This window comes from Phyllostomus discolor, chromosome 4 (assembly GCF_004126475.2).
Source record: "Phyllostomus discolor isolate MPI-MPIP mPhyDis1 chromosome 4, mPhyDis1.pri.v3, whole genome shotgun sequence".
Taxonomy (NCBI): domain Eukaryota; kingdom Metazoa; phylum Chordata; class Mammalia; order Chiroptera; family Phyllostomidae; genus Phyllostomus; species Phyllostomus discolor.
Window position 1 is genome coordinate 155,279,256 of NC_040906.2, and position 72,089 is coordinate 155,351,344.

Genomic DNA, 72,089 nt, shown 5'->3' on the forward strand with positions numbered 1-72,089 from the left:
TATGGCTAACTTAGAGCTATTTTGGTTGACACAAGTAACTCCATTTTGTTTTATAACTTTATTTGTATTGACTGGAACAATGTCATTTTATTGGTCCTTCTATTCACAATGAAGCCCTGCTATTGGATTGGCCAAAAAGTCCATACATTTTTTTCATAAAGCAAAAGACACATTTTTATTTTCACAAATAACTTTATTGATTTCAAAATTTTGAGTATGTCAGCTATCTCCCACTATTGACCTCTTACGGGGAAAGACCAAAGGTGCTGCTAAACATCTTCCAGTGCATAAGATAACCCCACAGCAAAGAATAATTTGGCCAAAATGTCAATAGCACCAAGAGACTTGGCAAACCACTTTTGACACATGCAATCATTCACAAGACCTTCTCTATACACTGCACAAATATGGTGTTTTTTTTTTGCATTTCAGTTGCATTTTCACCTTTCTTGAAATAAAAAAGCATAATATACTGAAAATGTTACATATGTTTCCATCTGCAATATTAAAATGGCTGCATAAATTTCACCAATTTTGCTAATCTTTTTTAATGCACGCTGATATGACAGCTGTCATAATACAGTCTAACAAAATTGCTTTGAATGAAGTTAAAGATAACTAAGCACCACTAGAGCCATCATGCAGAAATAAACAAAATGAGTGTTTTGGCCAACCCAACAGTCTGATATGTTGAGGGTAGAGGTTAAATAGAATTTTAACATGAGATGCATTAAAATAAAATTAACTCACAAGAGTAATTAGTAGTGAAACTTTGCCTGGAACCATAGAGATTAACAACACAACCATTTTTGAATGCTTTTATTTTTCTTGATTAAGCAGCTAAATTTCAGTTTCCAATGAATGTATGTCAAGATGATTATGTAACACTTAATATGTAGCTAAGACATGCTAACATAAGAATTGTGTCTCTACATCTCTTTCTGTTCTTCACTGATAGTGGTTAATTTGAAGTGTGTTGTTTAAGAAAAAATAACAATAAAACATGTAATACGATACCTACTTATTCTTTCATTGAATAAAAAAATTAGAAGAATGACAACTTAAATTTAATAGTCATTAATTGTAACTAACTGTGACGTGGCTAGTTAATAGAGCCATTTTGAACCTCTTTTTGTTCTCAAAATAAATTCTATTGTTATGAGTTCCTTAATATTTTGACACTTATTTCTCTTTCTAGTAATACTGCATAGAGTGCATAGTTCCTGCCCTAGTATGCTTTCTCCTGGGGTACTGGAATATTTGTTTAGAAGTAACACTGCAATAGAGTGGTGAAAAGTGTAGACATCAAGAAGATATTAAACTGAAGGAAGTGACTGTTGATCCATGGTATTGGGAGTAGACTTGGGGAAAGTGTTGAAAATATTTAGAACACAGAATTAGGAAGATTAGTTGTTTGAAATGATATATAGGCTGAGGAAAGTGAATTTAGGAGTCCTGGGTATCTTGTTAATGTGTAAGTGCTTTGTAAATATTTTTTCCTGAAAAAAATTTTCTAAATGATATTTTGCACAGCCATCTGTGAAGTGCTATTGGATTGGCTACAAGTTTGTGAGATTGTTCAGATAGTTGTGGACCAAAAGAAATATAACACAATTATTGGCTGAAAGAATAAAATAGTTAGGAAAGAAATGTCTGAATTCCCAGTACAGAAATTTCACACAAATTGATATTATATACCAATAAAACATTTTTAGTGGAAGCTAATTATTTCTAACAGAATGTGACACAAGTAAAGTTTTGAATTTTGATAACTTCATATCAAAATAATTAGAAGAATTTGCAGAATAATTTTCTTGAAGTGTTTATTCCCAAAGTCATTTTTAAATTGTACCATCATTTTCAAGTGTGATCAGTCTACGTTATTTCCAGACAGAGGCAATTTTAAGACAGAGTTTGTAATCACAAAAATTCTTGTCATAATTTTTTTACTGACAGAAAACAATAATACTAAAGTGAATATAAAGAAATATTTTCAAGTATTCAGTTATATTTGACTTCAGAAACAAAATGAAGAAAACTATAATTCTCTGTAGTGCCTTAAGGAATTACATATTTTAAAAACATTAAGAAGGCACTTCTGATTTTAAATGTGTTCTAGTATATTGCTTTTCAAACCTTAGCTTTCATCAGAGCCATCTGGATGACTTGTTAAAGTGTTGATTCCTGGGCCCCGACTCCACAAATTCTTGATTCCAGTGCTTCTGGGATTGAGCCTAAGACCTTGCCTGTGTGATAGGCCTCCAGGTGGTGCTGATATTACTATTCCATTGCCCCCACTTCAAGGAGTGTTTTTGTAGTCCACATTTAAGACTACTAAGGTATCATTGTGAAATTACATAAAAACAATTCAGTTCATCAAAATGTAAAAGAGAGCTAGAACTGTCCCTAGTTTAAATGCTTCTTGTTTATGTATTTATTTGTTTGTTAACTTTCCAAGTTGGAAGTAGTCTACCTGGAAAACAGAAACCAACAAAACCAACCCTGAAGTATTTCACTTGTGCAGTCTCTGAATAGTAAAAGACAAGCTCCGTAAGTGTCTCTGATGATGACTACATCTGATCAGCTTTTAGACATAAACTAATTTAACCCATGTGGATTACCTTTTAAACTTTGTCCTTTCTGGCCATCCATTTCTCATTAGGTCCAAAACACACTAATAGCATACACTAAAATTAGACGCTTTAATAGAAAAATGGCTAAGACAGGCCATGAGAATCAGCAATCTTAAAATTGTAATTTACATTCCAGTGGGAGCCATCTATGAAAAGACTTACTTTAATTTAATCCTCAGTTAGGGGTCCTATTTTAAGAGCAAAAAAGAAACACTGAAATTGGTTCTCTATGTATAATATAGATTTTTTAATATAGTTAGATTATAAGGTAGTAATATTATGCAATTCTCTCAAAACATATGGTCCCACATAGGTTTAATTGCCACAAGCCATTTGTTGAAAGTATTTTCATGAGAAATATATATTAAACAAAAATGTGAATAGAAAGCAACTGTTTCAAATATCTTAAACAATGGAATGCCATGTAAAATATTTTTTCTTCTATGAAAAGAACATAAAGATTATGCTTTAATATAAGTTTAGAATTTCTCAAGTTGCTCATTGAAAAAAATGTGTCATAACAAACTGTTTTAGAAATGAAAGAGAAGGGTTTTTCCAAATTTATTTTCTGTATGTTATTTTTAGGAAACCAGGTTAACCAATATAAGATGACAAAAGTTTAAAACACACTCAAGTCTAATAGGTCTGCTGTTTTTTTTCTTGATTTACTCACCCCAGCTGTATTTTCTACCCTTTTCTATGTTACTCTTATCCCAGGAAGCTGACCCCTGACCAAGGTATCTCTAAGATTACCTTGATACTTTTCTTTACATGGATTTGGATAATTGTAGTGTGGGCTGTTAAAGTTGGAAACTGAAGTAAAGTATTTGTCCCTTACCAGATGATTCTGATGCAGACTAAGTTTTGAAAATCACTATATTAGAGAACTTATTTAATATTAGCACCAGAAGCACTTTCTTGTCATGTTTTTAAAATGTATAATTCCTCAAAGCATTACATAGATCTATAGTTATCTTCATTTTCATTTTAACTTCATGCTGTCATATTTGATTCTAGCAGTCATAGCACCCTTTTGTTATAATAACTTCCACTATCAGGTCCACTTATCCAAGATTCTAACATTGACTGAGCACCAGAAATCATTTCTTCCTTTTTTTCTGAGACCATTGAGCTGGCATTTGTCTCCCTCAGTAGCTGTCCTCTGGATGTTCCACTATCTGGTTTGATCTTTTAAGCCATGATTTTCTACCTTTACACCACAGACTTTCAGACCAATGGTTCTTTGTTTTGCAGAGTTATCCTGTGCATTGTAGGATGTTTAACATTATTTCTGGCCCTCACCCACCAGAAGCAAGTAGTACCCCTCCCAGTAATGACAATCAAAATTTCTCTAGACTTTGTCATATGTCCCTTGGAAGACATAAACAATACCTCCTCCATCACACATGCTAGCTAAGAATCACTGCCATAAACAATCTCCTGGTTCTGTAAGTATTCTTTCCTTTAAGTTTTTCTTATTTGAACCATTGGTAAAGAGTCCTGACTCATATAACAGAAAATGATCAACTACAAAAAATAGGAAAAATGAATTTATTAACCAATGCCAATTATGTAGGAAAAATAAATCATGATTAATTAAATCTATATGGTAAGATATTAGACTATAGAAAATCTTTAATCTTTTAAAATCTATGGGAGGAGGGGATCCAAGGTGGCAGAGGAGTAAGTGCAAGCTACACTAACCTCCTCCCAGGACAAATCTGTAACTATAAGTAAATTGTTGAGAAATCATCCCAAATAACCAACTGAACCCTAGATGGAGAGAAACTTTATAACCAAGCACAGACAGTAGGCACCACCTCACTACAAGGAGACTGGTAGGGAATGTGGAGGAATTACAAGAGGGCTAATGGGGCTGCCACAAGTGGTAGCTGAAGTTCCAGAGGTATAGCCCATGGCTGAGGGGTTCCCCCTGAGAAGAGTGGAGTCTAGACTCCAAGCTGGGCTACCTAGCCTATACACCAGAGCCAGAAAGGAACACAGATAATATGCAGCTGAAAAGCATCAGGGTTTCTGTCTGCCAGGGAGAGACCAGTGGAGACACACAGAGCCTCTTAAAGGGCTAACACAAAGTTTTATTTGCAGCCTACTTGGGACTCCTGCAGAGGAAGGGCAGAGTGTACTAGAGATGTTTAAGGAAAGTCTAGGGTTGGTGGCTCTGGGGAGAAAACTGACTCATTCCCCATACTGCAGAAGCCATCTTTCTCAGACAGAGCACTTACCCTCCAAATGACATCAGCCTGAGGTTAGCAATAATTCTACAGGAATTACTCTGGCCCACTTTGTACTGCTTAAGCTAGGGCCACTGATTGCAGCTTGAGGCTATATCACTGACCCGTTTAACAACTAAGGGGAAAAATACAACAAAGCAGACCTGAAATGAAAGAACAAGAGAATTTTTCAGAAGAAGAACTAGATGAAATGGAGGCAAGCAATTTATTAGATGGAGAGTTTAGAGTAATGATTATAAGGATACTCAACAGCATGAAAAAAAACATAGAAACCATAAAAAAAGACTAGTCAGAAATAAAGAATGAAATATCTGCAATAAACATACACTGGAAGGAATAAACAGTAAGTAAGATGAAGCAGCAGATTGAATCAGTAATTTGGAAGACAAGGTAGACAAAAACACCCAGGATGAGCGCCAAAAGGAAAAAAGAATTCCTAAAAATGAGAATACCTTAAGAAAAACTTTGGACAATGTGAAAAGTAACAACATCTACTTCATTGCAATACCAGAAGGAAAAGAGAATGAGCAAGGGATTGAGAACCTGTTTGAAGAAATAATAACAGAAAGCTTTCCTAATCTGGTGAAGGAAAAAAAAAAAAAAACATTTGGAAGCACAAAGAGTACCAAACAAGTTGGACCCAAAGAGGACTACACCAAGACACATCATAATTAAAATGGTAAGGCTTAAAGACATGAAGAGAACCCTAAAAGGCACAAGAGAAAAAGCAGTTAGTTACCTACAAGAGAGCACCAATTAGACTGTTATCTGATTATTCAACAAAAACACATAAGACGAGAAGGGAGTGGCATGAAGTATACAAGGTAAAGAAAGCAAGAACCTACAACCAAGGCTACTTTCCCTAGCAAAGCTATCATTTAAAATGGAAGGAGAAATAAGGAGCTTCCAAGATAAGAAAGAGCTAAAGGAGTTTGCTGACACCAAACCAAGGACTGCTACAAATGTTAAAGTGCTTGGTTTAAGATGAAGAAGAAAAAGAGAAAGGAAAAAAACAAAGGAAAATAGTCTAACAATAAAATGACACTAAGTGTATATTATCAATCATCACCTTAAATGTAAATGTCATGAATGATCCAACCAAAAGACATAGGGTAGCTGAATGGATAAGAAAACAAGACCCACATATATATGCCTCCTTCAAGATAACCAGCTCAGATCAAAAGGTATACACAGACTAAAAGTAAAGGGATGGAAAAAGGTAGTTCATGCAAATGGAAAGGAAAAAAAAAAAGCTGAGGTAGCAGTACTTATATAACACCCTATTAACTTCAGTGGAGATCTTCCAGACAGAAAATCATCAAGGAGACAGCAGGTTTAAATAACACGGTAGATCAAATGGATTTAATTGACATATCAGAGCATTTCACCCCAAAGCAGCAGAAATACATACTTTTCAAGTACACATGGAATGTTTTCTAGGATAGAATATATACTGGGACACAAAACAAGTCTCGATAAATATAAGAAGATTAAAATCATATCAAGCATCAATTACAAGAAGAACACTGAAAAATATGCAATGACATGGAATCTAAATAACATATTAGACAAGGAATGGGTCAACAATGAGATCAATCAAGAAATCAAAGATACCTTGAAACAAATGAAAATGAGGACATGACAATCAAAAACCTGTGGGACATTGGGAAAGCAATCCTAAGAGGGAAATTCATAGCATTACAGAGCCACCTCAAATAACAACAAAAAGCTCAAACAAACAATCTAACTCTATACTTAAAGACATTTGAAAAGGAACAACAAACAAAGGGCAAAGTGAGTAGAAATAAATAATAAAAGTTAGGGCAGAAATAAATGAAATAGAGTTTAAAAAAGATAAAAAAGATCAATGAATCCAAGAGCTTGTTCTTTGAAAAGATAAAAATGATTGAAAAATCTCTAACCAGACTCATCAAGAAAAAAGACAAAAGACCCAAATAAATGAAAATGGAAATAAAAGAGAAGATGTGGGGCTCCAACAGTTGCCACAGATGAGAATGAGTCTACCAAGACATGGTCTGCTTGGGGAGGAAAGGTAGCTGATCTTCCAAAGGAGAAGGGCCAAGAGACTTTTCCTCAGTGGATTTTATTGGGTTCATTTGCATAGAAATATAGGGAATATACATAAAGCTCATCAATCATTGTCAGGCAGTAAGGATCAAACAATAGGTAGCATTCAAAGAACTATGGGGGCTTATTCTGAGTCAGGATCAGATAGCTAAAGGGCCATAAAACTTTGGGGAAACAAACTCTTTTCATGCTTGGACCCTTATATTTAAATTGAGGGTATTAGCAAAGCAGGTTTCACAGGATTTTATGCATTCTTTCTTAGGCCTGATCGCTTTAGGAAACCCACCCTTTCCTGCACAGGGCTGCACCTGCCTCCTGCATTGTTTCAGGCTTAAGTCAGGCAAAGAAAGTGAGGCAGCCAAGAGATTAGGAGACTTCTTGCAGACAGAATGAGGACCCAGGCTATGTCAAAGCCAACTGGCAAAAGTGATCGCCTTTTTCTATAGCCCGCCAAGTCCTTCCCTGGGAGCCCTTTCATAACCATGCCTGTCTTAGGGTGTCCCTCCTTTGAGGAATCTTACCTGTCATTGGCTAACCAGTCATCCACCCAGGACCAAGCAGGGTGAAGTAAGGGGGCAGAGGTGGCACCCTGCCAGGAAGATAAGCTTTGTCTCCTTAGTGGCTTATGGTCCTAAGGTCTTTTTACTCAGCCTTAGCCATGGGGGCTTACAGCTTCTGAAACCAGGCAAGGCAGTTCCCAATAAAAAAGAAAAACTGACACCAAAGAAATACAAAAGATCATAAGGAAATATTATGAGCAATAATATGCTAAAAAACTGGAAAACCTGGAGGAAATGGATGAATTCCTAGAAACATACAATCTTCCAAAACTAAATAAGGAAGAATCAGAGAAATCTGAATAGGCATATTACAACTAGTGAAATTGAAGCAGTAATAAAAAAAAATAATTAAAAAAAAAAAAAAAAAAAAACTCCCAACAAACAAAAGCTCTGGACCGGATGGCTTCACAGGTGAATTTTACCAAACATTCTGAGAGCTAACACTTTTCTTTTTCAAACAATTTTAAAAAATTCAAGAGGAGGGAAGGCTCCCAAACTCATTTAAAGAGTTCAGCATTATTGTAACTCCAAAACCAGATAAAGACACTACAAAGAAAGGACATTATAGGCCTCAACTAAATATTAGCAAACCAAATACAGAAATGCATCAAAAAGGTCATCCACCTTAATCAATTGATTTATTCTGGGAATGCCAGGTTGGTGCAATATTCACAAATCAATAAATGTGATTCACCACATAAACAAAATGAAGGACAAACACCACATGATCATATCAATAGATGCAGAAAAAGCATTTGATAAAATCTAGCACCCATTTACAATAAAACTCTCATCAAAGGGGAATTAGAGGGAACATATGTAACAAAATAAAGGCCATATATGATAAAACCATTGCCAGCATCATACTCAACAGGTAAAAACTACCAGTTTTCCCCTTAAGATTTGGAACAAGAGCGGGATGTCCACTTTCACCTCTCTTATTCAATATAGCACTGGAATCTTAGCCACAATAATCACACAGAAAAGAAATAAAATGCATCCAAACTGGAAAGAAAAAATAAAACTGTCATTTTTTGCAGATGACATGATACTGTACATATAGAGAACCACAACAATTCCACCAAGGAACTACTAAAACTGATAAATTAATTCAACAAAGTAGTGGGATTCAGAAATCAGCTGCATTTTTATATACCAATAATAAGTTAACAGAAAGGTTGATTAAGAAAACAATCCCATTCACAATTGCTGCAAAAAGAGTAAAATACCTAAGAATAAATCTAACTAAGCATGTAAAAGAGCTGTATTTGGAAATTTATAAGACACTGCAAAAAGAAATAGGAGAAAATACAAATAAGTTAATGCACATATCATTTTAATGGATAGGAATCATTAAAATCATTAAAATGTCCATACTACCCAAAGCAATCTATAGATTCAATGCAATTCCTATCAAGATTCCAGTGATGTATTTCACAGAACAAGAACAAATATTTCAAAAAGTTATATGGAACTACAAAAGTCCCCACATAGCAACAGCATTGCTGAGAAATAAAAACAAAGTTGGAGAAATCATACTACCTAATATGAAATTATACTACAAGGCCATAGTAATCAAAACAGCATGGCATAAAAATGAACACAAGTTAAATGAAAAGGAATAGAAAGCCCAGAAATAAAAACACAGCTTTAGCCAATTAATATTCAACTTAGGAAACAAGTACATAAAATAAGTTAAAGATAGTTTATTCAACAAACGGTGCTGGGAAAATTGAACAGGTAGGTGCAGAAAAATGAAAACTAGACTGCCTTTTTATACCACACATAATAATAATTAAAATGGGTCAAGGACTTAAATGTTAGATCTGAAACCATAAACGTCATGTAAGAAAACAGCAAAATCTTGGTCATGGCTTATAGCTGTACTTTATCTGATATATCACCTTAGGCAAGGGAAACAAAAGAAACAAATAAACAAATGGGACTACATCAAACTAAAAAGTTTTTGCTCACCAAGGGGATCTTCAACAAAATAAAAATTCAACCCACAAAATGGAAGAACATATTAGCTGATACATCAGATAAGTGGTTAATATCTAAAATGTATAAAGAACTTACAAAAGTCAACCCTAAAAACACAAACAATGCAATTTTAAAAAGGCCAAAGATCTGAATAGACACTTCTCCAAAGAGGATGTGCAGATAGCTGATAGACATGTGAAAAGATGCTCAGCAACACTAATTATCAGAGAAATGCAAATTAAAAGCACAATGAGATATCATCACACACCTGTCAGAATGGCTATCATCAATAAATCAACAAACATGTGCTGGTGAGGATGTGGAGAAAGGGAAACCCTTTGGCACTATTGGTGGGAATGCAGACTAGCGCAGCCACTAAAAAAAGCAGTATGGAGGTACCTCCGGAAATTTGAAAAATGGATCTGCCTGTTGACCAAGCAACCTCACATCTGGGAATATATCCAAAGGAACCCAAAACACTAATTTGGAAAAACATAAGCTCGCCTGTGCTCATTGCCATATTATTTACACTTGCCAAGATATAGAAGTAACCCAAGTGTCCACCATAAGATGAATGGATAAAACAACTATGGAACATTTACACATTGGAAAACTACTTGGCTATAAGAAACAAGAAAGTTTTTCCCTTTGCAACAGTATGGATGGACCTGGAGAAAATTATACTGAGTGAAATTAGCCAATCAGAGAAAGATACATATCATATGATTTCACTCATTTGTGGAACCTAATGAGCAAACTGAATTAATAAGGAGAATGGGGACAAATTCATAGATGGAGATCAGGATGAGAGCTAGTTGCGGGAAAGTCAGAGGTTGGAGTGATTGAGCAAAATGGAAAAAGGACTCATGGACATGGAAACAGTGTGGTGATTGGTGTGGGGGGAGAAGGTATAAAGGGACTAAATGGTAATGGAAAAAATATACAATAGCTATTTATTAAAATTTTAAAAATGTATGGGATAGTTCTAAATAGTATAGCTATGGAATAGACATAATAAATTATTATTTTCCAAATTAGAACTTTGTTTAAATAGTTACATTTAATGTTAACAAATTACATATGACATTAAAAATTGTCAGAATTGTGTTATATGAAATAATATATACTATTAACAATTTTAGGAACCATTAACTCAATGCTTTTAAAATATATAAATGTTCTTCAAAATGGTGGAAAATAGTCACTAAAATTAGGAGATTATTGTATAAAATATATAATAAACTCAGTGTTAAAAAATAGTGAGCATCTTTTTAAGGGTATTGTAAATGTGGCCTATTAATGCTGTTCGATCATATCCAGCTCTCTGCTTGCTGAGATTAAAGTAAGATTGCATTTCATTGCCCCACTAAAGTTAGGTCTACCCATGTGCCCTTTTTTACACAAGTATATGCAAAAGTAAATTATATTTATTTTATCTTTTGGAATTTATCTCTGTAATTGGTTCTATTTAAGCACAATGATGGTAAATATTAGTTAATCTAATATAATAATGAAAGCATATCATCAGTTAGCCACAATGATTACTTACCTTATTAGTTCTAGCCGAGTTTATGCCTTATGCCCAACCTAAAATTTCAAGTTATTAAAAACAAAGTTAATTTTCCATTAATTCATTGTTCATGGTGAAGGTAAGAATGAAACACTGAATATAATATAAACATTTTAAATTAGATTTAATATCATATTAATTCACAGGGAAATATATTCAATCACTTAAATGAAAAGCTAATATTTGTATCACATAATTCTTAGTACTTTAAGAAGAGTAAACTACTTTGCAATTAATTATCTCTGAAATTATAAAATAATCCTTCAATTACTAGCTCATCTTCTCTCAGCCCCTGAGAATTGTGGAATCTGAAAGTCTGTTAATTGTAGCATATCTAAATATTAACCTCATATCATTTAAACACTCTTTCAATGATTTTTCTATTATATCTTTTATTTTTTACTTTCCTATGCCATTAGGGTATGGTAAACAAATGTAGGCCACCATGTAATGTGTCGTCTTATTGATAGAGGTAATATAAGAAACTACATATTTAAAAGTAACTACAATGTACCAGGAAACATGAAGGGGATATTCATATGCAAATTTATTTGATCCTTACAAGTACACTTGTAGAGGTTTATTGTTATCATTGTGTGATATTTAAAAATATAGAAGAACAAAGTCAATTGTATTGCTATATTTTCTAAATAATCACTCCAGTATATAAGTGTGATGTACCCGAGGTGGCTAAGAAAGGACCTGGAGCCAGAAAAATCCAATTAAGGGTTTTTATTCAAGGTGGGACATTGTAATCAGGTGGGCTGGGTCCAAAAGGAGGGCAACCCCAAGGGAAAGAGCAGAAGGGCTTTTAAAATGTGGAGCAGACCCTGGGGAGGGTGAGTCACCCTGCTGGTCTGCTCAGGTGTCCTGGATATGTGATCAGGGAGGGCTGATTTTGTAGAAAGCTCCAGGGACAAGGGAGGGAGCTAGCAAGGATTCAGCTGGTTTCCAGCAGGATGCCAGCAGCTGTGCCTCAGTTGCTTCTGATATGGGGAATCTTGTGGCTGGTGACTTGTACCTTCATTGTTCCAGCATAGGTGGTGGCTTAGGTCCATGCCCTAGTACATTTCTAACATCAAGCAGCAGATACTCTCAAAACAGCAGCTTTACCCCATAGAAAGACCATTGCAGTAGCAAAAATTACAGTCTCTTAACAGAGGTATCAATCTCAAAACGTAGGAAGAAGCGAGCAAACTGAAAAGATGGAAGGTTAAGTTGTCTTTTGACTGTAATTTGTCAGGATACAGGATATTTATGTTGTAAATATGTATGCTGATAAATATGATTCTAGTTTAGTGATTCTTTATTGCATTTGCATATCACTAGAAGGAAGAATGATAATATGACTCACAAGGATATTTATGGTAGACTATAAACCCCATGAAGGTAGAAGTTTATAATAGGGGAATTTGCTTGGAAAAATCTGAGTTTTTCTTGTTCAAAGTTGCATCACCAGAATATTGACTACAGTTTAGCAGATAGTAGATATTTCACAAATTTTGTATTTGAGACATCAGTAAATTAACTGATCCACATTTGGATAACAAAATGAGGATTTGAAAAGGGAAATCAGAGTAAAGATACTGGAAGAAGTCACAAAGCATATGAAATCATTATAACTGTGCCTTTACCTAAATAGTGGCCTATATTTCTGTCTAATAAAAATGATTTCATAATGTTCCCATAATGATATGATAGCCTAAGGATACAATGCACATTTCCTGAAAGAAACTTGTGCAGGCCTATTTCAGGCACTGCTGTATTGTAACACTTTGTCATTGTATAAAATGTACATTGTAATAACGGTGATGCCAATTTCCATGCTAGCGGTAGTCCAGCAGCCCTGTTGTGAATATAGCCAATCTTCAGTACATTAGCACTTCAGAAAACTAGGTTTCTAGGATATATTTTGTGAATCTTACTTCTTTCATCATTTGTATATAGTATATATAATTAGACCAGATGCTAAAGTCTTTTTAAACTTCAAAATGGATATTTGATTTATTATGGTTTATCCTTTTCTGAGCCTTACTGTTATTAATCTTCTTTTGAGTCATTATATCATATTCATGTTTGAAAATTGGCCAGGATTGGAAAAGGATCATGCTTATGATTGAAAATTAATTATTCTGTTTCAATTTTCATTACTATTCCCCACCCCTATTGACTTCAGTCACGAATCTTTTTAAATCACTCTCCCACATAACAGCCTGGTGAGTGAGGAGCTAGGAGCAGTACCAGAAACCATTAAACCTTATACAAATGATGCCAGTAAGTTTTGGCACAACAGCAGTACTGCATTCAACTATAAATAATAACATAACTACAAGTGCATGCCCTGGGCTTTCAGCTGATTAAATATCTTAACTGCACAGGCTCCTGTTCAGAGGCATGAAAGAAAGATTTCTAGTTTTTACCTAGAAACTGAAACTTTATTACTTATGTGCTAATTGGTGTTACATTGAGTAACAATGCTATGAACTGTAAGAGGCAAGACAAGGGCTTCCTGCTGTAATGTTAAAATGGAATGCATCCATTATCAGCTTTCTAAATTACTAATAGTGTGTACAGTACCTCATCTAGTTGAAATAATGCAGAAGAACAGTAGGGGGTGAATGGGACAAACCTACAAAATGATAACTGGATTCAGTTCATGGATATCTGAATTATATTTCACTACTCTGCATTTTCTAGTATAAATGATTAAAAAGGAAGCCACTTCAGTGAGATTTGGTCATGTATTTTAGAGGTAATATCATATAGATGTGAATTTTTATAATTAAGATATATATGTAATGTTTTGTGCTATGCATATGATATACACAAAAAATAAAAGTAAACATTTGATGTTGTCAATGTTTATATTGAGTTGTAATTTCAGAATCCTGGGGCTTATTTTGAACTAAACAAAAAAAGAAATCATAATCTTTGAAATATGTCTGGTTCCTTTGCACTATCGGCAACTCTGTGAGGTGGATCAGTGGTGTCTCCAATTCACATAAGAAGACAACATCGCTCAAAGAACTGAGGCTTGAGACAGCTCCACAAGAAGTCACTCCATCATTTCTAACTTCTAATTTGATCTCTTTATATTGGATTATGAAATTATTTACAAATATTTTGAAAGTGAGTACAGGGATAAAATAAGTATATCCCTTTATTTCAAGTAATCATGCTTTGTAAATTCATATGCATTTCAAAATGTAGAAGAATAAACCCCATAATAACCCAGAGTTCCAGGGATTCCTTATTTTAGGAATAATACAGATAACTAAAGTATCAGATTTTCTGAACCTTTGTACATTTTGTCTATCTTTATTATGAAAAATTAGTTTGTCAGTGGTCATCAATGTTTTTAGATATAGACATGAGAGATTATTGCTTATGCTTGACCAAATCTTAGTTGTGAAGGTATCTAGACTGACCCTTTACATGATGTGTTGATTAAAAGCTTTATAACATTTTCTTTATGTACAGTGAACCAATTTGTGCTGATTTAAAGTTTCTTTAATTGAAAATAATAAGAATATGTTTAGATTTTATAAATTCTAAAATCATAATAGTATGTAGACACCAGCTCAATGTAGCTATTTAACTTTAATTAAAATTAAATAAAATTTAAAATTTAGCTTGTCAGTCACACTAGCCACATTTCAAATGCTGTCAAGGTATAAGTGGCTACTAATACACAAACTATCCATTTTTGTTATTGCAAAAATTCTACTTCACAATGTCATTTTAGAACATAAAGAGTGGCGCTATACATTTGAGGGTTTGTTTAATTTTTCATGTTAATTGTATCAGAAACATTGAATATATCACTTTATACATTTGAAATATATATTATGTTCAGTTATCAGACAAGAACATTAAAATAACTTTAGTTATTATGACAGCTATCCAGAAAGTAATCAGCCATGTGATATGAAAAATAGAGACATTTATTGAAGAGGATACAAAATACAAGAAACATTGTACATAGGACAATGCCCCTCAGTCCCCTTCAGACTGGGCACCTTGGGACCTCACATAGTTCTCCCAGTGGCCATCAGCTGCCCCATCATATTTTTCCTGAAATCTCTTCCCTTTTCAAGGTGATTTTAGTTTTGGAAGAAGCCAGAATTTGGAGGGCACCAAATCTGAGCTGTAGTGGGTCTGAGTCACCTGGATGATTTGATGTTTCACCAAAAATCTCTGCATGAGATGTAATGCATCAGCAGACACATTGTTGTGATGAAGCTGCCAGTTAGCAGATGCTCATAGCAGCAGCATTCTGAGTTATCCAAATACTTTCCATGAAGGAATGTTCAAGCTTACAGCAAAATTTGGTGCAGATTCATTGCTCTACTCAGTCATTTTGAATGTGAGGGCTACAAGGTACACATGTTAATTCAATGGCTTCTACCACCACCACTGACTAGTACAGTGATGCGTGGGTCACCGGCCAGCAGTGATCACGGAATGCTGCAGATGGATCATTGAAAAACATGCAAGAAAAAACATGCACAGAGACAGACTAGTTTCTGTGGAGAGGTAGGCACAGAATGGCCACCCCCTCTAGGGGGGAGCGCACCGATTTACCATCCAAACCTGCTTTTATTGGGCTCATTTTGCATAATAATTCAAGTAAAGTACAGTACTCATTATGAGGAAATAAGGGACCATAGAAAACAAGGAAGTCTGAGGGTCTGTTTTGAGTCAGGGTCAAAGAGCTGTCAGACTTTGAGGAACAAACTAACTTCCTCCTTGGACCCTTCTCATTCAACTGAGAGCATTCTAAACAAAGAAGGTTTCACAAGAATTTACATGTTCTTTCTTAGGCCTGATCACCTGGGGAATCCACCCTTTTCAGCACAGAGCTGCACCACCCTGTCATTGTTTCAGGCGTAGGTGGAGCAAGAGAACTAAGGCAACCAAGAGATAAGGAGATTTTCTCCCAGACAATGAGAACTCAGGCTATGTCAAAGCCGAGGAGCGAGTGTCCATCATCCCCTTTTGCTGTAGCCCCTGAAGTCCTTCTTTTGGGGGCCTTCCATGTGATCGTGCCTGTCTTAGATCATTCCCCCCTTGGGGAATCTTACCCGTCTTTGGCTAACTGACCAAGCTTTGGGGTTCAGTTATGAATGAAGCAGCAGAAGCAGCGCTCCTGCCAGGGAGATAAGCTTTTGTCTTCTTGCTGCCTTATGGTTCCAAGGGAGTGCCCTTAGCCTTAGCCTAGGTGGGGGTTACAGCTTCTGATACCAGGCAGGACAGTTCCCAACAGTACAGTGCAGTTGCCTTTGTTCATGCATGCATGTTTCAGTGCACTCCCCTTGGCTGCCAGGTTACATGGATGTTGGAATCCATTATTATTGTATTAACAATAGTTGGAATTTTTCCAAACAGATCTTGTATACTAAGAGATTAAGTGGTAAAAACATAAACAAAACTGTGATATAAGATGTGCATGAGGAATTTCTTTGACAGGTGAACAGCTGTAAGAATGCAGCTGAGGGATGAATCAGTAAATTTGGAGATACATCCATATGTATTACTTAAATTGAAACAAAAGGAGAAAAAAAGTGAAAATCACCATCAATCATTATCATAATATTTAATATAATCATGAAGATGATATAAGGTGATATTAAATACCTTAATATAAAAGTAATTGGAATCCTAGAAATAAAAGAGAATATAAAGAGTCAGAGGAAATATTTGAAGAAATAGCTGAAAATATTTCAATAATAAAATATGGTAATCCACAGTTTAAGAAATTCAGAGAACTCTAAATGACAAACAAACAAATGCATGAATAAAGCAGGACACAGCTTTGAAAGAAAGAACTCCAGAGATCTATAGAGGGGCCCTCCTGAGTGTTCTGAAGAATATTGATTAGTGCATGCATGTGAGGAAATTACCCAAGATTAGGGAAATATCGTTTGAAAAATTAATAGACAACAAGAGCCCAACACTTACAAAGTGGAATAGTGCCTGTTCCCACCAAGAAGACTAGAAAAAATAATTTCATAATTCATGGGGTAATGAGTAAAGTAAAGAGAAAGATCTGGTTTCTATGGTAGGGGATAGTTTATCCTAGGATAAACACTGCTCCTACCCTGATGATGAAACTTTAAAGCAAGACATGAAAGGATTAAAGTACTCTCAAATAAGTTAACTACATCAGAGAATAGAGAAATATTCAGCACCCAAAATGACAATATTCACAATGTATGCCATTCAGTCAAAAATCACAGGCATGCAAAGAAGTAGGTACACATGACCCATGAGTAGGAAAAGAAAATTAGTCTATCAAAACATACCTAAAATTGACATGGAAGTCAGAAAAATGACATTAAAATTATATTACATATGTTCAGAAAGTTCTGTGGACATATAAAATATGAAAAAAAAACCCCACAAATATAACATCTACAGATGACCACACTACCTGGGATGAAATATGTACCAGTTAAACACTGAAGATAAAAAATATTAGAAAACCTGAAGATCTAGTAGTAGAAACCCTTCAAAATAAAACACAGAAACTACTAAAATAATACACAGAATACAAAACAATGAAAAAGAAACAGTGAGCTATGGTACAATTTCCAAATTGTTAAAACATATGTAAGTGAAGTTTTTAAAGTGGGGGTATGTAGAAAAATATGTGAGGAAACAATGATGGAAAGTTTTTCAAAGATTTTCAGTGAACCCCAAGAACAAGAATCCTGAAGAATATGACATCACGGCATATTATAATTAAATCATTCAAAGCCAGTGGTAAAGAAAAAATTTTAAAAGCAGGCAGAGAAAAAAAAGACACATCATGTACACATTAAAGAAAAAGATAAGATTGATAATAGATTGTTCATTGAAAACAAGCAAGGAATCTGTGTCTTTTAGTATACTAAAAAGACAAATAAAGGCTACTCAGAATTTCACATCAAACAAAAGTATCTTTCAAAAAGAAAGGCAGCCCTGGCTGGTGTAGCTCAGTGAATTGAGCACGGGACTGCAAACCAGAGTTGCCAGTTCAGTTCCCAGTCAGGGCACATGGCTGGGTTGCAGGCCAGGTTCCCAGTTGGGGGCATATGAGAGGCAACCACACAGTGATGTTTCTCTCTCTCTCTTTTTCCCTTCCCCTTTCTCTAAAAATAGGTAAGTAAATTCTTTTTTTTTTAAAGGCAGAATAAAGACTTCTACAGATAAACAAAAACAAAGAAATTCTCCCCAACAGTCCTGCACTAAAGGAATTATTGAATAAATTTCTTCAGGAAGAAAGGAAATAATAGCAGTGGGAAATGTGTATGTATAAAAAGCAAAAAAGTACACCAGAAAAGAAAATAATATGCCAAAAATGAACCTGTTTCATATCTTTTTTTCACCCTGTAAAAAAATAAAAAAATTGACAAAGATTAGAGATTGAAATAAAGAGGAAAATGATAAGTCTTTTAGAAGAAATCATAGGAAATAATATTCATGTCTAGGGATTTGACAGTATTCTTGGATATGACTCCCCCAGAATAAAACAAAACAAAGAAAACAAACAAACAAAATCCTTGGGCTTCATTGTTTTTTTAAAAAGTTCTGCAAAAGTCATGAGATTATAATAATAAATAATAAATACTGTCTAATAAAAATATTTGCAAATAACATATCTAGTAGAGGACTTTTGTATACAATGAAAAAACCCTCGAAACTCACAATGCAATAAGCAAGCCCAATGGTGTGGGAGAAGAGAAGGCAATGGGGTATGATTTCCGTTTCAGTTCCAATGTGTCAGTATATTGGAAGTCATGACTCCCATTCTTACAATAAGAAAAATCTGGACAAAATAAAAATATATTAATTTTATTGAGCTCTTCAGACAGCTAATGTTGCAGAAAAACCACCAATCTGAAATCTGGACAGATGTATCCTCAGAGTAATAGTTGAGATTTTCCAAAAGCAAAAGCCCTGTAGCTATAAACTGATAAGAACACTTAAATGGTAATGTTGATGAACAGCTGAACACTGAGTGTGGAATAATGTGGAAATGAGACACTCCCTCAGCCCATGTTCATAAAGGGGCTGCACGCTTCTTAGGTTTTATCTTCAGAAACCCTGCCATGTTTTTCTCTCTTCTCTCTCTCTCTCTCTCTCTCTCTCTCTCTGTCTTTCGTTCTTTCTTTTTCTTGTTTCTTTCTTTTTTTCCCCTCCCTCCCTCCCTCCCTCCCTCCCTCCCTCCCTCCCTCCCTCCCTCCCTCCCTCCCTCCCTTCCTTCCTTCCTTCCTTCCTTCCTTCCTTCCTCTCTCTCTCCCTCCCTCTCTCTTTCTCTCTCTCTCTCCCTCTCTCCCCCCTCTCTCTCCCTCTCTTTCTCCCTTTCTCTTTTTTCTCTTTCTCCTTACCAGAAGATGTTTACTGATTTAAAGAGAAAGAAAGGGAAAGAAAGAGACAGAAGCATTGATGTGAGAGAGAAACTTTGATTGTTCGCCTCTTGTACCTACCCAGACCTAAGATTATACCTGCAACCCAGCTATGTGCCCTGACTAGGAATGGAACCTCCAGACTTTTGCTGTACAGGATGATATTTCAACCAGCTGAGCCAGCTGGCCAAGACAACTCCACCATTTTCTTAAAGTGAATATCTGAGAAAGATGACCTCATGACTCTGGCAGTTGGAGGGGAAAAATAATTGTTATTTTTCAGATATATTCCTAGAGACGTCTTCATAAAAAAGGTCTACTGTCCATTGAAAAGACGTATCCCAGCTGGAGGAAATTATTCCTCCTAGAGTATCCTCTAGCATTCCTGTTTCACTTAAGGGGGGGAAGTAAATGTAATTAAGAGGGGCTGCATTCTCTTATGCAGGGCCTCAGAGAAATGGATTGGAAATGCTGAGATGAAAGGGCAGGATAGAGCGCTACACTCCTGGAGAAACACATGTAAAGATCACAGCCCAGAGAAACAGATCCACCAAACTACAGAGATGCAATTTTAAGATTATAGAATTCTCTCCCTCCTCCACACCTCATTATTACAATAGCCATGCTCCAGTATAACAGTACATTACAACTGGAAAAGCTGTAGGCATAGACTCTGTCTGATAAGTACTTAGGGCAGATCAAAGTCCAGAGGGTTCACAAAATCAAGGATACTATAGGAATCAGAAGCTTTTGTCACATACTAAAGATTAAACTCAGCCACAAGAAATATTAAACACAGCTTCAAATTACATTTAGGCATATCATATTGAAACAGCAGAAAAACAAAGACAAGAAAAATCTTGAAGAAGTCAAAAGGCAAGAAAAAACAATATATCTTACCTATAGTTGAATTACAATGAATGTCTCATCAGAAGCCAGATGAACAAGAGTAGAATGATATATTTAAAGAGATGAAAGAAGACCGCTAACCTAGAATTTCATATCTGGAAAAATTTTCCTTCAAGAGTGAGGGACAATTACTTTCTCAAAGGAATAAAAACATGTAAATTATCACCAGTACAATTGTCCTGCAAAACATATTAAAGAAACATAAAAAGGAAAATGTTATAGGTCATAAAACTGGTTCTACGTAGAAAAAGAAAGAAAATTGTCGAGGAAAAATACATAAAGGTAAAACAAAACATTTCATTTTTCTTATATTTCAGATTGAATTTCAATTGACCTGGATAATAAATGTTTAAAGAAATAATAGTAAGAAAGTATTGGGTCATAACAGCACATGCATAAGTGAAATGAATAACAGTAATGGCACAAGTGACCTGAAAAAGAAGTTGGACATGCACTCTTAGAGGTACTCGCATAACATGTGATATTATACACTGTTGATGGCTACTGGAGGTTAGTTAAAAGTATCTATGGGAACTTTCAGGCAACTGCTAAAAGCATTTTTTAAAGATTTTCTTTATTTCCAGAGAGAGAGGAAGGGAAGAAGAAAGAGAGGGGGAAAAACATCAGTATGTGGTTGCCTCTCTCATGCCCCCAAGTGGTCCCCTGGCTCACAACCCAGGCATGTGCCCCGACTGAGAATCAAACTGGTGACCCTTTGGTTCACAGGCTGGCACCCAAACACTGAGCAACACCAGCCAGGGCTGCTAAAAGCATTTTTAAAGTGTGTAATTGAGAATCTAAGAGAGGAGATAAAATGAAATAATATTAAATACTCAGTGAAACCTGGATAAGGCAGGAGAAGCTTCCAACATTAGAAATTAGAGGAAGAAGAGTAATTTAAGTTAATGCAAGCAATATAAATAATAAAATAGATGAATTTAAAAACAGGCCAACAATAGGAAAAATATCAATGAATCTAAAATCTGGTGTCCTTAAAAGATCAATAAAACTGATAAACCTTTACACAGGCTAATCAAAATAAAATAGGGAAGACACAAATTACTAATATTATAAATGAAAGTCCATGTGTCCACCATCACTGGTTTAGGTGGACATTTAAAAGATAATAATGAAATCTGCAAACAAATCTATGTCCTCAACTTTGAGATCAAATCACTAAAAGATATAAACCTGGTTAACTATATAAAATACCAAGGATTCTGGAACTAACAGACAAATACAAGGTTAATATATAAAGTCAATATCTTTATTATATTTCAACAATAAATATTGGAATTTGAAGTTAAAATTGCTGCCATTTATGAAAAATAAATTCTTAGGTGTAAATCTAACAAAATATGTATTAGATGCATGCAAATAATTACAAAACAATGATAAAAATAATAAAAGAAGACCCAAATAAATCGAAACATATTTCATGATCATAGATTGGAAGGCTCAATATGTTTAAGATGATAATTCTTTCCAACTTAATCTACAGATTCAAAGTAATGCCTACAAAATCTTGGGAAGTTATTTACCCAACTAATTTGAATGCTTATTTCATCATAGAAACCTGCATAAGGATATATATCACCTTTATTCACAGGTGCCAAAATTCAGAGGCAATCAAGATGCCTTTCCATAGGTAAATGTATAAACAAATCATAGTACATTCATATTAGAGAACACTATTCAGCAAGTAATAGGAATAGGCTATAAAACCATGCAAAGGCATTGAGTGAATTTTAAATGCTTATTACACAGTGAAAAAAGCTATTTGGAAAAGGGCAACATTCTAGTTCACTGGAAAAGGCAAACCTATAGAGACTCTGAACAGGGCAATATTTGATATGGAATCGGGATGGGGGGGAGGTTAAAGGAATTGAATAGCTGATGTACGTGATAAATTTTAGGAAATATTTTACTTTTCTTTTTTTAATTGTAATGATAGGTATATGAAAATTTTGTCAAAACCCATAGAAACTGGTATCACAAAAACTTAGTATATGCACGTTTAAAAATAAATCAATTAGATAGAGAATCCCAGAGAATTCAGACTGTGGTGAAATTCTGTATGTGTTAATACATGTATGGAAAAACCTCACTAATGGGTTTAGAGCAAAGGATTGACCTATGTAGTTTTGGAAATGGGTGGAATGATTAAAACAAAAGGCAAAATAACTGTACATAAACATTATACTTTAGTTGATAAAATTGTCTCTTTTGGGGGTACCAGTAAACAATTCTGAAAGCACTCTACACGTATACTGGCTTGAACAATCAAGTAATGGACAATGGATTATGGGAGCCAGGTTTTCCACAGTTGCACTGGGAAGTTACAGATATGCAAGGGAAGGAGGCTATAATTATTTATGTAATAATGATTTATTATTGGAGATATAATAATGAGTTATTATTGAAGACATTAGTATGAACTCATATTTAACTCAATATAAACAGATGGTTGTTTATAGATGTGTTTATAGATATGTTTATTTACATGGATTAGTGGATCCACATATATCTCCTTGCTGTGTCAATAGAGAGGACCAAGAATGGACATTGCAATGAAAATGAACACACCTTGCATCCAGATCTTGATTTCTATTTCTCTTCTCCATAAATGGAATGAAGTTCCATGGGAAAATCGCTGCTTCTAGAACTGGGGCAAGAAATCCAATATAGTTATGTTCTTTCTTGGTATTTCTTCAGTAGAAATAATAATATACAAGCACAAAAAAGCCTACGTACATACATGTTTATAGCAAATTCATTCATAATTGCAAAAAAACTTGACATAAAGAAGCTTTATCACATAATTAGTGAGTAATCTCTGCTATATCTATTCACATAATTCAATATTATTTAAGAATAAAAGGGAATATAGGTAGATTATTTATGGGAAATAAATAAGATTTAGAGAGCTGCATGCTGAATGAGTCTCCATGACTTTCTGTGAAGTTATAGATATGACAGAAAACAGATAAATAATTGCCAGGCGTTAGAGGTGGGGTTGGAATTGATTACAGGGGTACATGAGGAAACTTTTGTGGTGAATGAAATGTTCTGTAATTTTATTGAAATTATGCTTCTATGGCAGTGTACTGTATTAGTGATGGGACAATTGTACCCAAAACATAAACAAACAAACAAACAAATAAATAAACATGTACATACATACTTCTTATAAAGCTATATTTTGGAATGCTGCTCCTTTGGTGAATGCACCATCAATTTTTTTTTAAGATTTCACTTTCCAAGAGCAGTTTTAGGTTCACATAAAGATCAAGAGAAAGATACAAAAATTCTCACATATGTTTTTCTCCCATACATACATAGCCTCCTTCTTTATAAACATCCCTCACTAGCATGGTATATATATATATATATATATTTTTAAAGTACCTCAAATTAAAAAAAAAATAGAGATTTTATTTATTTATATTTAGAGAGGGGAAGGGAGGGAGAAAGAAAGAGAGAGAAACATCACTGTGTGGTTGCCTCTCCTGTGGCCCCCACTGGGGATGTGGCCCGCAACCCAGATATGTGCCCTGACTGGGAATTGAACCTGCGATGCTTTGGTTCACAGCCTGCACTCAATCTACTGAGCTATGCCAGCCAGGGCTGCATGGTGTATTTTTTTAAAATTACAGTAGAATTGACATACAATAGTATATTACTTTTAGTTGTAATATATACTGATTTGATATTTGTATGCATTGTGAAATAGTAACCACAGTAAGTTTAATTAACAGAATGATATTTCTCTTAAACCAAGATGAACTTATATTGACACACCATAAGTGCCCAAAATCCATCATTTACCTTAGGGTTCACTGTTGGTATTATACATTTGGACAATGTGTAATGACGGACATATATTTATACATTTGGACAATATGTAATTGTGGACATATATCCATTGTTATATCATGCAGAGTATTTTCATTGCTGTAAAATTCCTCTGTGCTCTGCCTATTCATTTCCCCCTCATTCCACCTGGGGCAAACAATAATATTATTCTTCCATAGTTTTGCCTTTTCCAGAATGTCATATAGTTGGAATCCTACTATATATGTGTAGCCTTCTCAAATTGACTTCTTTCATTTCGTAATATACACTTTTAGCTTCCTCTGTGTCTCATGGCTTCATAGCACATTTCTTTTAAACAGTGGTTGTATGCCACTATCTGGATGTATTTACCATGCTTTAATTGCTAATTCACCTACTGAAGGACATCTTGGTTGCTTCCACATTTTGTAATTATGAATAATGCTACTGTAATAAGTTATATATGGGTTTTAGCATGGCCATACATTTTCAGCTCCTTTGGGTAAATACTTAGGAGTATGATTGCTGGATCATAAGTCAAGACTATGTTTAATTTTATATGAAACTTCAAATTGTCTTCCAAAGTGGCTATAACATTATGCATTCCCGACAGCTATGAATGAGATTTTCTATTTTCTATTTCCTATTGCTCCACATATTCATCAGTGTTTGATATTGTCAGTCTTCTGGACTTTGGCCATTTTAATAGGGGTTCAGTGGTATTTCATTGTAATTTGCATTTCCCTGATGACATATGATGTGGAGCTTCTTATCATATGATTATTTGTCATCTGCATATTTTTTACTGTGGGGTAGCTGTTAAGGTTTTTGTGCCATTTTTAATCAGGTTGTTTGTATTTTTTTATTGTTGAGTTTTAAGAGTTCTTTGTGTATTTTGAATAATAGTCCTGTGTCAGATGTGTCTTCTGAAAATATTTTCTCCCAGTCTCTGGCTTGTTTTCAAATTCCCTTAATACTGTCTTTTGCAGAGCAGAAGCATTCAGTCATATTGAAGTCCACCTGATAGTTATTTATTTCATGGATTGTGTCTTTGATGTCATTGCCAATAAGATATTACCATACCTGGGTCATCTAGCTTTACATCTATATTATATTTCTAGGAGTTTTATAGTTTTGCATTTTACATTTAGATAGATCCACTTTGAGTTAATTTTTGTGAAATGTGTGTGTGTGTGTCTGAATTAATTTTTTGCATGTGATTTTCAGTTGTTCAAGCAACAATTGTTGAGGGACTATCTTTGCTCTTTTTTGTTGGCATTGCTCCTTTGTCAAATATCGGTAGACAATTTGTATGGGCTCTCTGTTCTGTTTCATTAACCTGTTTGTCTATTTTCACACTAAGGCTTGATTACTGCAGCTTTAAGGATAGTTCTGAACTAGGGTGGTATCAGTTCTTCAAATTTGTTCTTCTCCTTCAATATTGTGTTAGCTATTCTGGGTCTTTTCACTCCCTATTCTACATAATATATTTGCCATGCATAATGTGCTCCCATGTTTTTGTGTGCATTATATGGGGGATTATTATATTCATTATTATACCCATGGTTTGTAATCATTATAGCCATATATAATGTGCATTCTTATTTTTCCCTCAAAAGTTTGGGCAAAAAAGTGTACATTATGCATGGCAAAATATGATACTTAAGAATCAGTTTATTGATATATACAACATAACTTTCTGGGATTTTGTTGGGATTGTATTGAATTTACAGACTGATTTTAGAAAAACTGACCTATTGAAAATATTGAGACTTTCTGTTCATGAATATGGAGTATATCTCCATTTATTTCGTTCTTTCATGTCATTCATCAGATTTTTATAGTTTTTCTCATATAGGTCTTATATATATTATTTTAGAATTATATGTAAATATTTAATTTTGAGGAAGTGCCAACATCAATGGTATTTTTAATTTCAACTTCAGCTTGTTTACTGTCAATATATTGGAAAGCAATTGACTTCTGTGTTTTAACATTGTGTTCTCCAACCTTGCTCTAATCACTTTTTTCAGTCTAGGCACTTTTTTGTCAATTCTTTAGGAGTTTTTATGTAGACAATCATATAATTTGTTAAGAAAGATGGTTTTATGTCATTCTTCCTACTGTGCATATTTTGATATTTTTCATTTCTGTCTTACTGAATTAGCAAGAACTTCTGGTATTATGTTGGAAAGAGTGGTGAGAGAAGACACCTTACATGGTACCTGATCTTAGTAGGAAAGCCTCAAGTTTCTCGCCATTAGATATAATGTCAGCTGTAGTATTACACACACTCACACAGACACATCTAACTCCCAGGAAAAAATCCCATGAGGAACAACTTGAGTGATTTATACAGCTAGTTGGAGGGGGAAATGAGGTTTGGGAATGGGGGGATTGATCAAAATGGAAAAAGGACTCAGGGGCTTGGACAACAGTGTGGTGATTGTTGGAGGGAGGAGAATTTACAGGACTAAAAGGTAATGGCAAAAAGACAATAAAGATTAAATTTAAATAATAAAATTTAAAAAATAAAAAGCAAAAAAGCCCCTTCATCCTTCTAACATCAAGTGTGTGTGTTTTTATTCACATGAGCCAATACTCCAACTCTCTAGACACTATTCTGAATTAGTGCAGATCCCACCGGTGAAGGCCTCAGTCTCACAAGACTGCTCTCACTTAAGATAACAGTTGCCAAGTCTGGGCCTCCCATACTGATGAAAGTTCTCATGGCCCCCTTTTTGCGTTCTATAATTTGATAGAATGGCTCACGGAACTCAGGAAAGCACTTTAGTTACCATCACTATTACTAGTTTATTATAAAGGACCAACTAAGGAACAGCCAAATGGAAGAGGTTTATAGAACAAGAGATATGAGATGGGCTGCAGAGCTTTTATGGCCTCTTTGGGCACACCACCCTCCCTCTCAAGACCTGTGTTTGTTCACAAACCCCACAGCTCTCTACACTCTTGCAGTTAGGGGTTTTATAAAGATTCTATTATGTAGGTCTGATTGATTAAATTACTGCCTATTTGTGATTGAACACAATCCTCAGATCTTCTTTCCTCCCTAGAGGTCTGGGGTTGGTGCTGAAGGTTCCAATGCTCTAATCATACAGGTGGTTCTTCTGGCAACCAGCTCCCCTCCTAAAGCTATGGAAGGGCCCACCAAGAGTGATCTAATTAGCATACAGTGGGGAATGGTGGAAGGAGCTTGTCATGAATAACAAAAGATGCTCCCCTCATCGTTATCAGGAAATTACAAGGGTTCTAGGAACTCTGTACAAGTTACTGGGATGGAGACCAAATATACATTTCTTACTATATTACAATATCCCAATACTTTAATATTATTCTGAAGAAGCATTAGTGTAATGATCAATACCTTAGGCTTCAGAGAAAATATTAATGTGGATATTTGATCTGCTAGTAGATAAAGCATGATGTAGAACCTCTTTGAGCTTCAGTTTCCTCTCCATTTTATTACCTATGTTTCTGTGACAGTCAGAAGAGGTTACAGCTGTCAGGAAGTGCTTTGGACACAATGACTTCAACACATGACACACAGTGTTGCTGGCTCAGCTGCCACCACTTCCACTGTGACAGCTATTAGGTCCACTATTAATGTTTATAAAGCACTATACTTGATTAAGCTTCAAAGTACACATATAGCTTAAAGACTTTTTTAACATAAAGAGTGAGACAAAACTTGATTGATACATAAAATAGAAGCTGGCTTGAGGAATTTGGGGAGAGGTAGGTCAGGACTCACTTGGGGCGGGGGGCAAGATGAAAAGCCTGGGTTAATTTCCAGGAGAGTTTGAGTCTCACCTACAAGCTTTCATATCATTTTATGCTCACCTCCATTAAACCATCTTTAAAGTCAGTGTCAGGATGATTTACTATACTGACTTACTATACTGACAATGTGTCTGTATAGACCATTGATGTTTTGTAGAGTTACCACTCAATAGGTGCTCAAGAAATACAAGTTAGGCAAATAAAAATCCATATCTAAGATTTTTTTTGCTATATGGCTGTTTTAGTAAATTTTTACAATATCCCTAAAACACAAACATATCATGTGGAGGTGTTTCAACACATGTTTGTCTTCCTCAAAATCAATACTACAAATCACAACAGAATCTCAATATGCTAATTTGTGGGTCCGAATACCCATCATTTTTTCTATTCCTCACTTTTTGTTTAATTATGCCTCTTCATTTTATTGAGATATAGAGGCTTGTATGTTTTTAAAATTTATTTTGTTCTATACAAAATATTTATTGTTTTAATATATAATATATTTTTAAATATGTTAAATTTTTACTTTATTATTTTACAAATAGTCTTTTCCAGAAAATTAATTTTCCTGGCAATTAACCATAGCAGGTAGTCATTATATGTATAATAGCAATCAGAATCAGTAAGTCACACTCTAAAATAATGTTTTCACATTGCTAAACCTATATTAGTTGACAACACTTAAATGCATTACATATTATAAGGAAATAAAGATAATATTGACTAGTTCAAAAGTAATATGTTATTCATCTAGACTTGGCCTACAACCTAAGTGTCTATGTTTAAAAACCCTATATTTCCATTAATCTGCTTTTAAAAATTATAAATATGTTTAGGGAAAGAAAAGCATTATGAATATAAATACATATATGGAGTAAAAGATTAGCTATAGTCCATATTACCCCTATGAGGTCTGTCTGCAGAAGTCCAGACAATGTTAATATAATGAGAATGGCTTGCACCAATCAATATAAACTGGCAGCCAAGGAGAGTGCACTGGAATGCATGAACAATGACAACTTCACTGTACTAGTAATTGGGGGCAGTAGATGCTGTTGAGTGAGCATGTGTACTGTATGGCCTTCACATTAAAAATAACTAAGTGAGTAGAGCAAGGAATCTGCATCAGATTTTGTGTTAAGCTTGATTATTCCTCCATGGAAGCTATTCAGATGATTCAGAGGGCTGCAGCCTTGGGCAACTGATGACTGGCAGCTTCATTACAACAAAGTGGCTGCTTATGCATCCCATCTCCTGAAAAGTTTCTTGGCAAAACATTAAATCATGCAGGTGACTCAGCCCCCCTATAGCATAGATTGATGACTTGTGACTTATGGCTTTTTCCTAAATTAAAATCACCTTTGAAAGGGAAGTAATTTCAGACCATCTGTGAGATTTAGGTAAATACAATGGGGCAGTTGGTGGTATTTGGGAGAACTGTGTAGGTCTCAAGGTGCCTACTTTGAAGGGAGCTGGGACATCGGTGTCCTATGTACAGTATTTCTTGTATCTTGTGTCTTCTTCAATAAATGTCTCTATGTTTCGTATTGCTTGGCTTCTGGACAGACCCTGTATATGTTTGCAAAAAATGTAGACTCTCCTAAAACAAGCAATAAGCAAAATACTATCATTAAATGAGGAAAATCAAACCTTTGTGCCCATTCACATTGAGAACTACACGAACACCTGGAAACTTTACCTCCAGTTCACTATATGTCAGCTTGTTGCCATATTTTAGCTGTTACTTTACATTATAATGATATGGTAAGGAAGAGACAAAACTATTTTGTCCCCGCTGACGATGTAATCAATACACACCTGTTTTCTGCTGGGAAAACTGCAGCAGTAGATGTGGTGGCATTTTAACCTGTAAGATGGTGACAAAGTATCATGCTGAAAACACATGAATTTGACAAACTTTCACATACTGTTTGCAAATTGAACACAAGCAGTGGGATGCTGGCATATGTTACCATTTCCATGATGACAGATTATGATGCCTCAAGCAAAGGTTAGAATCATTCATGGAAAAGAAGAGAAAACCAGTCATGAGACAAAGCTGTAAGTTACATGCTTCATGCTTTATGTTATCTTCCAAATAGAGTTTATTTCGATATGAAGTTTATTTTAAAACTGATGAAGCCAACAATATTTATAAAAGTGAAGATGTTGGAGAATATAGTAGATATTTTGAATTTTCTGTATTGATATATTTCAGACAAAATTAAAAGATATGAATATGATTTTTACATAATTATTTTAATTTTGCTTCAAATTAGTTATTTTTGTAAAGCATATGTGAAGATAAGCTGTGTCCAAATGTAAGCATACCAATTGTTATTGTTCCTCCAAATTATCTACATTGTTACTTATTTCATGCAACTTGAACAAATTAGCCACATGATCAAATGCTTGCTTTCTTAGAACAAAATAATTGAAAACAAAACAATTTTGAGTTTTTGATCAGTATTTGTAATTTGTTGAGTATACTTTAAAGAATGTTATTATTTTACTTTTCTGGTGGAGGGAAATTCAATAACATTTTAGAAATTGTGTAAAAATTAGTAGTTTTATTGGTAATTTTTGTAAGTATCCTTATCCATTAATTATAAATAAAATTTCTAATATTTGCACACTTATCAATATTTTTATTGATACATTAGTTATTTTTCTTCATATGTGAACATTGGAAAATATATTTGTCTTTTAGCTGTAATTTAAAAAATTAATCTGAAGGCAATCCCTAACCAAAGCCATTGCATTTTATTTTTTATTTTTATTTTTTTCTAAAGATTTTATTTATTTATTTTTAGAGAGGGAAAGAAGGGAGGGAGGGGGAGAGAGAGAAAGAGAGAGAAACATCAATGTGTGGTTGCTGCAACCCAGGTATGTGGCCTGACTGGGAATCGAACCTGCGATGCTTTGGTTCGCAGCCTGCACTCAATCTACTGAGCTACGCCAGCGAGGACTGCATTTTAAAAGAATTGCATTATAACCTGGAATCATTTGAAATTATGATTTAAACCATATTTTTCAGGAAAAAAGAGCAGAGGTTTTATAGTTACTTTTATTTATCTTGTTTATTTTGTGATATTTAAGTTAGTTGTTACATGTACAATTTGTATGGAGTTATTTTCATCCAATATTAAATAATAAAATGGCTTAGAATATGACACTAAAGATTATAATTACACATAGTTCTGTTTATAACAGGAAATAGTCCATGCTACTATAACAAAAAAAGAGAGTAAAGAAAGCTGAGATAACAAAAAGTATTATATTTCCCTTTAAAGATTCACTTTGTATATGAAAACTTGATGATGATAAACAATCATTCACCCAGTGAAGGTTAAAGGATGTATGGTTCTGAACACTTCTTTTGTTTCAATTAGTGAACAGACTCCTCCATCATTTACAACTCCTAATATGCTATTTACTAAGAGACCGAATAATTATGCAGTTCAGTTACTCGTCATGCCTCATGTGTATACACCAAGTTTACCTCCTGGGATGACACCTTCCCTGATTCACTCCTATTTGTTCAAGCATTTTATTTTTATTTAAAACTGCTTGTTTATTCATTTGCCTTTGGTTTTGTTGGATTAGTTGTCTGAACTCCTAAAGATAAAATGTAAGAATCCTTAAAGAAGGTACCCTTAGCTATCTGACTCATTGCTGTTCCCAAGATGTCAAGAATAGTGCATGATGCATAACGAATAATCAAATAGAGGTTAATGGAATACAAGAATAAATAAATGAACAAATGAAATTTCTAAAATAATAATAAAGTGTTTAAGAACTTGATCCACATTGTCTACACTGTGCACCTTTTATTTTGACAAATATGTGGACTGTTTACTGCAGCCCTCTGTCAACAATAAAGATCTTGTCAAAATCTTGGCTAAACCTCTAGAGCCAATAAGATGTTTTAGTCAATCTTGCTGACAAGACAGATATTTATGTTCTGCATTTCTTTTTCCCACTGGGTTTTATTTAGAGACCTGGAATATAAAACACTATTTCAGACTGGCTATTCATCTATTTATGCTTATGATTGCTCTCCTTGAATACCTTATATTATTAGAATATAGGGTGGGAGTTATAAATTCTTAATTTAATATAGAAGAAAATCTCACACCACAGTTATTCTTGAATAGTTTATGAATCCATAACCTTGAACTCCTATAATAAATCCATCCCACAATAAGTTTAACCCAGCTGGTTTTCCTTCTAGTTTGAAGCAGATTATTATTTCTTTAGTTAAGAATTAGAAGCCTTAATTGGCTTACTTTGAGGGCCATTTTGGTTAAAATGTGTGCCTTAAACATAAGGATTGCACTCAGCATTTTGTCATATTTACACTATTAGAGATCTTAAAGGTACAAATCACAGCCTGAAATCTTATGCTCACTTCTAAGCATATGTTAATTGAGTGAAAAATTGGAGACAAATACCTGCACAGCTAAACTTACTGTTTCTCTTGCTCCTGAAGTAGAATTCAATTCCACTATAATACCAAGATCTCTTTAAGCCCACCCTTCCAAGATGTAAAGGCAAGAACTTTGTCTTGAATGTAGAGAATTATTATGAAACTGAATGAAAAATAGCAGTCCCCACAGAACTGGTCTTAATGCCCAAATCGTTTATATTCATTCTGATACCTTAGACTGGCTACCCTGAGCTTGACTTGTGACTGGTCTGTCTCTACATTCTGAAATTAAACTGTCTTGGGATCTGACTCCCAAGACAGGAGTCTGTCCACACCATCTGCTAGTAGTGACTGCCAGGATTCCCTGTTGCCCTGAAAAACCTAGAGAGACATTTTGGTTTGGGTCACTCCCATGAATATTGTGGCTTGCAAATAAGTGACTCTCAGATAAGTATAATATTAAGCAGTGTCTCAATCATTGACAGTAATACGTCTTTTCCATTGGCATTTGAAGTGACTTCTAGCTGTAAAAATATTCAACACCTAAATTATGATACTTTATTTTAGGTGACAAAATTGACAAAAAAACTTTGGCAAACTGAAGCATATGCATAGTGGACCAGCACAATAATGCTAATTTTTGCAACTATATTTGAAAGTATTATCTAAAAAAACTCACATGTATGTCTATAAAAAAGAATGTTAAGAATAACATGCTAGTAATGACTTTATCTTAAAATGAGGAAACACAATTTTAGGAATGAGTAGGTTCTTTTAAGAGTCTCTAGCCTTTCACAGGATGTTCATCCTTGAAAAACTCTGCCATGTCAGCTCATTTTAGTAAATGCTTACAGAACTGCAAACATTGGGCTGATCCCAGAGCTTGGAGTCTCAGCACTCAAGATGATCAGGGCCTGACATTCAAGAATTGTTCAAACCAGGAAGCTAGACAATCCAATTAAAAAATGGGCAAAGGGCCTGAACAAACACCTCTCCAAGAAGGACATACAGAGGGCCCAAAGACATAGGAAAGGATGCTCAGCATCACTAACCATCAGAGAGATGCTAATTAAAACCACAATGAGATACCACTTCACACTCATCAGAGTGGCCACTGTAAGCAAATCAACAAACAAGTGCTGGCCAGGTTGTGGAGAAGGGTGAACCCTAATACACTGTAGGTAGGAATGCAGACTGGTGCAGTCGCTATGAAAAACAATATGGAATTTCCTCAAAAAACTAAACACAAAACTGCCTTTTGACTTGGCAATTCCACTTCTGGGATTATTCCCTAAGAATCTGGAAACACTGCCCTGGCTGGTGTAGCTTAGTGGACTGAGCATGAGCTGCAAACCACAGGGTCGCCAGTTCAATTCCCAGTCAGGGACACATACCTGAGTTGCAGTCCAGGTCCCAGTATGGGGAGCACAAGGAGCAGCCACACATTGATAGTTCTCCCCTCCTCTTTCTCCTCTCTTCCTCTCTCTCTAAAAATAATAAATAAAATCTTTAAAAAATAAAGGCTTTAAAAAAAGAACCCTGAAACACCAATTCAAAAGAACCTATTTACCCCAGATGTTCATAGCAATGCTATTTATAATAGCCAAGTGTTGGAAACAGCCTAAATGCCCATCTGTAAATGAATGGATGAAAAAAACATGGTACATTTACACAATGGAATACTACACAGCAAAAAGAAAGAAGGAGGTCCTACCCTTTGTAACAGCATAGATAGAACTGGAAAGCATTATGCTAAGTGAAATAAGCCAGGTGGTGAAAGACAAATATCATATGATCTCACCTATAAGTGGAACCTAATCAACAAAACAAACAAGTGAGCAAAATAGAACCAGAGATGTGGACATAAAAAACAAAGTGACAATAAATAGGGGAAAGGGGGAGAAGGTAATGGGGCAAAGAAGGAGAAGGTCAAGACAAGGAATGGATAAAGGACCCCAGGACAGAGATGATGGGGTGGGAGGAGTAGACTGAATGTGGGAGGTGGGAGTGGGTATAGGAGAGTAATGGAGGAAAAATGGGGACAAGTGTAATTGAACAACCATAAAATAAATAAATAAAGCACATACATAAAAGAAGTGTTGAAATGCATAACATAATTGTTATTATAAAAACCCTGAACATTCTAAACACATTAAAATTCTAAATAATTACAGATTATTATGTTTTCTAACAATTCAAAATCAGGGAACTTTAAACCCATGATAAATACAAAGATAAGGAACGTGTTTCAAGTTCTTTGGTTTTGAATTACTAGAGACATTAGTCTTTTGTTCCTTAGATTTATTATATAAGTTAGATTAATGGATTTGTGAAGACTATTTTGTGTTTGTTTTCAATCAGCTGCTCAAGTGTGATGTACCTTTATCACTGAAAAATTTGTTTTAAAGAATGAAATTAGTGAGATTCTTGCTCTGAGAACAGGATAGGATTATACTGACTGACTGCTGTGTGGTTTGTTCATTGTAATGAATACATGACAAGACATCCTGTTGATTATGTTTAAATACTCAGCAGCTTGGAAGTATATTTTTCTTAAACACAAATATAATCCATCATATTTTAACTGCATTTACAGAAGCTGTGAAATCACAATGCCCATAGTAATATAAAATGCAATATAATTGATACATATTATAGTTGTTTAAACTAGAATAAGTATTACTTCATTGAGTGTCATTTTTGTTTATTGTTTGCTTATGTTTAGTTATTGAGCAGTTTTACCAAACATTCTTGAAGCCAAATTTTAAAGAACAAATACTTTAGGAAATATAAAACTATGCTCTGAATGGAAGGCTCTCTCTGTCTCCCCCTCTCTCTGATTGTCCCCAGTGGGAGGAATGAATGTGACTGAGACAGTTAATAGCACAGTTAATAAATGATATTTTACATCTTTCTTTGCAGCTAAGATAACCAAGAGAATGGAAGGAAGACTGAGTGAAGTTTTTGAAAAGCTGTCTTAAAGGAATTGTCAGAACTGAATAGTGTGTGTTTTGACCCTTCATATATATTCTTTTCTCCCCTATGAAATAGCAACTTGAAGTAGACGATGGAAATTGCTCACTAAGGAAGGCAGGGAAGGAGTAAAAACCAAACAAACAAATAAACAAACAAATAAACAAACAAAACAACAACCCAGGAAGATTATGGATTGCTTCTACCCATGGAACATCAAGAACATCCTTGGGCTTCAACCATCAAAATCCTTTTAGGTAAGAGAAATTAAATCATTATCTTTAAAACTACATGATTCTTTTGATTTTATTTATTTTTTATTTTTTATTTATTGTATTTTTTATATTACCTTTTAGTCTCCTTTAGCATATATCCTAAATGATAGAGCATAAGAGGGACAAAAGAAGTGAAGAAATAGTTTATGCTAATATAACAAAGGGAAAGTTAGGAATAGAGTGTATTTTTAAATAAGGACAAGTATCATCTTCTTTTACAATGTTATAAATGTCATTCAAGCAGTTAATTTTTACACAAATGACATAATTGAGGGATACACATTTTTGGCAACATCAGATTCTTTACCAAGAACCATTTTTTCTGTTTATTTTTTACTTAACAAAAAGAAAAATATGGTGAAAAAGTACTTTGACAAATAGTGATAAAATTGTAGTAGATAAAAATTACTAACAACCTAAAGACAATAAAACAGTGGTGATTTTTCTATATAAGAATTTAATATTTCAGATTAGGGGGAAAGGGAACACTTTTGCACTGTTGGTGATAATGCAGATTGGTGAAGCCACTGTGGAAAGCAGTATGTATGGAGATACCTCAGAACATTAAAAATGGATCTGCCATTCGACCCAGCGATCCCATAATTGAGAATACATCTGGAGGAACTCAGCACACTAATCTGAAAGAACATAAGCACCCCTATGTTCATGGCAATATTATTTACAGTCACCAAGATATGTGATTTCTATTGTTCATCATTTCTTTTATCCATTTATCTATCTAATTTACACCCACTAAACTGAACTATTTTTGGTATACAGTACTAATGAGTTTTGATAAATACATAGAGACATATTATGCATCACACAGTCAAGATACAGAACAGTTCTGCAACCTCAACACATTCACAGGTGCCACCATTTTTTAATCAGTCTCTACACTCCCAACTACAGGGAATTGGTGATATTTATCTGCGTGGAATTATTTAGTAGGTAGCCTTTTGAGTCTGCTTGCTGTCACTTCTACTGCCATGTAGATTAATATATGTTATATGTTTTAGCAGCTTGTTCTCTTTTGTTGTTAAACAGTAATCCACCGTATGATGTATCACAATTTTTATCTAACCATCAGTTAGAGTTTTCCCTCCTATTTTTTAGCAATTATAAATAAAGGTAATATAAACATGTGTGTACAGGTTTTTATATGGACAAAATATTTTATTTTTAATATAGTAGTTTAACTTCAAAAGAAATTGCCAAACTTTATTTTTTTTACCAAAGTGGCCATACCATTTTGCATTCCCACCAGCAATGAGTGAAAGTTTCAGTAGCTCAGCACCTATGTCAGCACTTCGTCTTGTCTTTTAAAATTTGTAATTTAGCTCTCCTTTTAAAATAAATCATTGCCTAGTGAAAATAATAAAATCTGACATAGGGATTTAATCTGTCCTTCAAAACATGCCTGTACCATGAGATTAAGTACATGAAACTAATTTTTTAGTATCATATTTATCTTTAGTATAACTGGCAATATCTTCAAACATGGCATGCTTATTTTCTAAAATCTTTTAAAAATATGCTCATTTTACCTCTGGGGTTTTGAGTTTGTTTTTTCCTTTCATTTTTATTTAATCCCTCAAGAAATGCAAGCCCTATGTAATTATTATAAACAGCATGGCAAATTCAGTATATGCAATCTTGCACTTGGTCTTCACATGCAGTGATTCAAAGACAAGCATAAAGAGCATAGATTAAAAAATGTGATTAAACACATTACTAGATTAATTGTAATAATCCAAAAACATATTCAAACATGTAATTTGCGTTTAAATGCTGGATACATACATACAGACATAACACATATGTGCATATACACATTTATATATACATTTTAAAATTTCTATTTTAATAGCAATAATTTAACATTTTCTGTAGGTGTTTTGCATTTAAATATATTTACTCATTGATTTCTATCTATCATTATTGAAAAAATATTGAGTTGTGAAATTATAAAATAAATAAAATAATTACAAACCATGTTTTAATTAAAACCTGTTCATATGCATCTTAGATCATAATCTGTATATGGACAATATCTTATTTATAATTGGTACATATTCTATGAACAGTTCTCTAATATGGGTATTTAAAACACATATAGATTGTGGTTTGGAAGACTGTATCTCAAAGCTAATGTCAATTATCCACTAGATGGTAGAATTTTTTTAAAAATGTCATCACATGGACTTTATAAATGAATAATTAAGTATAATATAATTTAACTTTATTTAATATTAAGAATTTTAAAAATATTCAATAATTTTAGAGCAGTTAAATTGCATATACACATATCAAATAAACAGCTATAAATGAGCATAAAATTAAACACAATACTGAGTATTTTCAAAAAGATTATACTTCAAATTGCTGATTAATTTTATAACTCACTTTCATTTTTGTAGTTCTGCAGTCTATGAGACTGTATATCATTGTATATCATTCTTCAATACTGAAAAAATAATTGAGTAAAATAACTACAATTTTTATGTTGCTTTCACATAATTATTTTCTATAGATATAAAAAGGCAGACTTAGTTTTAATTATTGATAAAAATAAAACAATCACTTGTTTGGTTTTGTAAAACTACTTTAAAATATTTGTTTCCAAGACATTATTTCACAAAAGTGAATAAATATTTTTAAGTAAGGAACAATTATTTGGCACAACAATGTTTTTCACTGTAAGTTTCTCATAAATAAGCTCCATAGCATTACTTAATATTATTATTTTACTTTATATTTTGGTTTTAGTTTAGCCAACTCATTATTTAAACCTGTCTCTGAACTTTTAAAAGAGGTTTATTTTTTTTTTACTTCTCTTTACTTTTTTCTGAATTCCTGTATAGCATCCTAGGAAATACAGCAACATAGGAAGCTGCACCAACTCTCTGGGTGGCACTGCTTCCTCCTTCCACATTCATCTAAGTTACCCCCCCTCTAAACTGCTTTTAACTCCCAAAATGTCTGTGCCACTCTTTCATTATGGTTGGGAAGTTATTTCAATGACAGTTTTTTAATTGCTTAAAATGTCACTTTTTAAATTCTACTTTTTCTGTTAGGGTTGTAGTGATGAAGTAAAAAAGAAAATTCCACTTACTTTTGTTGATTTTATTTAATTGTTTTTTAAAGGGAAGGAGGGGAGAAAAGTAGGGAGGGAAACCTCGAGGCACTGCCTGTCAGGTTGCCTGTCATACAGGCCCTGAATCCCCACACCCCAACCAGGGACCTACCCCACAATCCAGTGTGTGCCCTAATGAGGAATAAAACTGGTAATCTTTCAGTTTGTGGGTTGACACCCAACCAACTGAGCCACATCAGTTAAGGTTCCTCTTGCTTCTAAGATAACATTTCTACGAATCTGCTTTAGTATATTGCATATTTTTTCTCTGTTGAATTTGTGTCAACTTTTCATTCTTATTTGGTCCCATAGGATGTTAATTCTTGCTAATTTGAATCTCTTGTGTAACAGCGCATTTGTTAAATAATGCATAATATTTAAAAGTACAACAGTATTTTATAGCTTCTGTTGTTGGGTACTCTGATCACAATTACTTATGGTAGACATCCACTAGATGCTGAATGCAGTACATGCCACATTATTTGCTCATCATGGTTTTTGCATACATGTTTACCTCTAGAAATCTTATTTCAATATATTAGTCAAAAGATCACAACTCTGTGTGGAAATTCAGAAGCACATATGCATTTTTCTGAGCCTCCCTTGTTGTTTCTGCATAACCAGGTGTCTGGATATTCATGGGGGAATGCTAAGTTTCTGCAGTTTTGAAGCAGTCAAAACCTGCCTGAGCACCAGGTCCATAGTTCCAGTGGTCAGAACATGCTAGAGTATAAAACATTCCCCCAACAGCATTCTCCTAAATGTATCCTTAATCTCCAATAGTATCCTTAAAATTATTGCTTTCAAAAAATTATTGCTTTCATGTGCTATATTTTAATGTGTATATTTAGTAAGTATATAAAAATAAAAATGTTCACCACTTTTTATGTAAAACTATCTCACATTCCACCACTGGTAGTGTGGGGAACACTGGCCTAAAAGAATTATAGGTGGGGAGAATTTATAGAATTCTATCATTGCCTCTTAACTTCCTTCAATGTGGTTATATTACATCAGAACCAAATGTAGCTTGTGCATTCAAAAAAAAAATTGATCCCAAGGGATATAAATATTATAGCCCTAGGGATATATACTCTATAGACTTACATTTTTATGAATCATGTTTGGATATAAATACAATAGCTTTATTATTGGATGGCATATTTATTTTTTGTTGAAAAGAATTCTATTTATTTCTCTGCTAATTACTCTTTATAGTACCAAGACCTAGCTTATTGCCTGGGTCATAATAGAAATTAAAGATATACTTGTTGAACTGAATTGTAAAATGAATTCAACTTTTAAGAAACAACAAAATATTTGTAATACTATAATATAGTAGTATGTTTTGCTTATAGTGTATGTATGTATAGATAGATGACAGATTGATATCATGTAAGACCAATAGCATAAAAGAATATATGAACTCACTTTAAAGTGTAAAATGAGCAACACCACCACCAACTACAATAATAGCAGGGGAGTAAATAAAAAGGATATCAATAATCTTTGCTACATGTTACATACGTAACAATGTATTCTTTGTATTACCATATAACTTTAACTTTCAGGTGAATTCGATTTTCTTCTCTGTTAGATACAATTCAAGGTCTGTCTGAATATATGAATGTGAGGGTTGCATTTGCTGAAGTCCACTCCTCAAGGTGGTCTGTTGCTCAGGGGGTCCTACAGACTGGATGCAAATGTTCCAAGTTTACTCATGCTGCATGTGCTGTTAACAGCAATTACAATATTCATTTTTTATAATACTATATTCATGTCTTCTTTATTAACTGACACAGTAAGCACTATTAGAGAAATTGATTAGTGACTCAGATGGCCTTTACATTCCCTTTAGCATGATGAATCTTCAGACTTTTTCCTGACTTTTTTCTGTAGGTCTCTGACTTACCTTTTCTTAGAGCATTTACTTCAGAAAACTTGCAATTGTATATTCTCTTTGAGAACATACCCCTTTGAGATTTACCTTTTCTCCCAGCCTCTCTGGACTTTTACAGTCCAGGTATGTCTTTCTCAAGAACGTGGAAATCATTACTGTGAAACACAATCATGAAGAAAAGCACCACCATGGGCAGGCCATTGTGGGGAGATGGGAGCCTCATTCCCACGGGCACCACTGACAAGCGGGTGGCTGAATCACATCCACAAAAGTCCTCCCTGATGTCTTCCAGTACTCTTCTACTCTTTTGCCCTTCTTGCCTTTTGCTTTGGAGAAATTGGACTCTGTCTCTCCTCCCTATTGTCATGAATAAATTCTTCCTTGCCTTTTTAACTCTGTCCAGTGTATTTTTTGACATTAGCACTCATTTCTTGACCTTAATACCACAAGTAAAACTATTACATCACCAAGAAAACCTAAATTAGAAACTTTCAATATGTGATATCAGAAAATTCTTTAGCTGCAAGATATCTAGCTAATCAATTGCAGCCTAGATTTATAATTGCTAGTGACTCATCATAAATAGCAGTCAATATTGATGTATCATTTTAACTTGTCTCTGTAATACCAGAGTACCATGAGAATTCCCTCCCCCTGGCTGGGGGGCTCTGTTGGTTGGAGCATAGTCCCATACATCAAAAGGTTGTGAGTGGGATTTCTGGTCAGGGCACATAGGTAGGTGGTGGGTTCTATCCTGGTCAGGGTGTGTACAGGAGGCAACCCATGATGTTTCTTTCTTACATCAATGCTTCTCTCTCTCTCTCTTTCTCCCTTCCACTTTCTCTAAAAGCAACAAACATATCTTTGGGTGAGGAAAAATATGCCCACCAATAGCTTTTTTATACAAGCTCCACAATTATATTATCATTGCTTCCTAATTCAAATAAAGCCATAAAAGATAGAAAAGTGATAGAAAAAAATTTTTTGGAATAATGGACAGTCATTGTTCTGTTCCAAGTCTCCATTTTCTTATCTGTAAATGCTCTTTCAAAGTATGAAGATAGAGGCAAACTACCCTATAAATTATTCATATTATTTTAAAATATAATAAGGAAATCTATTTTAAAAATACTGACTATTCAAGAAAAAAATATATATATATGATTCATTCTACCAAAGGGATATGTATTCATAGTGCCCTAATTTTAAGGCATCATTGATTTAATCATTCTATATTTTCTATGTACTTGATTATAGTATTCTTAAGAGAAAAAATGACCAGAATAAAATTTCTTAAATTAGCAATTTCTTCTCTGAGTATAAATTCTAATGGTGTTGTTGGCAGTGAGATTATCACCAAGCATTAGACCAGTGGAGTCGGACTGAACATTGGCTCAGCAAGCTACATGCTTGAATTCTCACTAAGAATTAAGAGTCAAGATTCAAACTATAAGAGAAAATTTATTTAGAAAGTCACAGAGATAGAAGAGGTAACTTGTTGGCAAAAGAAGGGCCCTTGAAGCTTAAGAGGAAGAGAAAGGCAAGGTACACACACCTGAAGAAGGGAAAAGGGTAGGGGAAGATGATGGAAAAGGTGTGGTGTTGCTCCATACACAGAACCACACTAGGTCCTTCATCTTGAGGGTATTTATCTGGAAGTCACAGGGGAGGATCCCAATAGAATATTCATGAACTTTCCAGGTGCGTCCTTTTAGGGTCATGCTCTCTATGGATTGGTCAGCACCAGGGAAAGGGTTCATTAGTCAATGCAGCTAGTTCTTTTTTTTAAAGATTTTATTTATTTATTTTTAGAGAAGGGAAGGGAGGGAGGAAGAGAAGGAGAGACACATCAATGTGTGGTTACCTCTTGTGCGCCCCCTACTGGGGACCTGGCCCTCAACCCAGGCATGACAGCTTGCTGGGAATCAAACTGGCAGCCCTTTGGTTCACAGACTGGCACTCAATCCACTGAGCCACATGAGCCAGGGCAGTCAGCTAGTTCTGACATCAACCATGGTGTCGCTTGTCTGATTTTGCTGCTTTTCTGGGCCTGCAGCTGAAACAGAACTGAGGCCTAGAGGGTTATTCCTAAGGGTTAATGCTTAAGGGAGTGGTCATGCTTAAGGGAGTGGTCATGCAAGGCCGCTGTGGGAGCCACATGATGCCAGCCATGGGGCCCTTGCTTCTCCTCCAAGGGATGGGAGATCTACTACATGATTAATGACATAGCAGGGGAGGAAAGGTCAGGGAGTCTAAACCACATGACCAGCTATATTTTAGGGGAGGAAAGGTCACCATGAGGAGAATTTCTTCTTTTTCCAGTTTTGCATATTGCTAGGCACCCAGAGGTTTCCACCATGGTGACCCTCTGTACTTGGCCTATCTTCCTTTTTCTGATCATCTGTCTCACTGCCTACCCAGTATTGATATATTTGAAAATATTCAGATCATTACAAGACAATGGCAACCATAAGTTGGCATATACATCACAATAGGATGGCATTCATGATTTCATATGGGGGAGCAATTAAGTTCAATATGTAATGGAGTCCCTTAAAATTTAAGTTTTTTAAATAACTTCATTATATTAAAATTTAGCAATGCAGTTGAAGCACATATTTATAGCTTAAGGAATCCTTTACAATATATGGGAAAATTGCTTAATCTTTGAAAGTGGATTATGTAGCCATACTTTTATAAATTTTTCTTATGAGATTGCCTTTTTCTAACTTGAGATAATTTACCTCAAATATGTAATATTATTAAAACATGCATTTATTGCATGCAAACACTTAATAAAAGAACAAAACAAAATATTACTCTCCCTTTCATAATGTATACTACTTCTCTTAGCTTGTCCTAACTTCCTTTCGTACTGCTCCCAGGTAAGACTCAATATGTTTATCTAGTTCTTCTTAACATTTCTTGATTCTTAGCCTTAATAATTGGAAGATGTGACTTAAAGTTACAGCTGTCATATGCTATATATGATAACTGTAACTTTTTGAAGTTTCCAAGTTTGGAAATCCTAAAATATCAGCCCAATAGAGAATTGTTAAAATTCCTATTTAAGCAAATTCCTTATCACTACATCTAGAGCTGTTAAGACACAATCAACTGAAAACTAAAACAGGTCTATTGGATTGTTACTGGAACCTACAATTCTCTGACAGTGGGTGACTGCCCAGGGAAGAAGCCTGAGAACCAAATGAAAAAAGGACTGATCCTGTGTTTCCAGTCTCTTAAGTAGAAAAATGTGACTGTATTCTTTTTCTGAAGAAAACATTTGTTCTGGTAAAATACTAGTCTTTTTTTACTTTTCAAAATATAACTGGTTTCATTTTCAAAATGTTTTAGAAACAATATTATTTAACAAAAACAACTAACAGTTAATGACCATTAATGTCACATCTATGAATGTTAAAATTTTATATTAACTTAATCTATTTTAAACTTTTTAAAATAGAGATAAAGTAAAAATATATATACTTACTCTGTACATCTAGAAAAACCTTTTTACATTCAACTTCATAGAATTTATTTGATCCTCCACTTTTTAATGTTCTCAAACACTTAAATGGAAGTTATTTCTCATATTTATATTGTATAAAAGTGCATACATGCTTGAAATGCATTCTCCTTTTCCAAATATTCATATTGAAATTGCTAAAGTATTAACATGTATAATTAAAACAGCACAAAATATTGAAAATTATTATATCAGGTTATCTACTTACTGAATTCATTCCCACAGTTCAATATAAAATAAGTTTGCAAAATCCAAACTTTAAATGTTTGATCCTGTACCATTGTTTCCAATAATTAATTGGCTTCTTAAATTACATATATAGGTAAAATTATAAATTAATACAAGACATGCACAGCTATATAGGGGAAGAAGAATGTGGAATGGATATGGGGTGTGGTGATGATGAGGTGTAGGCACATAGACAAGTTCAATTATTTCTACCTTGAAAATAAAATTAAAAAAGATTCAGTAATGATAAAAATCCAGCAGTCTTTTTGGTCCATTGCTAATTCTATATCTAAAATGAGAGATGGAGTAACTATATTACTAATACTGATGATCATCATTTAATTACATTGGACATGCATTTTGATTTCCCTCTATTAAATATGGAAAATTGCTTTGGCTTAAAAATGTACATTTTTTTCTATTTTTAAAATGTAACTTCTGTATTTTAATCTATAATCTACTAAGATATTGAATTATGTGGTTTGACTTTACACTATGTGAAGATTAAGTATTTCCTTTTGTTCCTTTCAAATTAACCTTCCATTAGTTTTGAGTGATCTCTCCTTATATTATGGAACAGCATATAAAAAGGATCTTATCTATTTTTACTATACCTTTCAAAATATTAAATAACTCAATTATATTCACTCTATCTCTTCATATTTCCAAGCTAAATAATCATAGCTTCTCTACACTCCTTTGGAATATTTGTAAGTTTCATTGTACTTTAACCATTTTATGTGTTCCTTTGTGAATGCTGTCATCCTTATCTTCCTTCTGGGAAATGTACCCAAACTTAACATAGTGCTTCACATTGGAAGACTCAATATATAATTACAACATGCATTAATACCATTAATTTGCATTTATATACCATTTCATCTATTCAAAGTGCTTTTCCGTTTCTCTTTACAATATTGCTGGGACATATTAGCATGATTTTGGAAACAGAAAGTACAAAGAGGTTGAAACTAACACAAATCACTTGAGGTACATCTAAATCATTTTTTAAAAGTTATTTTTATTACAAATATATTTAAAATGCTAATTTGATTGATAAGAACTTAATAAAAGGCTTTGTTAATATTCTAGCAATAAAAAGAACAGTGAACATAATGATAATTTTGATGTAGTTATTCCTTTCAAACTAGAAAGACTACTTTTTAGTGTTCATGAGAGTGACTTAGAAAAGTATAACTTTGCCACTTTATTTTGAATTAATAACAATTTTGTTCAAAGAATAGTGAATTTCCAATATGTTAAAAACTAAAATTAATTGCACTCAAAATTAATTGAGGTGACTTGATCTAGCAAATATCTATCAGGCATATAGATTCCTGCTTTATATCCTAGGAATGCCCCCTCTCCATTTTTATGAATATTAAAGGAGACTGTTTTGATTACTTGAGTTATACAACCCTCTTTGGAACACTTGGCATGGCAGAAATTTGCCATATTAAGCCTTGGAATTTCTTTCTTTCACATTAGGTATGATGTCTAAAGTTAAGGACTAGTGTTATGTGAAGCCTTAACTATTGAAATCAGAAAAGCCTCACACAGCCTAACCAAAAATTTAATGTCTTCTGTCTGCCCCTGTACATAAGGTCCCCTGGCTAAATAAACCTCCTTATTAGATGGACAAGTGAAATTTGTTTATCATTGAGTAGATATCAGTTCCATGCCAGGCCACAGAATGATTCAAACGAGCCCATCACATCCTCCCTGGATAATCAGGGAGCACCATACCTCCTTGTGTGTGTGCCTCCCACAACCCCTGGTTCTTCAGTCTACTCTAAAGTGCCCCTGCTTGGAGTGCAGTGTCTTTCTATTTTGGGCTGTGAGTGCATATGACTCATAAACCACTATCTATCTTATTTGTCCAGTGCAGGGTATCATGTGTCTACCCATTTCTATAATTCCAGAGTGAGCATCACTACACCAAATGGGAGAAGAAGAAATTATAACATCACATAATGACAGTTCTTACATCAATGGACACCTAGTTTACCAATATAGGACAGTCATCAAGAGTGTTTCATTTGTTGGATGGTTATATCCCACATTGATTTATCTAAAAATTGTGAAGACATGGGCATTTAAAAATAAACATGAAGTCTTTCTAATATTGTCTTACTCCACAGTCCCCAAGGGAGTAGTGTTTGAAATCATTTTATCATGATAAATTCAAAAAATTTATCTATAGGTTTTCTAGAGCATCCACATTTCTTCATTTTTAATAACCTTGAAGACATGTAGCTAATTTTAGTTGGCATGTAAAAATAACAAAAAGAGAAAACAAAGACTATCTTAGGAGTAGAGGCAAGAAAGGTCTATTAATAAATACAAAACTTATTGAGAAGACTCTATAAGAAAAATAGTAGGATATTATCTTACTTAATCTTCACAATAATTCTAAGGGACAGATGTTTTCTCATTTAGAACATGAAGAATCTGATTGTGAGAATATGTAAACTTTTCAAAATATATACAGCTGGTAAATAGCAAAATCCTTTTCAGTTGTTTTTTAAAAATCAACATTTATTTTTCATTGTATTAAAAGCAAAAAAGGGAAACGCAAAAAAGGAAAGAGAGAAGGGAGAAAGGGAGGAAGAAAGTCAATTAGGGGAAATCAGTTTTGATAACTTTTTAAAAAGTATTCATATTTAAAACAAAATTCGAGTAACTCTGATATTCACTTAAAAATAAATCCTAATTTTTCCCTTCAATTAAATTACCATGGAGACTACTATTCCTCCTTACCTCTTTCTCATCATTTACATGCTGAAAAATGTTTTAAGGAGCACTGTGTAAAGAAAAATAAATTCAAATTTGGGAATGGAATTAAGCTTTATAAAGTGCCAGAGCCATAAATTTCTAAAACAATTGAAAATGCCCAGAAGCCCTCGTGATAAATCTTCATCTTGCTTCTTATCCTCTTCTAAATAAAAGTGCTTTTCCCTAAGTATCAATGTTCACCATAAAGGTAAAAACCTAGTTTATAGACACGCTTTCAGTTTTATTTAAATTTTTATATTGAATATTTTAATAATGATTAGATCTATAATATTTTATGGAGTAGCCTAGAAAAGTTTAGACTCAATCTATATAAAATTACTTATAGAGATAATGTATTCCTAATTCTAAATAATTTTATTTAGAATTTAGATTTATAATTTTATTATTATATCTAAGGAAGTGAGTGGTGCTTTATTTAAAAGAAAAAGAAAAATTGCAAGTTTTGAAATGCACAATTCCCACTTATTGGGAATGTATGTTTATTGCTTTTACTTTTTAAAAGAAAAAAAAAAGCATGGTGCCCTTTTCAAAAATCTTCACAAGTTTTGATTACTTCTCAATTAATCCTATGTGTTAAAGTGTTCAAAGTATATACTACATACATCACTGATCTTGACTCATATTTATAATTAGTAGTGAATAAATACAATGTGACTTACACAAAATTATTCAGAGATTCTGTCTACCTTCCAACATGCAAAATATTTCACTCACTTCACCTGGTTTGGGAGAGAGAAAAATTATAACTTTGATTTTGAAGTTTGGAATAAAAATTTAATAAATGTTAATGATCCCTGATGTTATTTGCTTTAAAAATCTTAAATTTGGAAGTTAAGTGCCTTATTTTATGAGATTGAAACTATCTACCTGGCAAGGAAACTCTATAGAGAAGTAAGGGGTTAATGGGTCTTTCTGTAACTGTCCCTACAGTCAAGTATGTCAAACTGCTCTGATCATAGAAAGTCAACTGGGGAACTTTTTACAAGTAGAGAAGTACCCTGCACCTTCAAGTGCAGTGATGCTCAGGGAGGGCCCAGGGAACCTATATTGTTAAGGATGTTCTTTACACTGAATGTGAATAAATAATAATGACTTTACATATTGCATTAAAAACTGTAAACATCCTGTTCTCTATTACAGTGTCTGACAGTGACCAGAGGGGAGGGAATTTCAGGGGAGAATGAGAAGGGTTTACAGAAACAAATATAAAGGACACATGGACAAAAACTAGGGGGGGTGGAAATGGGAGGGAGGTGGGGAGGGATGGGTGGGTGGACTGGCATGGGAGTAAAGGACAGAAAACCATACTTGAACAACTATTAAAATAAAAACAAAAAACAAACTTTAGACATCCATAAAGTTACTACAGGTCTTATAATAGTAAATTTGTATTTTAGAGATCCTTTTATTTAACTTTGAAAAATATAATCCTTTATCAAAATTATCAACAGTTACTGAAAATGTGGCCACTCATGAAATATTATTTTTCAAATTCAAAGTCTTTATAATTTCAGAGGAATACTTCTAATTTGTAACTCAATATTGTATTCCCTCATGTAGTTGAGTTAATGATAAGCAATTTGAGTTTAAATCCTTATTCTAATATTTTCCTAACCTGTGACATTTGCCTATTTTTTTGCAATGTTTTTCTTACCTGAGAGTATTAGTTGTTCTTTTTCTAATTTAACATTATCATTATTTTTTAGAGTCTTTTTCCTGTGAACATCCAAGAAATCATAGGTTTTCTTAGTTTGTTTAGGCCGCCATAACAAAAGTACCATAAGCTGGGTGTATTAAGCAACAAACAAAGGTGATAGTTTAATATACTAGGCTGGATAAGACTACTAAAGGAAAAGATAAGATTGTGGATTTAAGAGTCTGAAAGGGAAGAAAAGATATGTAGGGAAGGATTAAAGGAAACTGAAATGTATTAAAACCAATACCAGAGTGTTTTAGGGAGAAGCTTGTCAAGGCACAGAGTCAAGTAAGACAGGGCCTGTGCAACAGTTAGCAAACCTCCTGAGAAGAAACAGAACTCAACAGACTGTACATGTCAGTAGTTCAGTGTGTGCCAACTACTATGCTAGGTATGTTACATAGAGTAGGTCCTTTCATTCTCACGTTAAAATCACAATGTAGGTGATATCACTGTTTGTTCACAGATGAGGAAACTGAGGCTGAGCAATAGATTAGTCTTTCCCTGTTCAGTTATCTAATAATTGCAGAGGGAGGAAACAGTGGTGCCTCGTTTCCAAATGGCCTTTTCAGGAGTAGAAAGTAGATGTGAAATGACTCAAGAAGCAGGGTATGTGAACAAAAACATTCAAAAATATAAAGACATTGAGTATAAATTACTCTTTTGGAGAATGAAGAAGGAACAAAACATAGTGTAGAAGACAATTCTGTAGAACTACTAAGCTAAGAAAAAATAAACATTTTTAGACCAAAGAAATAGAAAAAAATTGTTATATATTTCAGCACTTAAAATAGGGAAGATAAGATCATTGATGGAAATTAATTCTTAAGAGATATAAAAAACAAAGAAATCAACACTTTAAGTAGAAGAATGAACCTTGGAAAGAAATATAGCAAATATAGGGCCCAGTCTTTCTGTCCTGGCCTATCACTACATCCTACTGTGTCAGATTCTCAACTGCCTGGCTAGCATATTATTTTTGCTACAGTTACAGATATTTGCACATATTGCTCCTTCAGCCTGAAATCCCCTTCTTCATATCATTTGTCCTATAAAATTCCACTCATAGACTAAAGGACTGCATATATGATTCTCATTCTTGAAGTAGTATCAATTCCATCATAGAATTTTTTTTATTTTCTCAGTTTGTACCTCTTTATAAATGGATTCATAGTGAGTCATAATACTATTATAATAACAGTTATGATATTTTTATACATTATCCTTAAATACCAGATACTATGCTATGTGCTTTTTATACAGTGCCTCATTTAATCCTTGTGTATCCCTATATTTTCATTTTATCAAAAAATAAACAGGTTAAATATCAATTCTAAAGTTTTCTTAATAGCACAGTTAATAATGAGAAAAAGAAGAATGAACACTTTTTAATCTTTTTTCCTGGGACATCTCTGGTGGAAAGCAACAAAATTCCACAAAATAATTTATAAATTTTATATCTGAGTCTTCAGCAGATTAAAAACTGGGACAACTCTAAACATCTTGATAGGCTATCCATTCATGCACCACTACTAGTGTAAATCCATGACAAGTCAATAATTTCTGCTTTGGAGTGCTAGCTAAGAATAATAACACTAATCCTAAACTATATTATGAGACAAAAAATTAACAAAAATACATCAGAGTATCTTTTAATTAATTTATTAACAACCAATTATTTAATTAGGGTAGATAATATTTATTCAGGGTCTTGCAAGAAACCATTCCGTTGTTTTTTTTTTAAGTAAAATGAGAAATAAATTGGAAGATGAGAATGCCATCTTACAAAACCCAGGCTCAGTAACAAAATCAAAAGCTCTCAAGGAGATGAGAAATTTGGGGTCCAGTTTATATTCACCGAGAACATGGCTTTGTCTCTCCTTGTCACTGCTTCTCTGTTTGGGTTCATTTCATTCTTAGCTCTTTCTGTTTATGAATTTTCTTTACATAACAACCAGTTTTGCAAAGAAGACAATTTACAAAAATTGCCTTTTCTGTTAAAATTTCTGTCACAATTATATTACTTTGAATATTAATTTTATAATCGAAAGAAATGGATAAGTCCAGTGGATCAGTTGTCTGCTCCATGTCCACTCAGCTAGAGTGAGGAGTTTGCTGTCCCCAAGGTCTAGGAGCAATTCAGCGAGAGCTGGGGGAGAATGTGAGGTTAGGGCATGACCATGGGGTGGTGGCTCTTCATAAAGAAGGCTTTCGGTGCCAGGAGTCTCCCCAAGAATTGTATTACTGTTCTCCTCCACTTCCAGGGACACTCATGCCCACTCTTATTTTTAGGTGTATTTATAACTAACAAATTAATTAATTTGAATTAATGATTTAACCAGTAAGGCTGTATAATAAAAAAATAAGGGTTCATAAAGAATACAAGAAGGAAAAAATATCTTTCAATACTTTTGTCCTTGTCTAACTTTTGAAATATGGCAAACCAATAATTTATATCAGTTTCTTTTCTTTTTTTTTTTAATTGAAAGGGCATGATTCAAAACTCCACACTGATATCCTTATGTGCATTTGTAAGCCTGGAAAAATATTTCAACATCATGATTGATGAATTTGCTGCCATCTCAAGTTTTAAAATTAACTGGAGAGAAAGGAAAATTATAATACACTGTGCTTTGCAACACAGCAGGCCTTCTATGTAAATCAATGTGAACCCCATAGGGAATTAAATATTTTGCATTAGTATAAAAATAAATTTGAAGTAAATTTTGAAATGCTTTGGAATAAAATATACAAAGAATTTCTTAAGTCTATTGTAACTATTAAAATTTAAAATAGCAAGATGGATTGATTGGTCTGTAAAGATGATAGAAAAATAAGGTTAATTAGGTCAGGTTTTTACTCATTTTGTTTTACTCTTTAGAATTACGTTATATTTATATGACAGTTTAAATTTTTTCAAATCATATTTTTAATATCCAACATTTTGAGAAGTAGAAAATCATTCTACATAATTTCTCAAAGTAAATTGGTCCCTTTAGAAAATTGGGGCTTTAAACATCAGGTAAGGAAACAAGGTTGGAGCATTTCCTGGGCACAGACAACTCAGGACAATGTCAAGTTGATGATTTGCCTATATTAACTTCTGAAGCTGGTCTGCTTATGTTCTGTCACAGGGATTTCTCTTTTGAATGAATAATCTGGATTGTTTTAGATTACAGATGTCAAAAAAGGCATACCTTGGAGATAACTTTGGGTTCCATAGGTTCTAGACCACCACAATAAAAAGAATCACACAATTTTTTGGTTTCTCAGTGCATATGAAACCTGTTTACATTATAGTGTAATCTATTAATAGTTCAATAGTATTATGTCTAAAATATAATGTGTATGCCTTAATTAAGCAATTCCTATCAAGATTCCAATGACATATTTCACAGAACTAGGATAAATATTTAAACATTTATATGGAACCACAGAAAGCCCTACAAAGTAATAGTGATCCTGAGAGAAACAACAAAGTTGGAAAAATCATGCTACCTTATATGAAACTATACTATAGGGCCATAGTAATCAAAACAGAATGGTACTGGCATAAAAATGATCTACTGACATAGATCAATGGAACAGAATAGAGAACCCAGAAATAAACCAACACCTTTATAGTCAATTAATAATCAACAGAGGAAACAAACACATACAATGAGCTAAAGATTGTCTATTCAGTAAATGGTATTGGGATAACTGGACAGACACATGAAGAAAAATGAAACTAGAACACCTTCTTACAGAACACATTTGAACAAATTCAGAATGGTTCAAAGACAACAATATTTGACCCAAACCCATAAAAAATGTAGAACAAAACTTAGCCAGCTAAACTCGGACATCATTCAAGCAATATGTTATCTCATATATCTCCCCAAGCAGGGGAAACAGAAGAAAAATAAACAAGTGGAACTATATCAAAATAAAAACTTTTTGGAAAGCAAAGGAAACCAATTAACAAAATAAAAGGAAACCCAGGGAATGGAAGAACATATTTACTAATACTCTTTTAAGGGATTATACCCAAGTTTATAAAGAACTTACAAAACTCAATGCCAAAAAGCAATAAAAAATGGGCAAAAGACCTGAATAGACACCTCTCCAAAGAGGACTTACAGATGGCTAATAGATACAGGAAAAGATGCTCAACATCACTAATTCACTGGAGACATGCAAATTAAAACCACAATGAGGTATCACCTCAAACCATTCAGAATAGGTACTAATAAATCAACTAACAAAAAATGCTGATGAAGATGTGGAGATGGGTGACCCTTTTGTGCTATTGGTGGGAATTCAGATTGTTGCAGCCACTGTGGAAAGCACTATGGAGATATCTCAAAAAACTAAAAATGAATCTGCCTTTTGACCCAGTAATCTTACTTCTGGCAATATATCCAAAGAAACCAGAACAGTAATTCAAAAGAACATAAGCACCCTATGTTCATTCCAGTGCTGTTTATAATTGCCAAGATCTGGAAGCAGCCCAAATGTCTGTCAGTAGGTGAGTGGATAAAACAACTGTGGGGCATTTACACAATGGAATACTATTGAGCCATAAACAAGAAGAAAACTTTACCCTTTGTGACTATATGGATGGAGGTGAAGAACATTATACTAAGTGAAATAAGCAAATCAGAGAAAGACAAATACTATATGATTTCATTCATAAGTGGAATCTAATGAACAAACTGAACTAACAAAATAGAGACAGACTTATAGATGGAGAGTAGGATTACAGCTAAGCAGGGAAAGGGGTTGGGGCATGGAGGGTTTGAGCAAAAGGGAAAAAGGACTCATAGACATGGACAACAGTGTGGTGATTGCAAGTGGGGTAAGAGGGGTATAAGGGAACTAAATTGTAATGGAAAAATACAATTAAAAATTTAAAAGATAAAGTTTATTTCTAAAAAATACTAAACATCATCTGAGTCCATAATGAATGGTAACTTCTTGCTGGTGCAGGGTCTTGCCTCAGTGTTGATGGCTGCTGACTGGTCAGCATGATGGTTGGTAAATGTGGGCATGGCTGTGGTAATTTCTTAAAATAAAACACTTAAATCTTCTGCATCAATGGACTCTCTCACGGAAAATTCCTCTACAGCATATGATGCTGTTTGATAGCATTTTACCCTAAGTATAGCATTTTCCATAATTAAACTTAATCCTGTCAAAATCTGCCACTACTTTATCAACTATGTTATGTAATATTCTGAATCCTCCGTTATCATTCCCACTGCTCTTGTCTAGGAATACCTCTAAGGGCTGTCTCCTTTAAAGCAACTCAGTTAAGTGCACAGCTCATGAAAATTTATTAAAGACAAACAATAAATTTTGATTCTGCTATATTTATAAAAATATTTTATATTTCTGTATTAAGTCAGGGGAATATGGAGGTGAAATTTTACTTGAAGTTTTGACACTACTTTCAAATATTTTGTAGTTAATAATTTGATAATTATTCACAACTCACAAGTGATCATTAAACATCTAAAAATTAAAGACAACTTACAATTTGATTTACCCTAGTCAAAGAATAGAAATGAAGTCAAAATGCAGGTAAAAAGTAAGACTTTGTATTTTATTTCATGTAACTGATGGTAGACTGTCACTGTTTTATGGACCAGCATATAGTCACTCAGAAATAATTTCAATGCATCAGCCAAAGCAGTTCCCATCTACACCCACATGGTCCAATTATCCTAAATTTTTCTTCTATATGTTAGCTGCTTTCAGAACGGCAATGGCCTTGGGTACTTTTTAGTACATTTGCAATAAAAAATTATTTAACTTTGATTAACTGACAAAACTAATGTTTATTTTTGACATCAAATTAATTTTAGAGACTGTTTATGGCTCTGTGGAGTACACATAACTGCCTCTGTGCTGAAGTTTAGCAGTCATCCTGATTATGTATCAGAACTGAAATGCCAGTTCATTACCAACTTAGTAAGCTCTGAAGATACATATTTTGTTTTTCCAGTCTATTGGCAATAAAATAACCTTACAATGTTTAGCCACAATTAAGTGTAGTACCATAACATATTCAAAAAATTGTTTTTAAATTTAATGGGAAAAAAGTTAGCCTCTGTCAAAGAAGTATTTTTGAGAAAATCTGCCAATGTTTCAGGGTACCTCTCTCCACTAGTCCTAATTCATGAAACTTCTGCATTAACCTGGAGAGGAAAAAAATCAATATTTATACAGATTCCTAACCCTTGATTTAATATGAGTAACCTCGAATTGAAATAGGTGATGCAAGATTTTATATTCAACAGATTTAACATTTACATATAGATTATGCCTTTTCCACATTGCATTACTTTTCCTATCCTTTTCAGTTTGTTCTTACTCTTTTCAGCATAACAACAACCTGTATAACCCATAGTAATTACAGAGTACTATAAAGATAGGTGAGTGAGTGTAACCCTCCTCTTGGGATGCATTCCTCCCCTTTGCAGTTGTCCCCCAAAACTCAGGAATCTTATTAAACATATTACTTCTTATGGATTTATAGCTTCTGTCAACTTATCAAATCTCTTCATTCATTTAAGAAGAGTACTGAGTGCTAGCTAGGTAGGTGCCAGGTACTATATTCAACACCGAGCATATAATGATGATCACAATATAACTGCATATCTACATGGAATGGAGAACTCTGTTAGTCCTAATAATCCCCAAATGGGAATCTGGCTCCCAATAGTTCTGCCAAAGATGTTGATGAAATCAGAGTATCCACATATGGTAGATAATACCAATCCTCTGCTTACATAGATTGTGTACATCAGACATGGGAAGAAGGAAGATTGTCAGTACTTCCATCTCCTTTATTCAAACATACACTAGTACAAAACCTTATCAAACACATAAAAACAAACACCTATAAAATAGTTCAATGAAAAAATAGTAAATAGTAAAAAATAGTAAATAAAATACTAAAAAGAAGTAGAAAGCAAATGGAATTTACTTACTAAAATGTGTATTTATTCTTATATGTTAAACTTCAGTAAGCTTCAAAATACTCTCCATTTGATGCAATACACCTATTGAGACTTTTTTGCATTGCTCAAAACAGTTTTTGAATTCATTGATTTTGATGCTTTTTAATACATCTGTCATTTTTTGTTTCATCTCTCCTACATCAGCAAAACATTTCCCTTTGAAGACTTTTTTCCTCCAGGGAAACAAACAATCAAACAAAAGAAGTCACTCAAGGCGAGATCAGTGAATAGGGAGGGTAAGGAATGTGGGTCAAAAACTGCTGAACACTCCATGGTGTGGGCAGGTGTGCTCATATATAACCCATCAAGAAATAGGCAAACAGGCCCTGGCTGGCATAGTTTAGTGGACTGAGCATGGGCTGCGAACCAAAGCATCACAGGTTCGATTCCCAGTTAGGGCACATGCCAGGGTTGCAAGCCATGGCCCCTAGCAACCACACATTGATGTTTCTCTCTCTCTCTCTTTCTCCCTCCCTTCCCTCTCTAAAAATAAATAAAATCTTTTTAAAATCTTAAAAGAAAAAAGAAATGGGCAAACACATTGAGCTTTCAAAAATAGTTCACTGAAGCCAAACATAGCCTCTGACAGCAACGCCAGCTGGTACATAGATACAGATGTATTCCTAAAATACCCACCTAGTAGGAAGCCTGTACCACAAGGGGCCCGTCTTTCAGAAGACAATTCCTTGTTTTTTGTGTGTTCCTCCTCATATTTGAATAACACCTAGTATAATGTAAACAATATTTACTCTTATTTACACATTTTAAATTTATTATAATGAAATATGACCAATTATATTTGTTTCTGAGGGCTGCCTTAACAAAGAACTATAAAGCACGTGGCTGAAAATGATAAAAATTTATTCTCTCAGAGTTCTGGAGACTAGAAGTCCGTAATCAAGTTGTCGCCAAGGCCATGGTCTCTTTGAAAGTTCTTAGGGAAGATTTTTCCTTGCCTCTTCCTTGCTTCTTGCTTTTGCAGGCAATACTTGGTGTTCCTTTGCTCATAGGCTCAGCACTTCAGCCTCTGCATCCATCTTGACCTGGGATTCTCCCTATGTATAATTCTTCTGTGTCTCCATGGCCTCTCTCTTTTTTTCACAAGGACACCAGTCCTATTGGATTAAAGGCCCTCCCTAGCCTGGTATGACCTCATCATAACTTTATTACATCTGCAAAATTATATTTCTAAATAAGGCCATTTTTACAGGTACCAGGGAGTTAGGAACAGAGCATGCTTTTTTGCAGGGGAGGAAGGGGTCACAATTCAATCTACAACCATTCATTTTGACACTAATTCTTTTGGTTATTATGAAATATTTACTGAGTATATTTAATAATCTTAGCAATCTGCTCACTGTACCAAATGCAGTTCTAAAAATTATTTTAAAAACTGAAAGACATCAAAGGTGCTATCAGTGGTAACTCTCCTGTGTCAGTTAGCAAATGCTGAGAACTACTATTGTGCTTAATGATCACTATCATTTCACTGAACATGAAACTTTCAGATGCTCAAAAGTTACATACCTGTTAAGGGTCAGACAATAGGTAAATTGGAACTGGGTTCTAATATAGTTTATTCCATTGCCAGATGCCTTATGGTTATTGTATAGCACCTTTCCAAAATAAAATCTATAAATGATATTAAAAAGGAGAGGTTAAATTATAATTTAGATTGGTCAGTAAGACACTGCTCTTCATTTCATTGTATCCTGGATTTTGTGTGTTTGTGTGTGACACCCATGTGTCACTACACAGACATATGCTGCAAACAGATGTGCAAGGTGTTTAATTTTCTTCAAGTTCTCAATAGTTTTTAAAGTGAGCAAAAATTAATATGATATAAAACCAAGCATAGAATTATTTCTCAATAATTACTGACTAGAATTAGTGTTCTCTGTAGATGCTTATCATTCATAGCTTTATATAATTAGAAAACCTTAAGATGACAGACACCAACAATATTGTTTCTACCTGCCCAGCTATATGATATTTAATACATCTGCTTAGGGAAGAAAAATGTCAAATAATTTTTTAATGAAGTCGAGGCAATGTATTCAACTTGATATTTGGCATCCTTTAAATAAGTAAACTGTTATTTGAAATCATATTAATTGTATTGATTATGTATTGTTAGGAACCTTCCTGCCTGGTTTCAGAAGCTGTAACCCCCCATGGCTAAGGCTGAGTAAAAAGACCTTGGGACCATAAGCCACTTAGGAGACAAAACTTATCCTTCCAGTAGGGGTGCAGCTTCTGTCCACTTTACTTCACCCTGCTTGGCCTGGGGTGGATGACTAGCCAGTGATGGGTAAAAGTCCTCAAGGGAGGAACAACTTAAGACAGGCATGATCATGAAGGGGCCATCAGGAAAGGACTTAGGGGACTATAGAAAAGGGGTGATGGACCTTCACCACTCAACTTTGTTATAGCCTGAGTCCCCATTCTACCATAAAATGTCCCCTAATATCTTGGCTGCCCACATCCCCCGCCTAAAACAATGCCAGAGGTGGATGCAGCCCTGTGCTGGAAAGGGTGGTTTCCAGGACAATCAGGACTAAGAAGGAATGCATAAAATTATGTGAAACCTGTTTTGCTAAGAATATCCTCAATTTAAATGATAAGGGCCCAAGCATAAAATGAGTTTATTTCCCAAAGTTTTATGGCTCTTTGGCTAGCTGACCCTGACTCAGAATGAGCCCTCATAGTTCTTTGTATACTATCTATTGTTTGATCATTACTCCCTGACAATGATTGATGAGTTTTACACATATGCCTTATATTCCTATGCAAATTAAACCCAATAAAAGCCCATTGAGGAACAGACTCAAGGCTCTTATTCTCTGAGAGATTGGCCATCTTTCCTCCCCAAGCAGATCATGTCTTGGTAGATTTATTCTCATCCAAGGTGGCCTGGGGGAGCTCTGCAGTCAAAGCCATCCCACAATGCATGAAGTATTTAAAGTAAGACTCAGAAATGGAATAATAAATATAATCCTGATTTTCATCATTGCTTAATCAATGGAAATATGTGGGAAACAGGTCAAGGTAAAGATGGTGACTACATTTTATAATAATTCTGATGATTGAGCAAACCCTTAAGAAAACAACAACTGACACAAAATGTAAGTATTAAATATTCAACTCTGTACATTCTCTTTTCTTTTATACCTATGACCATTACAGGAAGTAAGGCAAATTTTCAATCACTTATTGCAGATTTCTCACAGTGTTTTGTTTAGTTTGAGGAGGAGGAAAAGGTAGGGGACTCTTATTTCTGTATACAGCAGTAATATAAATATACCAAGGATTTAACCAAAACTCTTCCCAGACAAAAAGAATGGTTCATTTCCAAAGTTCTGACTTATTACCTTGGACATTGGAATGTACTTAGCTACCCTGACCTATAAGAATAATTATATATATATAATTATATATTATAAATAATTTTACTTAAGGTCCATCATTTCTGTTCCTCAGCTTTTGAAACCTGTAAGAAAATCATATAGTTTATTTGGTGGGTAAAATAAATCAGGGCCAAATTTGTGAGTGGCTAATCAACTGCTTTTGTTGTTGTTGGCTACAAAAAGTTGTTACTAGGAATATTTACAACTAATTATAAAATGTAACTAATATAATTGATCATTTTCAAATAGGTACCACCTTAAATATCTTTTCTTGATATGCCCATGGTATACTGAGAAACAAAATAGTTTAATAACAATGTTGTATAAGGCAAATTTCCATTAATTTGCTAATACTATTTTTATATTTTAAATACATCTGAAGATTTTATAATCCCAAACCTTTTATAAGTCACAAAAATAATAAATACATATGACTGCTTATATTACAGGAAAATAAAAATATAGCTCTTTACTTTCTTGAATGTTATGATCTTCTAAACATTCTGTACCTTTCCTTTTATATGCCCACGAAAAGAACACTTCTTAAAAGAAAAATACTTAATATATCTCAAAAAATTATCCCTATGTTAGGATTTTATAATATAACTTTAAAATACATGAATGTATACCCTTAAATGAGAACAAGCCCATTACACAAAATTGTATATCATTTAAAATGTTTTTTTTTAAAAAAACCCTTTTTACTGGTGCTTGCAGTGAAGGTTGTAATTTGAATACCTAGGAAATCAATATCTGATTTAGTATGTGATTATAGCCAAGTAATTGAAGTATCAGACAAACAGTGAACCACAGGGTTTTTTTCTGTGCAAACAGCAAGGCATTCTTACTGTAAGCTCCTCTCAGTGTTAGTGGACCTCAGGTTGTAATTTCATAAAACTTCCAAATGCCTTATTTTTTCAAATGCGCCTATTGGGGTAACCATTCAAGGAAAGAAAAAATTCTAAAAATACCAGAATCGACAATTCACACTGAGGCAAGAAAGAAGGAACTATTTAAAAGTAAATTGATAAGGAAGGCTCTGAAGGGCTCTCATTCACAACACTTTAACAATGCTATTCTCCTGGTCACTTGGAGCTTTTCATGCACAGCTTGGAGTCCTTAGAAGCATTCAGTTTCATTCTTCACTAGGTAATCAGGGGTTTACTTTTTCTTTATTTATTTCCAAAGCTTAGATATCTCTTACTGGTCGACTTTCATATCTTGTCTTGAAAATACTTTCTGATAGGGATATATTCTTTGCAGCCAAAGTCAGTGCACCATTGCAGCCTCCAGAGGACATGATCCTTACTAACCCCTCACCTAGCACCTTGTGCATCAAGGACACCAGTGCTTGCAAGGCTAGACAGGTGATGATGAAGCAAAGCAGTGTGGAGCAAACAGATAATAAATGACAACTGACACCTAGCTTCAGAGTTGGATAGAGTGGGGTATGTCTTGGAAAATGATAAAGATAACGCACTCTTTGTAGGAGGGGATGCTGTTATCCCACAATCCCACATCAGTGCATTAATTGACTTCATGTGTGTGGAAGAGAATGCGGGCCCATTTTTCCTGGTCTTAAAATTTTTCAAAAACAATTTGGAATTTCATGTATTTCTGAAAAATATTACAACTTGCAAATGCTGACAGCTATATTAAGAAAATTGGCTGTCAGGTGAAAGCCTTTTGTTGGAGGATAATTCCTCCATATTTATACACTATTTTGTGCAATAGTCATTTAAAGCATAGGACGTACTTTTATTCATTTATACATCTCTTGCTGTATATCACTGGAAACTTATTATGTTACTATGATTACCAAATATATTTTAATACCCATGGAATAGTACCACGAAATTAAAATATTGGACTATGTTTTCTAACTTCTTATTGAAATAAGACAATCCACTTTTCTTAAGAGAAAATTAGCTATAGACTCTCATTTTGGACAATAGACACTATTAAAGTTTCTGTTTATTGTAACCTATTCAAAACATCAGGAAAATTTCTGATTTTGATGATGTCATTAATTGCAACCCTATGCATATTAAAATGAGGTCATCATTTTCCTTGTATAGCTCAACTGAAGATATAAAAGAAATAATTTAATATGTTATATGTCACACATTGTGAATTTAATCAACACTAATAATTATTATTTCATTTTAAGGAACAACCATTAAAAGTTCAAGTTTTAACGTTTCACTGTAGTCAGTCATTTAAGATGCTATGTTATTTTTATGTATTAGATCTATTTCTTTGCAGCATGATGGAATTTTTTGAAAATAAATCAAAATAAAACCCCATTACATTTTAGGATTTTAACTGGAATGTTATTTAGCCCATGCTAGAGGAAAAAAGGGATTGGAAAGTATTATAACTTTTATTTTATCATTGTCTAGGCTCCAGAGACTAGTTTCTTTTGGTCTTTAAAGTTGAGTAGGAATTGAATAATACTATGAGGAGTGTCACAAAATTGTGCTAAAGTTTACTACCATGTGGTATTTTAATATATGGACCATATTACTAAGTGGTTTTCATGAATCATGTTGGTTACATCAGCAGGGTTTTGATATTTGTCTGGTAGTGTTGGTTTCTTTCTCTGTTTATATCATTTGGGCCATTACCACTCCCTCCTGGGTTGTTTGAGTTCTGTACTTCCAAACAAGATCAGAAAAATCATGAATAACCAAATCTTTATACTTTTTTTCTTGACATCAAGACCAGCCTAAAGTGTTTCCAATGTTATTCTTACCTATTTCTCAATATACCCAACACACTCAGTATATAGTCCATATATACTGAATATAAGCATGATCAACATATAAAATACTCTATTAGATGTCTCAAATATGCCTTTCACTCAAGTCCCTAAATTTATTCACTTTCTATTCTTTTTTTCTGAACATTCTTCTCTCTAGTCATTATGTTTAAAAACTTTACCTACTTAGAGAAGATATTTCATTGTTTATTTTTTTGGTTCAACATCAGAAACCTCTGTTTATATTTGGTGGATCTTGGGGATAGCAGATGTTGTCTCACACTATTAATATCCATAGATCAAGACCTTTATGCAGTGAACACACAAGAATGACTTACACTTGGGAGGTTAGATATATCTGCCCTAGATTTTAAATTGGAAGCTAGAGATACAAAAAACAAACAAACAAACAAAAAACTGATGATATTACACCTGTGGTGACAGAAGTGGTAACGGTGCTATCTATTCTCTACAAACTGAAGTAACAATGATAGCAGAGGCAGTATTCATTGGTCTTTTCATGGCAAGCCCCCATAAAAAGTGCTTTTCTATAACGAACTGTTGCATTTGATGATTACTGGTTGCTATAATACTTTTTAAACTGATTAATCCAATGGTGGGATTTGCCTGAGGCTCTAAATACATATATATATTTTTTCTGTCTCTTTTTATAGACCGGCACTTCAATCACCTGAGTACTTCTGTGACCAATACATTTAGTTTCTATTTAAGAATTAGAATTTGTTTCTTACAACTATTAAACCTCAGAATAATATATATTTGTACAGGGCTGGGGTAGTAAAGGCAACTGATTTACAGCTATTTTCAAGAAAGTTCTTTATTTTCTCTGTCATTAAATAAAAAGATTATAGAATTTAAATTAAAAGTTTATAAACATTAGTATGTCGTTCCATTTTTCCTTCAGATTGAGTGAATTTTTAAATTCTTTGCCGTAATTTGGATTGTAAAGATTTTAATCATCTCATTCCATAAAACCTGACATTGTTCCATAAATTTAAAAATATTATATTGATATATAAAACATAAATTAATAGACAATCAAAATTTTAGGATAAGAGATATATTCTACAACATGCAGAGGTTTGACCACCCCCCACTTCAGTAAATCATCTGAGAAAGACAAAGTTTGTGCAAGTTGTAATACCTTCTTCAAAATGGAAGGCAATTTTCTATAGCTAGGTCTTGCTGCTCAATATTTGGGACATTTCTTAGTGGACTTGTTTTATATTGAAATATATCATGTGAATTGTTTAGATGTACAAAAGTAATTTGCTATCCTTAGGTAGTTCATGTTTTAATTAAAACATTTTTATATTACTGCAGTGCAGTTCTGATTGCTGACTACCACGAGTTAGGTCTAACTTCACAGGTCACAGGCACCTTCTCCCACAAAATTCCTCTACACCAGACACCAGCTATTTTTGGAAGTTCCCAGGTCACACACACTGCTGATCAACTGGCTACAAATTGGGGGGTTCCAACTACCCACTCAAGTTTGTTAATTCGCCAAAATGACTCACAGAATTTAGGAAAGCACTATACTATGATTATAGTTTTTTTATATATATGGAACATAAAATGGGGGCAAGCCATTTTTAGACTCACACTGCAAGGTCTGAGAAGGCCCCAAATTTGGATCTTCTGTGTACTTTCTCCTTGGAATCAAGATATCAAGATGAAACCCCAAGAAGGAGCCAGGATGCCATTCTGGCATATCCATGTCTCTCCCCAACCAGGAAGCTCACCTGAGCTTTACATGTCCACAGTTTTGATTGTGCTTTATTACATAGGCATGATTAATTTAAAAATTGGGCATATTGTTGAATGGCAACTTCAGCCCTCATTTCTTTGCAGCAGATTAAGTTGATGCCATGTTACTCAAAATCCCAATCTTCTAGTCACATGGCTAGCCTTTCTGTTATGGCCAGCCCCCATTTTAAATCAATCTGGGCCCCCACCTGAGTACTTCATTATCATAAATTCCAGTGTGATCCAAGAGGTCAACCATAAATAACAAACACACACCCTCCAAATGGGGAAATTCTTAGAATTAGGATGTTCTATCCCAGGAACTGAGGACAAAGATCACCAAATTCTATTAGCACAAGAATTACACTAAGAATTTGCTTTACTGTATTAAATAAATGTTATACTGAGCACAAGTCAATGGATCTTAACTATAATCTCAATTTCAATCAGACCAAATGAAAGTTCAATGGGTGTTTTAGAATAGCCTATTATAGCTATCACGTTAATGGGTAGATAACCCACTAATTCGTAAGAATGTCAATAACTTCTAACATTGGAGATGTTCATGTGCGTGTGGTCTAATTGAGCATGGTCAAAAGATTAAATCACTCCGATTCACTGTGGCCCACTCCTGTAACCCTTTGACCATGAGGGAACCACAAATACCAATCTCATTATTCACAGAACCATTTTAAGAAGAGCAACTCACTTTTATTTATACTGTCTAGTCCTAAAATTTAACCATCCAAGTATTATTTGTAAAATTGTTATAACCCACCTTCTCTAAAGGCTAATCACTGAAGCTCTTTTTCATCTTTCTAATCTGAAACTAGATTTGTTCATGTAAAATGAATACAAGGGAGAACTGATTTTTATAATCTAAAAATATTCTTCCATATTAAGTATTACTAAATTTTGAACATGAAAATATGTAAATATTTGTTGAATATAATTTTTGATGTTATAATGAGTTAACTATTCTGTGAAATTAATAATTTAGGATTTTAGACAATTACTTTTCCTTCTTAATTCTGCAAACCTTAGGGCCTATGGCAAAAGGTACATAATAAATAATTTTAATTAATCAATATAATGGAGACAAATAATCTTTAGATTTAATTTTATAGATCATTTTAATCTAAAAATTGGTAAAATAATTCTCTTGGCTTGAAATCATTTTGTTATTTGTATTAGAATATTTAAACTTTTAATAAATATCAACCTATAAAATCCAAAGTAGTGCACTACTGTTAAATATTTCATACATTACTGTAACCTGTACATAAATACTAGAATGATAAAAATCATGAGCTTAAAATCATTTTGAAATATATTTTATTATTCCTAGGGTATAAATTAAAAAGCTGAAAAGCAATAGGTGGCAGATGTAAAAATAATCATTTATTTTTCTTTTTAATGATAATGTTTGTCATTCATATTAATCTTAAGTTTTAAGAGTTTATAAAAATACATATTTTATTTTGTTTTCCATTAGAGTGATAGTAGTACTATTTTATAAATTGTTAACTTCTCGGGTAACACATAAATGTAACCTCAAAATGTAGCAATGATATGTTCAAGAAATTTAGTGGAAATAGTTTTGTAATTTCTATATTTCTTTTAGGGGTTATATGTTGCTCTGTCCTACATAGCATTCTTTCATTGGAAACCACCTCTGCATGTCCATGTTGCTGTGAGAAGACTGATAATCCATGGCAAGCTTCCATCCTGTAGAGAAGGTCCTGTGAGCCAAATTGACCAATAAGAGCACATTATCTCTTGATGGCAGTAATGTGTATAAAGAAGAGAGGGAAAAAACATTATCCTGATCCCTCCCCTAGGATTAGAAAATTAGGAAGATATAGATATTCTATATCTTCCTCTTTATTTTTTTAAAGTTAGACAATGCGATATGGCACTAAGAGTGGCCAAGTCTTACACCACTGTGGAAGAACCTACCTGTAGAATGAATATGAAACCAGTATGCAAAGTGAAAGGAAACACAAATAAGAGATGGAGAAAGAAAACCAAGAACCCAGCTGACATTTTTGAACAACCTCACTATAAGACAAACCATGAACACAGTAAAAATTAATAATTCTTCTTAGATTCACCAGATAACTGAGATCACAGGGCAAACTTCTGTCTTCAAAATTTTATAGACAGGCAGACACGTAAAATTATAGCTAGCCTGAAAAAAAAAGCATTGGACCAGAAACCACTGCTGGAGTCAGCATATAGGTAGGACAATTGAACCTGTAGTTATGAATAGCTAGCGGCACAGTGTGGACAAACTTGATAATTAATAAGGCTGCAGGGGCCCAGTCATTGGGGTCTCTGGGCTTTTATGGGATTTACTCAGGAAACTTGCCAGGTTTTCAGAGTGAAATTTGGAGAAAAATCCTTCTATACTTCCAGCAAGAGAAGGGGAAAAGTAGCTATTTTGAAATATACCCAAATCATTCTCCTTTCCTTAATAAGATTTGCCCTCAATAAAAACTATTTTACCAGAGCCTAACAGATATAGGGAAAGGATATATCTGACTTAAAATATGATGTATTAAGAGAAAGTTTGAGATATACAGTAAGGCCAACAGAAGAAGAGACAGTTGCCATTGTTACCTACCATGTTGAAGTAGAGGAGGTGGATCATGCCAAAGGAATTTATATATAGAAGCAGGAGGTCATGCCCGAGGTTGAGGTTGAAGGGAGAGTCTATGGGCAAGAACCTTTATTATATTTTCCAAGGAAGGAATTGTCCTGGCATGGTAGCAGGCAAGTTTGATTAATATCAGTGGCCTTTGGGGCATAATAAGTTGTTTGCAGCTGTTTGGTACCTAGCCCTGGGATGATTATGTCAGGAGTCAGTGGCCTAGAATATAAGAGTCCTATAAAGAAGATGGTTGGGATATGGGCTATGGATTGATCAGTTTTTGTTTGAAAAGATGGTCACTTGCAAATTGTTTACTACCTTTAGGGATTAGCAAACCCTGGGAGATGCATTCTCTCTGGAGTTAGCAACACCCCAGATGTCAAAGCATAAGCATACAGAAAAAAAAAACCCTGGCTGGTGTAGCTCAGTGGATTGAGCAAGGGCTGCAAACCAAAGGGTCCCTGGTTTGATTCCCAGTCAGGGCACATGCCTGGGTTGTGGGCCAGGTCCCCAGGGAGGCTAAATGAGAGGCAACAACATATTGATGTTTTTCTCCCTCTCTTCCTCCCTCTCTTCCCCTCTCTAAAAATAAATAAATAAAATCTTTAAAAAAAGAACACAGAAAAAAAAAAAAAAACACAGTTAATAGAATAGTCAACTCTAGCCCCCTCTAACCTCATAATAACCAAAAGGCTAAAGCAACCTAAATGTCCAGCACCTGAAGAGCGGATAAACAGAATTTGGGATATCCATATAATGGAATCTTATTCAGCTATAAAAACAAAAAATAAATAACTCATGCTATAATGTGGATAGAATTTGGAGACATTTTAAGTAAAGAAAGCCAGGCACATATAATTAGGTCATGGTGATATTTGTACCATATGTAAATATACTACAAAAACACTTCAGATGGATGAAATTATAGTTGGTAGAGTATGTTTCAATAACATTTTAAAAATATAATACACAAACAGTAAAATAATATTGGAAGAACAAAAACATCATATGCTATGCTGTATTTTAGTTATATAGTTTAGTTATAACTACTTGGAAATGAAAGTGGAAATAGTGTTGCATTTATGCTAACTTTAAAAAACATAAAATACCCTGGGATCATAATATCATAATGAGAAACTCTGTGTGAATAAAATTATGAAACAAATTATGAGCCATAAGAAGAGTTATTTAAATGAGAGAAAGTCCATTCTTATAGAAGTACTCAATATGATAAAGAAACTGATTTTCTTAAAATCATAAATCTAATTCAATGAAAATAGAGTGTTTCTAGGTTTAGGAATGTTTGGATTTCACATTTCTTCTAAAATTGCAAATATATTTGTATGTTTGAGATTGAAAAGAGCTTTTAAGCCATTAAAATAGGTCTGGGATTAGAATAGTTAGACTAGTGGGGCAGAATATATATCTCACAAATTCAAATTATTATAATAATAAAGTGGCCTTTCTATTCAGTGGGACAATAGAACTATTAAATAACCTCTAATAACAAAAGGTTACTAATAATTTGGAAAATAATAAAGCTGTAGAGTGTCATATATAATTTCTGTACAAATTAAATTATTCAATGAAACACTATAAATTTTATAGGTAATTAAAGAAATGAAGAAAACTGGTCCTTATTTTATAGTATGAATATGAAAAATAGAATAAATTTAGTATCAAGCAATGAATACAAAATGCAGTTTATTATTTTATATATGTATATAAAGTATAATAATATAGTATGACATGCAATATGTCATTAGATGTCATAAATATGTCATTATTTATGTCATATATGCATATATATTCTCATATATGTAATATATTTAAAATATTTATACATATGTAGCCTTGTAGTTAAAAATAAAATTTCAATAAATATTACCAATTCACTTGTAAAAATTTACACTTTCAGAAATATTTTAAATAATACTAAAAGACCTCATTCAAATTATTGACTTTCTCCATGAGTAACCAATAGTCACAATTGTGTTACACTTAAAAAATTATATCTATTTTCACACCTGTATATTTTAAGGAAATCTTTACTGATTGTTTACTTTTATAATATATAATGATATAATTGTATCATTGAGAATTGTATTGTTCTCACCTGACCTAACTATTATAGTACATGTATTATTGGGCTTCCAGCATCCATTGCTCCTACTTTTTCAATCTAAGTGGAGTGGCTGTGCCAACTCCTGCCCTAGCTCCAGAGGTGGTCACATGACTCAAGCCTAGTTAAGTAGTTTTTTATTCTTTTTTTTTAATTTAATTTATTTATTTTTAGAGAGGGAAGGGAGGGAGAAAGAGAGAGAGAGAAACATCAATGTCCAGTTGCTGGGGGCTATGGCCTGTAACCCAGGTATGTAGCCTGACTGGGAATCGAACCTGCAACACTTTGGTTCGCAGCCCGCACTCAATCCATTGAGCTACGCCAGCCAGGGCTTGTTTTTTTATTCTTTCCAGGCATTATGTCTGATTTAGGGATGATCAAATGATCTGATTTTGTACAGAGTAACACAATTCAAAGTGTTTTTATTAATTATTAATTAAAACATTTATATTTGTGCTACATTGAAAACTGAGCTTGAAATAAATGGCAGTTATGTTGTCACTAATTAGAGAGTCAGCCTAGAACCAACACACATCATAAAGCTTCATAAGATAGAGAAAATGGGTGTTTTAATTGAATATAATGGTGGACTTTTCTCTGAATAATGCCAAGACTATCTCTGAATAGCCACTGAATCAAGGATATATACATTTGATCTTAATTTTGTTTGAGTTAAGTTCTGTTATTTGCAATCAAAACAAATAAATATGGTGTGCTAAATCACTCTCTCTCTGTTGCTCCCTCACTCTCCTATTCTGTCACCATATATATTTTTTATCATACAAATGCTAAAATGAATGTAGTCATGCAATTGTGCAAGTATACTTTTTTGTGGGAAAATAGCTAGAAGTTCCCTAGTTGAGTAAAATTTATATACAGTTTCAATAACAAGAAGTGTAATCAAATTGTTTAATTCTTTTTTTAAAGAATGTGAGATGACTTTATTTATTTTTAAAAGATTTTATTTATTTATTTTTAAAGAAGGAAAGGAGGGAGAAGGAGAGAGAGAGAGAAACATCAATGTGCAGTTGCTAGGGGTCATGACCTGCAACCAGGCATGTACCATGACTGGGAATTGAACCTACGATGCTTTGGTTCACAGCTCGAGTTCAATCCACTGAGCTACGCCAGCCAGGGCCTAAATTATTTATTTCTTCATTTGTTCTTTTTATTAATTTCACACTAATTAAGATACAAATTACTGATCAAATGCTTTTTTGCCAACACTAAACACTATCGATATTTTATATAATCAGTATATAATGTATATATGTATATCAGCAATTTATGTTTTTGATGTGTGATTTAACTTTCAACAACTTTAGCCGTTTTAGAAAAATGATTTGTATTATAATATTTTCAAACAATTAGGATATTATATTGCATATACTACACATAATCATTTGTTATACAGCTTATTAAGATGTCCCCTTAAATAATAACTTTTTCTTTATTCACGATGTCTTCTGTTATGTAAATGATTGTTTTGTTTAATGTCAAATTGTATGGCTTTGTCTGTCTAATTTTGAGATGCAGGAAACGCATTTTGAGATCATCAGATAAGGTTGGTAATTCATTGATGTAAAAATTAAAGAGCTTCTGAACACAAAATAAAAATCAAGATAAGACAAAAGACAAGTAGAAAAATAAAAGGAAAATGTTTTCAATCTAAGTGGAAAAAAGGTTATGTGCCCATAACATACAAAATTGTTATAAAATATTGATAAATAATTATGAAAGATGAATGATATTAAATATATGTGAAAATTTTATTGTTGAGGAGTTTATTAAGTAATAAGTAATCTGAAAGACTGCAAGAGAGAATCTGGTATTAAAGTGCTAGAAGACATTAGGTAAACATGCATAGTTATAATATGTGCATAATTATTGACCCAGCAATTTTACTTCTGGGAATTCATCCTATAGAAAGAATTTAATAACTCCCTGATATGCTCATACTATATATTAATTGCAACAATGTTTATAGAAGCCAAAAATTTTAATGTAGCCAAATATTAAATACATTTATATTCACAAAATGAAAAATTTAATTTGATATGTAAAAATAGATGACACATTTTACATGAATAAAGAATTATATAGTATGTATTAATACTGTTTTAAATATGTATGCTTAAAATATCTATACAGTTTTAAAGTAAATTTGAAAAGTTAGTAGATATTCTTTTAATGTCGACAGCAATTTTCCCTGGATGGGGCATAAAGAAAGACTTTATATATTGTAGAGATTTTTTAAAAACAATTATTAAGGTTTACTTTCAAGTAAAACAATTACAAAACCATTTTCATTTTGGTGATAAACATATAAGAGAGTCTATGACTAATGCCAGTAAAAGTAAGCACAGGAGAGAGTTCTGAAGCAATAATCACAGATGAGAGTTTTTAAATAGTCAATATATTTAAATTAAAGAATTTATCTTTTTGTTATTTACTATCCTTCTACCCCCACTCCCCAGTAAAATATGCTGTTTTTTAACATTTCTTATCAGTTCCTGTTTGTCACTCAATGCTAATTTGCATTTTAAGTTGTTACTAAAACCACCCTTTTGTCATCTGTTTTCTTTTAAAGACATTGCATGATTTTGCCTTTCTTTATTTCTCATTATTCCCTTGCCCTTGAATTCCAAACCAGATTTATGTAACTGGGAAACCTAGAAAACTGTCTGATTGGCTGTTCATTTTGTTAGAGTTCAAGAGTACACATTTGCAGGTGTTTTCTACCATGAGTCTATAGCCACCAATATAACTGGCCAATTCTGACAACTCTACTTTGAACTTAAAATTCAGGACCGAATTATTGAAAGACCCACAGAATGAAATAATTATATTTGTTCTATCTACTTCTTTTTAAAGCACAAAAGACACCCTGCCCTTTGGCCTTGCTTGCCATTCAGAAAAGGTCATAATATAGTAATTTAAACAGAGGTGTACAAAATTAAAATGTCAAAAAGAAACAAAGCATACATGAATTCTAATTTCTTTTCACACAGTAATAAGATTACATCAACCTAAAATTTTGTGTAGCTGAGCATTAAAGCTTAAAAATATCAAGTGATGTGAATGTAAACTGTAATTGAAAAATAAAATTTAAAAAATGAGTGAAAACATGAAAACATATCACATGATATAGTGTCCAATATGTCTAGCCCAGGATGCACAAATATGTTGTAGTATGACATCAACTGAAAGATACAGGTTTCTCCCCCATATTTTCTCCCATCACCACAAAAGGAAGTAAAACTTTTCAGTGATAATTACCAAAGTAAATATATTTAGAAGATAATTAAAGAAAAAATCTAGCTTTATCCCTCTTTACCAAATGGTGTCCTGCTACAGGGATATTGTACATAATAAAGTAGGTGT